The sequence below is a fragment of the Chanodichthys erythropterus genome, chromosome 1 (assembly GCF_024489055.1).
Source record: "Chanodichthys erythropterus isolate Z2021 chromosome 1, ASM2448905v1, whole genome shotgun sequence".
NCBI classification, from domain to species: Eukaryota; Metazoa; Chordata; class Actinopteri; order Cypriniformes; family Xenocyprididae; genus Chanodichthys; species Chanodichthys erythropterus.
The window spans coordinates 37,048,261-37,120,349 of NC_090221.1; the positions used below are offsets into that span (position 1 = coordinate 37,048,261).

The 72,089-nt window shown below is 37.9% G+C and overlaps 1 protein-coding gene and 1 long non-coding RNA gene across 5 annotated transcripts; both read right to left on the minus strand.

Annotated features, from left to right (window-relative positions):
* Positions 1-744: 744 nt before the first annotated feature.
* On the minus strand, positions 745-26,619 carry ankrd50 (ankyrin repeat domain 50). Of its 4 annotated transcripts, none has more exons than XM_067394322.1 (5): positions 26,483-26,619; positions 23,382-24,092; positions 17,321-17,538; positions 2,461-6,002; positions 745-2,337 (listed from the first exon to the last, which is right to left on the minus strand). In XM_067394322.1, the coding sequence occupies exons 2-4, from the start codon at positions 23,840-23,842 to the stop codon at positions 2,464-2,466; spliced, it is 4,218 nt and encodes a 1,405-aa protein (XP_067250423.1). In that variant the 5' UTR covers positions 23,843-24,092; positions 26,483-26,619; the 3' UTR covers positions 745-2,337; positions 2,461-2,463. The 4 variants fall into 4 exon arrangements, with proteins under 4 accessions (XP_067250423.1, XP_067250503.1, XP_067250594.1 ...); XM_067394402.1 differs by having other exon boundaries at positions 745-2,354; XM_067394493.1 differs by lacking the exons at positions 17,321-17,538; positions 23,382-24,092; positions 26,483-26,619 and adding exons at positions 6,870-6,958; positions 14,175-14,442.
* Positions 26,620-62,636: 36,017 nt separating this feature from the next.
* On the minus strand, positions 62,637-68,494 carry LOC137018954 (uncharacterized). Its single transcript, XR_010894953.1, has 3 exons — positions 68,411-68,494; positions 66,905-67,042; positions 62,637-66,332 (listed from the first exon to the last, which is right to left on the minus strand). It is a non-coding gene; the product is annotated as an uncharacterized lncRNA (long non-coding RNA).
* Between the last annotated feature and the right edge of the window lie 3,595 nt (positions 68,495-72,089).

The following is a 72,089-nucleotide window of genomic DNA, read 5'->3' on the forward strand; positions in this document are numbered from 1 at the left end:
TACTGTTTTGAATGGGACAAAGTGCAACACGCAATATGGCAGAATAAGTCCCGCCTTCTAAATAAGAGCCAATGGCCGACTGGCAAAGTCATCACGTCACTGCAACGGCCATTAGAAGCTCCGGTTCCAATAGAAACAGTCAGACGCGCCTCTGAAAGATATCAAATATGAATTTTAATCGACAGCTTGGCGAACAGCTTTGGAGAATTTGATGTTTCCTCATTCAAAGAGATAGGAGCTGCACTTGAATGCCCGAGAGGCTTTCAAAGATGGCCGCAGAGTGAAATGACACTGTCTTAAAGGGACTATGACTATACCTGTTACCTATAATTCATGCAGCATATATTCTCTGGCTCTGTCGGCATTTTACAACATGAGTGATTTATAGATTATCATGACAGAATATGCTAATCAATGACTTAGAGATAGTTAACTCCACATCAGCTACATAATTTCATCAACTAACCATTCAGAAACATCCTGTTGCATTCTACATGCTGTAACTTCTTCTTGAGTCTCTCCATCACTGACCCCTTAAAGTTGTGGTAACAGGTCCACTGAATTACTTTTTAGAGTGGTGCTCACCCTTCTCTGTCGCGGTGTCGGCAGGGCGTATCTATGGTGCTTGAGTCCCTCCTGCAATGCAAGTCTGTGGGATTTTTTCTCAAATCAGCATAAGTAACAGTGACAGTCATGATCGATTTAAAAAAAAACACACCACAAATTAAGAATGAATTGCTTTGGCAGAAAAGCAGATATGTTTATTAAGCACTTTAATATGTCAGAAAATTTAGCTCAATATAATACAGGAAATTAAATTTCAAAATGTGAACATTTTCGATGTACACAGTCAGCTATTTACAATCAAACTTCTCTTTAAACAAACTCCAGGCTCAGAACCAAAACAGCTGAACAAAGGAGGAAAAAAACATCAGTAACACAGATGGCTTGAGATTTCTGAATACTGTCCAGGGTTCATCTTCATCTTAAAAGTGTCCTTGTCCCAGGCTTAGTAAAGTGCCTTTCTGTAATTCTTCAGAGGACAAGCTTTCTGATGCAGTTACACCCAATATGGCCTTACCGAGCGTCTCCTCTCATAGCAAACAGATGTCTGAAATCCAGTCCACACCCACCCGATTCACCCTCCCCCACAGAGACCCACGGCTCGGAGACATGAGATCCGGCTTCAGAAGACCGTGGGCTTTTTTGTATCCTCACTGTGTTTTAACTTTGGCTTGAGGAGTATACATTTCAAAAACCCTATCCTGAAATCCAAATATTACTGCGGTTTGCTGCTTGGCATGAGTAAAAAGCACAATGACCTTTCACTGACCTTATAATCAGAAGTCCCTGACATCGCCTGCCGCTTTCTCACCGCGACACAAGCTACCCTTGTTGCATTTTCTTCAGTCGCTGAGAACTCTGCATTTAGCACCAAACTCTGTAGTTAACGATACACCGTCAGTTGTTTAAATATGCAATTATGTAAATAGAGGAAAACACAAACAAACAAATAAACAAAGACAGGTCCCACAGGGACTAAATAATGAAGCATGGTAAAGCCAGAGTTACTCTTCTTTAAGGGCATCAATAATGCTACAAATATAATATAGTGTTAAAATGACGGAATAAGACATTTGTGGTTCAGGCCTGTGAAAAAAATAATACAAAAAATTATAGCAGACGACGCCAAAACATAGCACCATGATAATAGCAATACAGCACACACGGAAGCGGCTTTTTCTCCAAAATAAATATGTGCGAAGAGTAAACTAAGACTGGTTTCATGATTTTATGAGTGCACCGAAGGACTAATGGAGATTTTAAGAGACTCAGACGTGAATATGACAGAAAGTTTGTGATATTTGTCAGAGGAAACAACGTACTCCAGCGGCACATTGCTGTCAGTTGCACTTATACAGGTCAAGACAAAACAATCAAACAAAAATTACATTTCTTTTTTTTAAAGTAAACTCTTTTAAAAACAAACAAAGCATTAAAAGGCAAAAAAAAAAAAAAAAAAACTAAATACAATTTAGATTTTTTCAAAAAAGAAAACAAAGGAAGAAAGTGCATCCACTGCCTATTAAATATTAATGCATTAAATTAAAAGCGTCTGTGTGCATCATGGTCACCACTAGAAGGTTGGAGCATTGACAGGCACAAGTATTAATTTGCATCACCGTTGGGCGACAATCCCCCATTCAGTTCTTTCATCTTCCTTTCTTCTTGAGATGTTCCACAGAGAAATGTGAGAAATGGTTTCAGATCTTTTGCGGATGAAAGCGTTCACTTTGGCACAGTCTCTTTCTGAATGACCAATAAAGATTAAGACATCTGAAACGGCATCAAAACTACACGGGTCAGAATTTGAGAAGTTATTGGCATTCTTATAATACATATATGAGTGGTTCTCAAACTTTTCAACATCTTATTAATCTTTAAATGTTATGTACTCACCAGTTATAATGGTGTCTCTTTTTTGCAGTTTAAGCCAGGGTCTGATCCTTCAATCTGGAGCTGTAGGGCTTGTTTCAGGCTTAATTCCGTCTCCCCAATTGGGTAATTGTCCAGTAGGTCCTGGTGGCCCCTGCTGGGAACAGTTCTGGGGACTGAAACTCTCCCAAGAAAAACCTGGTTTCCCTGTAGGTGGTATTTGGGGTTGGTCATAATGCCGTTCCTCTTCTTCTCGGCACAGCTCTGGGGCTGAATGTAAAACTGCTCTTGCGATTGGACAGAATCTACGGTGTTGGATCTGCCCACTATAATCTTACACTGAGGATCTTTAACTGCAATGCTGGACACTGGCTTATTGAGCACAAGCCTTTTATCAAACTGAGTCAGCTCATACTCAAGAACCTGGCCCTGTGAATAAGAACTATTCTTGCTTTTCTTCTTCTCACCAGATGTTCCCTTGTTCGAGCAGTTTTGGCCATTCTTGGATGCTTTGGTGGACTTGAGGCCTGGCTTCACCTGGCTCCAGTCAAACTCACTGGTTGGAGAGCCAGGCTGAGTGCCGACGGACCTGGTGGTGGAGGAGGGAGAAACGATGGATTGTCGACTGCGACTGCGAGGCAACGAATGTTGCTGGATCTGCTCAATGAAAGAGAGGGCATGTACGCTGTCGATGGGGACAGTTTGGGCTGTCGCAGTGGACGAGGTGGTCCTCAGTGAAGAGTTCTTTGAACTTTTAAGTGAGTTATTGGAGAGGGAGGACTTCTGCCGGTCCACTGTTGAGTCTGGAGACTCTGACGGTGAGCTGAAAGCATGAACAGGTCCGTTGGATTGTCCTCGTCCTGCAGAATGCACATCACCAGCTCCTGTGCTTCCAGAGCTGCTAGATTTTATAGTGAGTGACTGCACTTTCCCTGCAACTGAAACTGGCATTTGTTGCTCCATGGTGTGAACGGGAGATGGGTTACAGCCATTGAGACTTGTGGCACCATATTTCTCCAAGAGTTTGATTATGGAGCTGTGACCACCTTTGGCTGCCACTCTCATGGCTGTGCGTCCAAATTGATCAGCATGATTAGGATCCGCACCATGTTCTAGAAGAATCTGAACCACATCAATATGCCCCTCCTGAGCAGCGATGCCCAGAGCTGTAGCACCCTGGTTGCATGTGTGGTCTACAACAGTGCCATTATCGATTAAGATCTGAACAATCTTTATATGACCCTGCCAAGCTGCAGACTGGAGAGCAGATCGTTTCTCATTATCACATGAGTTCACATCCGCATGGTAGTTGATTAGCAACCTGACCATCTCTACGTGGCCTTGCCAACACGACACATGCAAGGCTGTTCTCCCTTCCATATCGCTGGCCTCAACATTGGCTCCATTTTCGAGGAAGTACTCTGCCATTGCCAGGTGATTCTCAAGTGCCAGGATGTAAAGTGTTGGCCGACCGTCTGCATCTTTGAAGTCAATATCTGCCCCGTGGCTCAGCAACAACTCCACAATGTCTCTGTGTCCCTCTAGTGCCGCAACTCGAAGAGCATTTCTCCCATCATACCCTCTCTGGTCAATACAAGACTTGTTCTCCACCAAGATGTGCACACAATCATAATGACCCTCTTGAGCAGCCAGGATCAAAGGGATACGTCCATCATTGTCAACTTCAATGCAGCGGGCACCTTGTTCAATGAGAGCATCACAGACTTGTCTGTGTCCCTCAAAAGAGGACATGTGCAAAGGCGTCCAGCCTGCATCGTCTCTGTGGTTTTCGTCGAGTCCTCTGTCCAGCAGAGTTCTAACAACCTCTACGTTTCCCTGTGCAGATGCAATGCTCAGCACAGTCCTGCCTTCACTGTCGATACTGTCCACTGCTGCACCCCAGAAAAGCAGAGTGTTGACAACAGAAGCGTGTCCCATAGACGCTGCAGCAAGCAGAGGTGTTCTCCCATTGTTATCCGTATGATCAACATCCGCTCCACCTTCTAGAAGCAGATCGACCACATCCACATGGCCCTCGTAGGCAGCCACCAGAAGCGGAGTCATGCAGTCTTTGTCGCAGTGGTCCACCTCCGCTCCACGGTCGATCAGTAGGCTCACGACTGCGCCGTGGCCCTTGCTTGCTGGCACACAAAGAGCAGCGACAGAGAGTGCCGTCCTGCCATCCACATCCTCGTGGTTGACCTCAGCCCCATGATCCAACAGATGCTCCACAATTTCTCTGTGGCCCATGTATGCTGCAGCGATCAGCGCTGTTCGTCCTTCATTATCTGCCTTGTTCACTTCGGCTCCATGCTGAAGAAGGTTGAGGACAATATCTTCGTGACCTCCCCAAGCAGCAGCTCTCAGGGCAGTTCTACTGTCTGCGTCTGCGCAGTCCACCTTAGCACCTGCATACAGGAGTGCAGACACAACTTCCGAGTGGCCTCCCCAGGCTGCAGACCTAAGGGCGGTCCAGCCATCATGATCTGTGTGATTAATGTTAGCGTCACACCCGATGAGACAGTTGACCACCTTGGTGTGACCCTGTCTAGCGGCCAGAGTAAGTGCCGTCTGACCATGGTTGTCCTCCAACTCCATGTTGGCTCTTCTAGAGATAAGAAGGTTCACAACATCCAGATTTCCGCTGTACGCAGCATTGGCTAAAAGAGTTCTCCCGTTGGAGTCAGTTTGATTAACAGAAGCGCCATTATCTAGTAGAGTTCGAATGGAGTCCTCACGTTCCAAGGCCTGTTGCACAATGCATGAAGCATGGTCATCTTCATTGCTAACGTGAGCCCCAGCTTTGACAAGTAGTTGAAGCACCTCCTGTTCTTTTGGGATGGAAGTGGACAGGGAGTCTTTAGCAGGGGTGCCATTCCACACCATCCAAAGGGCAAGATTAAAGGGCTCGATCTGCAGGTTAGAGTTGATCAGATGATAGGCAAACTCTTGCACCTCAAGAGGTTTAAGCTGCTTCGCTCTGCATGTGTAACTCATGGCCATCATTCTGTGTCCTTCTGCTGCATTGCAAAGGTACTTTTGTGTGCAGTGTTTAACATCCAGGAGCCATTCAGCAAAGCTGTAGTGAAATAAGATCTTAGTGCTGCCGAGTCCATTAATAAGCAGCTTGGAGAGAATGTCCATCTTCTTCTGAAAGTCCTCCATTGTCAAAGTCATGTTTTTAGTCCAGACTGCATGATAGAGCTCCCTGACAGTCAGCGGCCTGCAGGCAGCCAGAATTACATTTAAGATAGGCTGGACTTTAGCAAACTGCTTTCTGACAAACAGTCTCTGGCAGAGCCAAAGGTAAAGTCCATTCAGTGTCCCCGGGATGTCTCGAATTTCCCGAAGCATGATGAAGTTCTCAACCACTCCGTCAAGAACACGCTCAAGGTACAAGAAGCAGCCACTGCTCTTTATGTGAAGCTGGTTCAGCATCTCTGCGGTCTCCTTGGTGAGGTGTTGCCGTAGGGCCTCCTCCTGGTCTAGCCGGTGGAGGATGTATTGCTGCACATCTTTTACAATGTAGGCCTTCCGTAGGTCATCTAGGCTGATCTTTCGGAATCCTACAAAGAGGACAGAGACAAAAGGTGATTAGTTTGGCCTGAGATCTGTGAGGTTTACACATAACATTACTCTAAAATGAAAAAAAAACAAACAAACAAACAAACAAAAAAAACAGTAAGTTGATAGCTGTAGATTGCTATGAGTATCAGCCTGAGAATATGACACATAAATTGTGGATAAAGTCATAGCATTTACTGAATTTTAGAAAACTGGGACACAACTTTGAGCAGACAACACTGACTTTGCATATTTGATCTGGTGATGTCAGCTCCCAACTGACAAGCATCTTCAAAAATGAATAGGTTTTTGGCAAACAAATTAGGTTTGATGTGAAAAGATGTGTCTTCAAAAATACAAATTTACAAAGTTTGAATACCCCTTTTGTCTACCAAGTTGCAGAATTCATATAAGACATAAAAGACCTTCAGAAGCTATGTAAGACAAGTATATTTCCCACAAGACAATACAAATTTATATGATTCATCCTCTTTACAAAAGTTTCCAGCCCTTTGGTTCCTAGTGTGTCTTCTTGAGCATCAATGAATGTTTGCACCCATTGCTCAAAACTATAACAAAACATACAAACAGCCATTGACAATCACACAATCAGAAAAACCAAGATGATGATAACAGGATCATTTAAGTCAGTTCAGCTATTCTTTTGCCTTGTGGGATATATCTGTTATGTGAAATAGCTTCATCAGGCCAATGCTAAACATAAAACAAAATGCATTTTTTAAAATGGTAAACATCTTGCAGATACCAAAAGAAGAATGCAAACGTATGCACTCAACTATATCAGCAGCATTACAAACACAGAGAGAGAGAGAGAGAGAGAGACAGAGAGACAGAGAGACATTCATCACCTTGCAGAATATACAAAACTCAAGTCCAGAAGTCACCGATAAAGGCACTTTTCCTGCAGAAAAGATGAGTGGAATTTGCTTTGTTTTCTCTAGCAAATAAAACAAGACGTATAATGATTCCTGTGGCAGAACTAGGTCACATCTGCAACTTCACACAGTTTGAGGCATTCAAGAGTTTCAAGTAAACTGTAAAGAGACATTTGCAGAATAAAACAAGGCAGAACCAAGAGTTTTACAAACAAGCACTTATGCCAACAGATGTCAACAGCTTAGGCATTCTGCTTCAGATAAGTGCAAATTCCATAGTTTTATCTGGGTCGGCATGCATGTTTAACAAGGGCCCGAAGGGCAGATCAAGAATTTTATGCACAGATTTTATTTACAGTTCCCATGGACTCTAACTCAGAGGTCAAAGGAAAGGAAAAAACATGAACTTCTCTAAGGTCATTCACATATGTCTTAATCTTTATGTAGCCCCCATTGATGGGAGAGCAGCAAAGCATTTTTCCCCCCATGTAATTTAATTGGTCACTCACTTATACAGTCTATACAAGTCTATTTTCTATGGGAAAGAGGATAAAAATAGGACTTCTTCCTCCCTGAAAGGAGTATGTTTACAAAATCCCAAGTTAATACAATACACTTTTCAAGTCAAACCCCAGAAAAGTGTTTCAGCTCTTCAGAAAGACAAACCAGCAAAACAAAAACAGAATACAGATTACATCTTTCCTGGCCAGTCCCTTAGTGTTTGAAAAGTTCACAAAACCTCTTTTGAATGAGATTATATAACGTCCATCTTTCTGAAAGGGCTCAGGATTTATTTTCTTTGTCTTTGGTGCTTAAGGCCCGGGGCTGCCGTCAACAGCTGAGGTTTCCCAAATAAAACCTGTGTGAAATTTAAACCGGAGCATGAATGACAACAGAGGCACACCTGTGGAAAATCATCCCGCCTTCCTTGCTATCTTTTTTTCTTCTTCTCCTTCATACCATTGGTTTTCAATATCTAGTTATTGCATAACATTTAGATCCAGTTTACCTCTCACAATAACCGGATTAGACAAAAGCCCTATTTACACCTGGTATTAATATGCATTTTGGTGTAAAAGGGCTCTAAAATGTTTTGTGCTTGTCCACTTTCGACCACTTCCAGAGGCAGTCAAAAACGCATTAGACCGAATTGCTTTCATAGTGTAGACGCTCATGTGGTTGAATGTGTTCAAACCGACATAAAAGACCTCCTACTCTCCACTGACCTAATGCGTAAACATTATTAGAAGCGCCCTTTTAAACTTTAAACATTATTAGAAGCGCCTTTTTTAAACTTCGTCGGCTGAAGACCCAAGTTTAGTTTGAAGATGAAAAACGTACCAAGCACAATGTTCTCTCACCATTCCTTATTTCTAATACACACTCACAGTGTTCGGCCGATCTTTTGTGGTTTTATGAGCAGAAATGAAAGCTGTAAATTGTGTGAGCTTATTTCATTCATTTCATTCTACTTGTGATCCGATCTACCATAATGCATCTTAAAGGGTTACATCCTATGTGTTTATGTCTTTCTTTTGGGCTTCAAAATCTCAGCTACTATTCTTTCCCATTATAATACTCGGAACAGCCGGAATTTCTATTAATAACTCAGATTAAGTTTGACTGAAAGAAGAAAGTCATAGACACCTAGGATGGCTTGAGGGTGAGTAAAATATGGGATCAATTTCATTTTGGGTGAACAAACCCTTTAATATCAGGTGTAAACAGGGCCAAAAGCATATACCGCAGGTTACAACCCATGTTCCTGCTTTGAGCCCCGGCCCGGCTGAGGGTTGTTTTTGTCATTAGTGGACTAACTGACCCAGACCTTCACCCTGCCATTCAAAACACACAACAGTCTTCATGCCTTGAGCTTGTGCGACTCCAGATGAAGGAAATAGAAAGGCTGAAAGAGGAAGGGGCCTTGTAGGGGGACTAAAAGTGGGGCAGTGGAACAGATGACCCAAATATGTTATTTGGCCAGCGGGCCTGCATGTAACTAACTCATCTGTTTAAGTAGGTTGAAGGGATGTTGGGTTTGGAAAGCTGCCACCAGTTAAAGAGTTCACAGGGTTTAGAATACGGGTTACAAATTACTGTCTATCTAGTAAACACTGGAGTCATTTCAAGAGTTCAGAGCATATTCAAGATTTAGCATTGTTTTATCTTCAAAAAGAGTTTTTTTTCTAGCCAACTAAACCTCTTTCATTATGTTTTCAGCATCCTACCAAACAAATGTACTTTCAATCAGAGAGTCAGGAGGTCGAGGAAAGCCCTGTTCTAGCAACAGGATACCAGTGCTAAATCTGACCCTGTTCTCCAGGTTTCCACAGAAGAAAAGGTGGTTCTGTGCCAGATATTACTTCTTATTTATTATTAATACTTTATACAAATTAATACAATAATACTATACCGCATGTATGTAAGAAGTGATTGCTCTCAGTGTTACTTCGGGGAGGGATGGGAATCTTTAGACACCTTGCGATCCGATTCCATAAATCACAATCCGATTCTAAAATAAGTATTGATCTATATATATTTTTATTATTAAAACTTTAGTTTAGCGACTTTGGACATCAAATTTATTTGTTCATTTTTATTAAATTACTTATTTATAAATTAATTTAAGTACTTAGAAATAATTAGAAATTAATAATAAATCAAATTGTATGTTAAGTATTAGACACCAGAATAGAAATACTCATGATTCAGCTTAGCTAAAAATATAGAAATATGTTAGATACATATTTACACTCTCTGACAACAAACATTCAAAAAGGTTTTAAATACTGTATTTTATTAATTAAATAAGGTATTTTTCATTTTATTTTTTAATAATAATTAATAAACATAGGAGCTCAAATGTGTGACCTTCTGGGTTCATCATATTTGATGCTAAATTAATTCTGTCTAAACTTTAATTTTGGGTGAAGTATATACAACAAATATTGTCGCTGTCCACAATACATATTGTTGCATTTTTGTATTGCAATATATTATGACATGATACCTCTAATTAACTACTTGTAACTAAATATAGCTTCAAACCATACAAGCAAACATACGGTAATAAAATGCAACAAAGAAATGCATTACAAGCAATTAAAAAAAAGTGCTTTCAGTATCTGAAAGTTTTCCAGACAAGCACAGTGAGGGATCATTCTCTTTTTCTCAGTATTATTGCTGCGGCAAGTCTAATAGGCTGCAATCACAATAATGCACAGATCTATTTGAAAAAATCAGACATAATAAAAGCATTGATTGCATTTAGCCATTTACACGGAGTTCACCACGTTTTTCTCGTCTGAACGGCAGGTCAGAAACTCTACAGCACCTGCTGATAAAGCCGTCTGACAACAACAACGACAGAGAAAAGAGACGCTGCTGTTATATTCACAGGCAGGAGATGCTGCAGGCTGTTTGAGAGGAAACTGGATCTTCTGCCATAAATGAATTCATCAATCATATGACAGACAGGTGTGCTTACATAAGGAGTGGCCATTGTGAACTGCACTTGGGTGTGTGAACCTTCATATGCATGTAAAGAGACAGCATGAGTTCCCAGAGGAAAGAGATTTCGCAAATGAGATCAACGGTTTCACATTGTCTGCAATGAGTTTAAACCTTTTGCATAAGTCTCCTGCTTTCTCTGTAATCTCACACGAGCTTCAAAAATGTCTCAAATTGTGCTCTAAAGACACTGTTGATTCAGTTCAATTCAATGTTGATTAGACTGATTTCGCAAATTCAGAATCATTATTCAGATTATCAATTATTAAAACAATCATTAGTTAAGATGGCGTCTTTGAGATCATCTGGGGTCGATTTGGCCTTTCCAGTCTGTCTGAAATAGAGTCGTGACAGTCAAATGTTAAAGCCGCACAGAAACCCTAAACCCCACGCACATGTGTCTCCTGATTACGTCCTATTTTAACTCGCTCTCTGTACATGCGGTGAAGGTTCTGCATGAATGAAACATCGCTCGCCCTCGACCGCCCTACACATGCGAGCGTCTGCTGCTCCGCGTTTGTAATTATATGAGATGAGCTCTAACCAAAGAGAGCAAAGTTTCCTAAAAATACACTTGAATCAGCAAACTTCCCGAACACAAGCCATCCAATTCGAAGCTCAAGTGTGTGTGTGAGTTCTGATCCAAATGCAGTGCTTCAGCAGTGAGTTTGGTGTGTGTTGAGTCAGAGGACTCTACCGCTCTCACACAGAGAGAGAGAGAGAGCTAAAATCATTATATACAAACATAAAATCATGTACAGACATGTTCTCTGTTACAGACGGAGATGAAAGACTGTTGCTCTATTGTTGAACTAGATAGAAGAGTATGATATCATAGTATGTTATTTTACTTAAAAGTGCCCCTATTATGCTATTTTAGAAGCTCTTAATGTTGTTTTGAGTCTGTTACAACAGGTTTAAATGCATCCAAGGTCAAAAACACTAATTTTCCCGTAATATCCATTGCTCTTTTCTCACAGTGTCTGAAACGGTTAAATCAAGGAGTCGGTCTCTCTAAACCCCGCCTTTCTGAGAGCCTGCTCTGCTTGGATTGGTCAGATGGCCCAGTCCGTTATGATTCGTCAGAAATCATATGGCCATTAGCATATCTGAATTTCAGCACTTCATAAACATTGATACGAACAGTAACGATGGCGTTGGTTTTACTGCATCGATCTTCCTTTGCATCCATTTGATCAGTTCATGTATTCACTGGGAATCGAACACCTTGCCATTGGTTAGTTAGTGATTTAATCACACCATTTTCTCAATTCAGCATGCAATTTTTACAGCTTTTTGTGGCTATACTTTAGTATTATAATGTTTATCACTGTCCTACATGAATTATAAGTGCATTTTCTTGTAAACACATTTGCTGTTTGTTATTACAAAGTCAAAATGATTTGTCACATCTTAGGCTCCATACTATTTTAAAAACTAGTATAAGAACAAAAGAGAAACAAGTCAGCCAATCAGGAAGCAGGGGAATCATCTGTACGATGACAGCTCAAGGTACGGGATGTTTGCAGGAAAGACAGCAACACCAGGCACTTCCTGCTCTTTCAGTCTGCTTGAAGCATGAGCTCAAATGAGATACACATTTATATTTTCAGGGCCTGAATTTCGGTGCAAATACAAGACTTTTGACTTTTGTATCATCACAAAAGTTTATCATTTTCATCTCTTTCTATGTCTTGCCAATTTAAATATTCATGTGTTTGGCATGTAAAGCTGCCTCACAAACAGCTCACAAGTACCAAATTAAGTTCTTTTTAAGGGTTTATTGCTCTTAAACAGCCAAATACACACAAAAGAAATATGCCAAAATGCCCATCTTGGCGAGTATGCTCAAACACGGTCAGTTATGTCTTTATTGAATGTAAACAGTTGAGAAAGAAAACATGAGTATCAGTATATTGGATCTGTGCATCCGCTCTTAAAGTGACAGCAGCCTAATAAACCTGCTGCCGTCTGTGTCATTAATGTTAATCAAACAACAAAAGACAGAAAATCACTCACTGCTCTTGACTGAATAACTTTTTGTAACTTTAATTTCAAGGATTAATGTGTTTTTAATTTAAGTTGAAGACTATCCACTGTTATTTTACATTTGATTACTTTATTAAATTTTTGTAGTATTTCTGTACCTGAATACTACTGTTAGACCTAGCTGAAAAAACAGGTCAGCTGAGGTAATTGTAACTTTAAAAAACAAACAAATCAAAGCTCTTACATATGCTTCGCATGTGGACAAGGGCTCGCTCTCACTCTGGGTGTGTGTGTGTGTGTGTATGTTAGAGTTTTTCCTTCTGATCTGTGCAGATTCCAGGCACTGAAAGCGAAAACCAGAAGCATTCGTACACAAGTATTTCCCCCAAATATCAAATGTGTTATTGATTTTATACAAACAGTTCAATAAATAAGTTATTGTGACGAGATGCAATCTTGTCAATATTGTCTGTTTTGGCTCTATTTGCCACTGAAAAAGTTCAAAACAAAGCCATGACAGAACCGTTGTGTCTCTCTGAGCAAAACACAGCTGTGTTTCATTCCTGAATGAATCAGAATCATTTATGAACAAATCAATGAATCAATGTTCCATTCATAAAGACAGCTGTTTACTTTGTTCCTGAATGATGTTTGAATGAGTCTAAATGAATGACTCAATGTGACTTTTTTATTTAAAGTATTTAATTCTTTAAAAAAAATAATTAAATATTCAGAATATTATTTTTTAAACATTAATCTCAGCATTATTTATGCAGTTGTAATTGCAGTAAATGCTACTTAAGATGCAGCTTCTGTGTCACTTCTGCAGTGCAAAAAATGAATTACTGAATTCAAAATTATAATGATATATTTTACATGATAATGCATACACAAAATGAAGTTAGAAAAACTGCCCATATAAAGGTTAAAATGTCCATGGAAAATAATTTAAGATGGCAAATGTTGCACCTTAATGAAAAAAATGAATTTCCGTCACTGCTGTGAACTGATCAGCACACAGAATATGAAAGGCTTCAGGAGTCAGCTGTCAACAACCGGCCTAAACCAGCCAACGGACCAGCACAAAAACAAATGGAGACATTATTTTTTTGTCAATATCGCACAACCCTAAGCTGGTATTGTGACAACCCCACGACAAACTCTTTTAAACCAGCAGCAGTGCGACAGTATGAAGGTTCTGCACTATTTCCCACAGATTAACCTTTGACCCATGAGCCCCGTCACCATGGGAATGGCACAGAGGTCACAGAGATCTGCCCCTCTCACCCAAACACTGCTAACGGTCAAACGTGTTAATGAATAAGTGTACGCATGTCGTGTAGACGGGTGAATCTGACATCTGACTCGCGGAACAAAGCAGCTGTGTTGGTGCATCTCTAGTTCACCTGCTATGAGCGCCTCAATCACACTCTAATTATCATCCAGAAGTAGTTCTGATTGGATATGCAATGATGTTTCTAGCCAATATTAACATCCCCACCAACAGCCTTACATTAGCAGAAAACAGAATAATGTGCACAATAAGAGCATGAATGTGAACTCAGAAAGTGAATCGAGTGAATTTTGATCATGTGATGCTGGTGTTTATAATCTGTGGTTTAATGCATCTGATATTAATGCTACACACGAACCACTTTAGTCTTTCAGTTGATCTTCTGGTCTGAGGTCAGTGTTTACTGGTCACTGATGTTTACTGTGTGCCGCCACACACACACACACACACACGAACAGCGTGTATTTTTACTACCATAAACTGACCTGGATTCTGAAAGCCTGCCGCCTGTTTCTGTGCTGAGACAGACACACACACACACACACACACACACACACACACACACATACTAAATGCCAAAAAATCTCAAATAAAATCCTCTGAGTCCAGCTGGGATGTCACAGTATCTCAGCATCACAAACACAACACAAAGCAATGTGAGACGGCTGAATATCACAAGACTAATATGTGCTTGTGCAATATTACAGCTTGTGGTTTGCAAAAATTGTGAACGCGTGGCATATGACAGCGTGTTCTACAAAAACAGGCAACTTTCAAAACTCAAAACCACAGAACAAAAAAAAAAAAAAGAGCATTTACTGAAACAAAACTGCAAAAACATCTCCAGAAATCTGACATCATAACCTTGAGCACATCAACATATAATTAGCCACATTTATGCATCAAATGCCACATTCAAATGTCTAAACGTCCACACTGCAGATAAATTCAACTGTTAGTTCAACTTTTAGTGCTTAATCGTATTCTCTACACAGAGTCATACAAACGAATGAACTCATGAAAAACTCAGGTAGTGACAACCGCCTTTACAAAAATTTGTGGATGGTTTATTTTAATGCAGTCCCGAATCGCGTCAGAGGATTATATGTTTGTTCGGAGCATTTGACCACAGATTGTTTTGTAAACGAGGCACAGTGTAAAGGAGAGTTTGCAAAGAATCTTTTGTTGACAGATGAAGCAGAGACTGTGCTGGATCTACAGCAGCTGTATCACAAACCGTTGGTCAATTATTTCATAACACTTTGATGGTTTTATATAGATAATGTTTTCAAAACATGGATACTGTTTCCTATGCAATGACGGTAGCCAATCATAACAGCCGGGCACACATTTAATGACTAGTTAAAACATTCTAAGACTGTGCTCAACACACAGCAATTGTTTCCTGCGACTGAAGCAGATTTAAATACTTAGACACATGTCATTTGTAATCGCCGACTGAACGCAACTGACTGGAATCGTTTGAGCGCGATCAGTCATAAGTATCAATTTAAATTCATAATCAGCCTTACAATCGTTAAGTGTGTACCCGGCTTTACTGACAAGCTTTAATGGATACGCGCCTTAAAAACGGATCATTTCAGACAGAAGTTCAGAATGAGGGTTGAAAATAATTATTTTTCCGCATATATATTTATTTTTTCTATGCCAAACAAACTTTATTAACATTATAAATGAACCTCAAGGAACATATTAAAATATTTTTTCAAAAAATCCATGTCATCATGACCCCTTTAATAAAATTAGCATTTGGTCGCTGTAATATTACATCAGTTAAAAAAAATAGCGGATTGCCAGAGCGTTGCCATGGTTACCGCCGTGTCAATCATCGCAGTATCAGGAGCGAGTCATGTTCCGTACACACAACGATAATTTAGAGGATTCACTCCTGCATTTACACTCCTGAAACTTTACAGTCTGCATGTGGTCCGTGTGAATTAAATCAAGACTGTTTTGGTGCAAGAAATCTTTACTAATATTACAAGTGGCAACTGAGAAAGAATATATTTGCTTATGTAGTGCCGTGCCAGATTCTATAGCCTAATTATTATACTGACAAAATCAGTGTTAAAATATGAAAATATATTAAAAGCAAAAATGTATATCAAAAAAGAAAGAATAATATGCTACAAAAGTGTAAAAATGTAGAAAAAAATGAAGAAAACGTCAGAGTAAGAAAGACACAGGACAGATTTAACAAACTTTGTCAATGATGGTTTTTGTTTCAGACGGCTATGGAGACAGAATCCATACCGCCAAAGCAAACAGCAGCATTTATCTGTCCTCACATAACACATGCTCACTGTCTTTCTGCTCATTAGAAATATTCACACATCTGGTGCTGATTTCCTGCTGCAGGCGCTGAGAAACTCATCCAGTCTGATCTCGACCGAACACACAACAACTGCTTTCCTTTCTACTATTGGGGCATATTATTATTAAAATGAACACCTTACAATATTGTATTCGTCTGGAAAAACAAAGCAAGCGAAAGTACCACATACGGCTGGCTGGAAATCTAAATTTCGATGAATTTGGATGAACCGATATTTATTCGTAAATCCCAAGAATCAATCTTTTAGTTGATGCATGAACAAAACTTCACTAAACATTAATTATAGCTCCTGCCATCCAATAATCACAACAATCTTTGTGCTTTGATGCCAGTTTTATCACTAAATTCAGTCAATAAATGTGGTTTTGTGGCTCTTTCATGTGTGGTGACAGATCACTGAGTCGATCATCTCTTCCTCTTTACAACTAGTTACAGCACCAAATAAACATGAATGAACATCAGAAGGTGTTGAAAGATACAGAACTTGCTGAAATGAATCATGTCTCATGTAATCGATCAGTGTTTTATCCACGGAAAGACGTCAATAAAACAGCTTGAGTCATGTAATATCACATTTACCTCAGAAAAGCCATTCAATGACCATAAACTCAAAAGTTAGCTAGAAAAAAATAACTCTAGAAGAGCATTCTGATAAATATATGCACTATATTACATATTCACTATATTTTTACTTAACATGTTCTTCAATATTTAATGTATGTTTGAATAAACCTGCCTTGAAAACAAGTTTGTTTGTTACAAGGGTGTCTCTGCTTATAGTAAGATGAGAGACTACGCAAAAGAACACCCACAATTTTTGAGCACACATTTACAATACCTTGCAGACGATTTTTGTTCTTCATAGACAATGAGGAAAACCAGCATATGAAAGAGAAAGACAGAATACTTCAAACGAATGAATTATAAAAATGTTCATATTTCAGAAACTGGAGTTGAAACAATTATGCCATTAAAAGGTTATTATTATAAAAACTGCCGTATGTGGAATTTAAATGTTTGTATACAAATCAGCTTTAACCTTCAATATTAATGTTCCCAACTTAAGTCAAGATCAGAACTGAATCGAAATCGAATTGAATCGTGAAAGTTGTGTCCATGCCCAGCCCTAGAAACACACTATCAGCCTATCACTGTATAACACACAAAACTCACAATCTCAACGTCAGTACAGTTGCTGCTCTGATCTGATAAATGATAATCAGATTATGGTCCTCTATGATCACACAGACACACAGTGCAGGTAAAGAGCGTCACCTGTGAAGAGTTTGGTGATGTGTTTGTTCTGTCGGCGGGCGGAGCAGATGAGCAGGAGCCATGGCGGGAACAGCTCGTGATGGGCAGCCAGCAGCTCGGCTATGTTTCCAGACCTCTGGTCTCTGTCTCCGATCAAACAGCCCTCGTCCACCGAGTCCACCACCACAAACAGAGCCTGAGACGGAGCCTTGCAGCTCAACAACGGCAACAACACACACCTGAGAGACAAACACACACATGTATCTCAGGTTCTTACAGCATACTGTTAAAACAAAATTCGCTGTAACATTTAATGTTTTTTAAAGTACCATTTTTAAAAACAAAACACGCACATTCACAAAAGAGTTCAACTCTGTCAGATTCAGCAAGTAATTTGTCAAGAGTGATTCAAACAGATTAGTACAGGGCCCTATGAAATGCATTTAATTTTTAACCCAATTCTATGTTTTCAGTATTATTTAATATGGGTTCCATTTTAATGGTTTAATTAAATTTCAATAAACAAAAGGCACATCTAAATAATTTAATTCATAAAACATTATTAAACTTTATTACATTATTAAACCCTTCCCATTTCAATTTTGAAATGTGTTTTCATAATTCTGTTTTATGATTTAATACAAATTTATTATCAAAAACAGTGGTAATCAAATGAATGCACAATTTACATAATCTTCTAATACGCTGTCAAATTTAGCAATTCCTTTTTATTTTCTGTGCTGCACTACAAAGGTTTACGGTTTAAATTATTAACATGGATGAAAAAAAAAGTGTGATATTCTTTAAAAAATAAATGCTTTAAAAAAAAAAAGTAAGAAATACTTTCTGCTGTACAATAGTAATATACTTCTGGGATGTTGTGGTGAAGACCTGTGAGTTTGTGTGTGTTTCTGCCGATAGTTTTCTGAACTTTTATTTTGGTCGGTTGTCGTGAAGACCTGTACGTTTGTGTGCGTTTCTGCCGATAGTTTTCTGAACTTTTATTTTGGCGGGTTGTGGTGAAGACCTGTGAGTTTGTGTGTGTTTCTGCTGATAGTTTTCTGAACTTTTATTTTGGCGGGTTGTAGTGAAGAGCCGTGAGTTTGAGTGTGTTTCTGCTGATAATTTTCTGAACCTTTATTTTGGCGGGTTGTAGTGAAGACCTGTGAGTTTGAGTGTGTTTCTGCTGATAGTTTTCTGAACTTTTATTTTGGCGGGTTGTAGTGAAGAGCCGTGAGTTTGAGTGTGTTTCTGCTGATAGTTTTCTGAACTTTTATTTTGGCGGGTTGCAGTGAAGAGCCTTGAGTTTGAGTGTGTTTCTGCCGATAGTTTTCTGAACTTTTATTTTGGCGGGTTGCAGTGAAGAGCCTTGAGTTTGAGTGAGTTTCTTCTGATAATTTTCTGAACCTTTATTTTTGCGGGTTGTAGTGAAGAGCCTTGAGTTTGAGTGTGTTTCTGCCGATAGTTTTCTGAACTTTTATTTTGGCGGGTTGCGGTGAAGAGCCTTGAGTTTGAGTGTGTTTCTGCCGATAGTTTTCTGAACTTTTATTTTGGCGGGTTGCAGTGAAGAGCCTTGAGTTTGAGTGAGTTTCTTCTGATAATTTTCTGAACTTTTATTTTGGCGGGTTGTAGTGAAGAGCCGTGAGTTTGAGTGTGTTTCTGCTGATAGTTTTCTGAACTTTTATTTTGGCGGGTTGCAGTGAAGAGCCTTGAGTTTGAGTGAGTTTCTTCTGATAATTTTCTGAACCTTTATTTTGGCGGGTTGTAGTGAAGAGCCGTGAGTTTGAGTGTGTTTCTGCTGATAGTTTTCTGAACCTTTATTTTGGCGGGTTGCGGTGAAGAGCCTTGAGTTTGAGTGTGTTTCTGCCGATAGTTTTCTGAACTTTTATTTTGGCGGGTTGTGGTGAAGACCTGTGAGTTTGTGTGCGTTTCTGCCGATAGTTTTCTGAACTTTTATTTTGGTCGGTTGTCGTGAAGAGCCTTGAGTTTGAGTGCGTTTCTGCCGATAGTTTTCTGAACTTTTATTTTGGTGTGCTGTGAGTTCGTGAGTGCATAACATTGTTCTTTGAATAAACAGTTCGTCTGTCAAAGCAGGAATGATTACACAGCTTCTCATTATAAAAATCACACTCTGGCAGCTGTTTGTTGAAGGCACATGATAAGAATTTTAAATGGATTTTAATACATTGGATTTGATGGTACAAAAGATGACTTGTGCAGTTTCAAGGTTAAGAAAAACTGTTTCAATAGCATTTACTCTCTTACATCTGCAGTAAAATCAGTCACCATATCACAGCTTCATTATTCAAATACTGCATATCTGACCGAGACGACAGAGACGAGTCTGAATATGGCGGTTGATGGAGTCTCATTGTGAACCGGGCTCTCAGCCCACGTCACACACACTAACAGAGTGTGTTTGTGCATGAGTGTGGGCGCATGGCCTGAAATCTCCCAGCATGCACTACAGCAGTGAAACACAAGCAGATTGTCAGGTAGCAGTCATTGCATCATTTAACCGTGTCAGTGACACACATCATCACCGAATAGTAATTAGGCTTGTCAGTATACCAAATTGTTATAAACATAACCTCACAAGTTTCATAATCCTCAATATTAGTTAATAACTCCATCCTACAACTACTATTAGCATATCCAACTCCACAATATGCAAATGTGTGCAACGTGCATATACAAAACACAGAGAAAGGTGAACCATAAACCAATGTCGGCATGAAAAGACACTGATTAAATCAAATAAACTACATGATTGTTCACAGGGACATCTGCACCTGTTCAGAGGAAAAGAGTCGCACTCTTTAAATGTTGTCTGAACCATCGGCTACAAACTGCTGAGTCATCTCTCCGAGAGAACGAGAGAGACAGACAGAGATCCAGCACGTTCATCCTTCATTAGTTCTTAACCGCATGACCAACCCTCAATATACTGTGCTGGAATAAATGAACCGATTCTGATTTCAGATCAGCGTTCAGTCCAAACTGATTCAGAGCTGAGTGTGTGTGTGCATGCATCATGTGTGTTTGTATGTGTATGTGTGCATTTTTGTGATTTATGAGGACATGAATGTGTGAAATGACATGGGTATTACACTGATATTACGACGTAAACATGAAATATGAGGACATTTCACAGAATGTTTTCTGTGATGGGTAGGTTTAGTCCTGACTAATATAGCAAAACAAACCCATGTGTGTGTGTGTGCGTGAACAAACTCTTGCCTTTGGACATGTGTTTTGATATAACCTCAAGTGAAGGTCTCACCTGCAGCTCACACCTGAACTCTGTGAACTCTGCAGTTCTGCTGAATGTGAGCGAAGGTCTGTAGATGATTGTAAGAGCTCTGTGTTTGTGTTAAGAGCTCGAGATGAATATGATTTATGAGTCAGCATTTGGTGTATTCAGTATCAGTTCTGTCTTTGCAGAATTTACACTAGGTTACCGTTAAAACGTTAGGGGTGAGGGTGTTTGTGAAAGAGTCTCTTCTGCTCACCAAAGCTGTATTTATTTGATCAAAAATGCAGTAAAATTGTGAAATATTTTTAGAGTTTAAAAAAGCTGTTTTATATGTGAATTTATAGTAAAGTGTAATTTATATCCTGAATTTTCAGCATCATTACTCCAGTCTTCAGTGTCACATGATCCTTCAGAAATCATTCTGATATGCTGATTTTAGTTTGAGGTTGGGTTTGGGTTGTGTCAAGACAGCGTTTTGTTTATAGGCCAGAAGCTTTCAGACTCGATGAGGATCTGGTGCTGTTGTCAAAGGAAAGAAACATCCGCTACGGTGGTAAACTGAAGCTTATTGATCGGGTCACTGACATACTGTGTTTTTACCACGGTCAGCAGGCGGGTTAAGTGCCTTCACTGCTGATGAATCATTCCAGGATATCTTTAAAGATCTTCACGCTCAACGTGTCAACAACTGATTTCACATCAAAGTCAAAAGAAAAATAAATATGAATTTTTAATATATGATCATTTTGGCACTGTGGCGTTGTTTTCATGACTCTTACACACAAAGGTGTGTTAGAGTCAGACTTTGAGTTTCAAGCCATTTCATCCATTTTATTCTGGAGTACAAAGCATGTATGAAATGCTGCAACACACACACAGACACACACACACACAGACCAGATGTGTGTTTGAACTGAATCGTTGGATAACATTCAATAAGGCATGAATTCAACACAGCATTTATTACACAGGAGACAAAAAAGGCAACGGCTTTCTTGTATTGTTTATGCAGCCATAAGTGTTCAAATTAACGTTTTAAATAGTGTAACTGCCGCACATACAATACTAATGGTATTACCGTATTTTTACTACCGTAAAAAACAACAACAAAAAAAAAACAGGGGCATCGCCAGTATTTAAGCTTTAGTATTGTGATACTACCATAGTACCGATATACTGTGCAACCCTAATCAAAAAATAATAATATTTTTAATAATAATAATAATAATAAGTACTAATACTTCTAAATAAAAATAAGATACAAAAGAAAAAAGTATTTCAGAATAATATTAATAATAATATTAATAATTTTATTTTACGTTACAACTGTAAAATTACAACACAAATATTTGCCAAATATAATATTGTCTTCATTTCTTCATCAAATATCTTCATCATTAAACCATAAAACTTTTGTTTTGGCAGAAAACCACAGGGATTATTTTAAAAATTCTCTTTTGTTAATTAGAGCTTCTTATAACAAGTATGTGATTCTGAGACGGACCATGAGCTGCTCACATGTAAATGAACACAGTGCTGAGCTTCACTCTGAAACACAGCGCAGACATTTCATTAAATCGCAGCCTTTGTGATTTGTAACTGATTTCTAACCGTTGGTCGACTAGAAAAGGCTTAATTGACCAAAACTGGCATTAGTTAGTCACAGACCACTAACGACAGGAAATCCAAACAATCGCCTATCATTTATCGGCTTCAAATATGGCTTATTACTTGAAACGTGTAAGTAGTAGCAACTTTACAAGTCCGCTCGCTTTAATGTTAATGTGCGCTATTATTTGGTTCATATTCAAGTGTTTGTGTGGAGCGCGCACTTACTGCATGACATGAAGGCGCCGGTGCGATCACTTGCATTTAACTTAAAATACTCAATTTTTGGTCATACAGATAAGAATAATTCAACATTCGAAACTGCAAATGATTTGCTTTCATTTCTGTAAGCTCACAATAGCAACAAAACATTGTGCTTTTGTAAAATAAAGAAAAACTGGATGTGCTTTCTGCCGTCTCGGTCTCTGTGAGCTTGAGAAATATATCTACATAAAGCTTGAAATGTCTAATTTTGAATGAACCAATTCAAATCTAAAACAAGTATTCTCAGATTATGTAATCTGTATGAAACGTTCATATAAGTGCATCCTCTACTGCGGAGATGACGAGTCAGCAATGTAGTCGACATCGTCTCTGCTGCCAAAAACACATAAATGGTTTATCAATAAATTATTAAAATGTTCAGGCAGTCTCCTTCTGTTTTTTCACGACTGTTTTCCACTGTTTTTTTTACATTTGCCGATGTGCTGCTGCAAGCTTTATGCGTTTGTTTGAGCGCTGATTAGCCTTTGTTATTATATAACTACAGTATTGGCAATTAAAGGCTCATTATTATGATTGATATGGTTTATTAATATAAACACACGATTAGTTGACTAATCGCTTAAATTAACGACTATTATTGGACTAGAAAATCTTTAGTCGAGGGCAGCCCTAGTGATTTGATAAACGCATGTCATTTATTTAAATTAATCATGCAGCCCAACTTCATATATTCTAATAATAACAGATAGTTGCTTTATCTTAGGGTATTAACCGTTTCAGGCACTTTTCATGAATTAAGAGTTTTAAATCTACTCTTCTGAATGACAAATTTACATCAAATGAGAACTACTATTGACAATATCGACTGCTTTACAGCTAAAAAGTCAAAAGTTTAAGTCCTTTTTTTCTGTGTATTTATATTGTATAAAGCTCTATAGAAATAAATGTGATTTGACAAATAAATGTTTGCATGTGTTGACGCGTGTTCCTCACCTCTTGAACGTCTCCGCTGGGTTTCTCTCACACTCTCCCGGCTGCAGTGCGCTCTGCACCGCCGGCTCTCTCACTTTCTCCTCGTAATCCGGGACTAGTCCCGACCGGCATATCTGAGACACCAGGCCGCGAACGAACCCACTGACACACAGCGTGTCCGAGTCCTCCGGCCGGCAGAAGTGGAAGCCCAGACAGTGCTGGTGCAGCCCGCGGTGGGTGCCGTGAACGGAACCGGGCCACAGTAACTCCGTACACAGAGCCGTCTTCCCGCTGCCGGGACCGCCAACCAGCAGAACCCCCCACGACCCGCCCTTCCCCGGCCCGCCAACGGGGTGGAGCGATTCGGTGGTTCCCAGAGCGCTGAGGTTGTTGGTTTTCTCCTGAAGGCAGTGCTGGATCTTGTGGAAGACCCACTCGCGGCAGTAGAAGCGTTTGCCCTGCAGCAGGCTGGTCTGGGCCATGATCTGTGTCCTGCGGGTCAAGAGGGGCGTTCAGATTGTACTGGGCATGCTCAAATCCAGAGAGGGCGTCTGCGTAGACACTCGTTCATCATCATGACGATGAGTTTGAGTGACCGTTCCTCCCTTCGACGAATGCAGAGGACCAATGCAGAACTGGACCCTGAAGGCAATGGGTTTGAATGCTGGGGGTGTTTCAGACCCTACACAGTGAGGTCTCCATAATGCGACTCTAACGGGCTGATGAAACACCCTGAAATAAACACACACAGTCACCATTAAAGCAAACATGTAATCAAAATTCACCCTGTTTACTTTCTTAACACTTATTTTAGTGAACAATTAGCTCAAACATGGTGCTAGCAACAGGTCATGGTTTCATTCCCAAGAGTCATAGGTTCGATTCCCATTAGTCATGGGTACGATTCTCAAGAGTCATGGGTTCGATTCCCAAGAGTCATGGGTTCGATTCCCAAAAGTCATGGGCTCTATGGGTTTGATTCTCAAGAGTCATGGGTTCGATTCTCAAGAGCCATGGGTTAAATTACCATTAGTCATGGGTTCGATGACCAAGAGTCATGGGTTTGATTCTCAAGAGTCATGGGTTCTATGGGTTCGATTCCCAAGAGTCATGGGTTCGATTCTCAAGAGTCATGGGTTCTATGGGTTCGACTCCTATTAGTCATGGGTTCGATTCTCAAGAGTCATGGGTTCTATGGGTTCGACTCCTATTAGTCATGGGTTCGATTCCCAAGAGTCATGGGTTCGATTCTCAAAAGTAATGGGTTCTATGGGTTCGATTCCCAAGAGTCATGTGTTCGATTCTCAAGAGTCATTGGTTCAATTACCATTAGTCATGGGTTCGATTCCCAAGAGTCATGGGTTTTATGGGTTTGATTCCCAAGAGTCATGGGTTCGATTTCCAAGAGTCATGGGTTCGATTCTCAAGAGTCATGGGTTCTATGGGTTCAATTCCCAAGAGTCATGGGTTCGATTCTCAAGAGTCATTTGTTCGATTCTCAAGAGTCATTTGTTCGATTCTCAAGAGTCATTGGTTCTATGGGTTTGACTCTTATTAGTCATGGGTTCGATTCCCAAGAGTCATGGGTTTGATTCTCAAGAGTCATGGGTTCTATTCCTATTAGTCATGGGTTCGATGCTCAAGAGTCAATGGGTTCGATTCCAAATAGTCATTTGTTCGATGCCCAAGAGTCATTTGTTCGATGCCCAAGAGTCATTTGTTTGATGCCTAAGAGTCATGGGTTCGATCCCCAAAAGTCATGATTTTGTTAAGGGAATGCATGAACTGATAACATGTATACATTGAATGCTATGAAAGCCGCTTTGGATAAAGCATCAGCCAAATGTATTAATGTATAGATAATGAATAAAATTCATCAAAATATAATAACTTTATCAGTCCTCCATCACACTTCACTTTTCATCAACCAATAAATCAATGAATAAAATCAATGCAAATTCAGTCTGAAAAACCACTGAGCCATGCTGACTTAATATCTACATTTATGGAGTTAGCTAAATGTAGACACTTCCAAATCAACATGATATACAGGTTTATTTTTCAACTAGATTAGGAAGCAAGCTATTTCGCAAAAATACCTATGCAAATACCTCAGATGAGCATCACTGGTTCTTTCCAAGTGCACCTCGTATGTGCTGCCTAACTAGACAGCATCACTGGCATCACATACACATGCTGCAAGCATTTTGGCCAACATTCAAAAGAGCAACGAACCACTGAAACATATGCAAATACTGAGCCAACTGTGAGGAGGAACATCTCGTGAATCAGCAGCATTTTTAGGACTATCAGGGATGACTCGGAACATAACATAACATAATATGATGCCCAAAAATGTTGTTGATTCACAACGACACTATGATGACCCAAAAATGCTGACTAGGTTTGACACACAGCCAGTGTCTCCTAATAGAAAACAAATCAAGACTGTGTCGCCAAATAATAAAACCCTCGGTTACTTCTGTAAAATCACGCTAAAATAATAAGGGATCTCTCTAAAACAGTAAGTTGATTTGTCAAATTTCTTCATTTTGAAGACAGTAACGTTAGCTGATAATAATTAAGAGTTAGTAGGGTTTTACTGTGGTAAGAATAACTATACTGAAGTCGCTATTGTTTTTAATGGAAACTTTGGTCACCATAGCAAATGTCTGCAAGAGCCAAAGCGAATCTGAGCGCTGCGATTCTTCAAGCGGCTCATCAAAACAAACGCGTTCAGAACCCGACAGAAACAGTAACGGGTCACATAAACCAACCCGAGCTCCGCCCGTCCCGGGTGACAAAGACTCTGAACACCCACACACGCGTTACAGGGGTCCGAGTTTCCCAGCATTAGACATTCATTATTCTTATATAAAAACATTTATTTGAATCGTGTCGATTATTTTAACGGCTAAAACTGCCCGTTTGCTCAGAGCGCGAGCGACGCGACGCATCAACAACAGAATGCTCCTGTTACATTCAACGCAACTGTCGGTACGGCAAGCGCTGCGTTGATCATAATGGGAGCGTTCTAGTTTGTCGCGTCGCGTCACTCGCGTTCAGGCTAGACGCGGTGACTCTGAGTGGAACTTCAGCTAAAAATCTAATAAATATCTCACCTTCAGCGCTTCTGTCCTCTCAGATATCATGTCTCATCCACATAAGAACACTCTTATGCCGGTTTTCTGTCGTTATTTCCAATCCCGATTCTTCCTTTCACATTTTCCACTCGGGTTGTGTGTCGGTTTGTTCTGTGGAGCTCCTCCCGCAGACCGACACTCGCTGGACCAGAGACTCCGCCCATTGGTTGTGACGCATGCGTAGAGGATGATGGGAGATGTAGTTCTGTTAAACATTCGCCAGCAGACGTTAGGATTAGTCCACTTTCAAATAAAAGTTTCATGATAATTTACTCACCCCCATGTCATCCAAGATGTTCATGTCTTTCTTTCTTCAGTCGAAAAGGTTTTTGAGGAAATCACTCCTAAGATTTTTCTCCTTATAGTGGACTTCAATGGACTTCAAATGGTTGAAGGTCAAAATTAGTTTCAGTGCAGCTTCAAAGAGCTTTAAACGATACCAGACGAGGAATAAGAGTCTTATCTAGAGAAACCATCGGTCATTTTCGAAAAAAATACAACTGCATATGCTTTACAAACACAAATTTATTCCTTGTCTGGGATCATGTAGAGCTCTTTGAAGCTGCACTGAAACTGACATTTGGACCTTCAACCGTTTGGAGGCCATTGACGTCCACTATAAGGAGAAAAATCCTGGAATGTTTTCATCAAAAACTTTAATTTAATCAGGAAATTTTTATTTGAAAGTGAACTAATCCTTTAACCATAACCAATGTAAACATAAATAATTTTGCATATAAAAAAGGAAATAAGAAAGAAAATTTGGAATAAATATAAAATAAAGTGCAAAGATAAAACATTTGCATACAAATTTGTTATTTATATCATTATTCGCTTTGCAAAAGAGGAAAAAACAACTTAATTAGGCAATTAATAATACAAAAAACTTAATTTGTTCCCACTATGTGTTTCTTGTCTTACCTTTATCATCCTGTCTTTTATCTGTTATAATTATCATTCTTGATGTGAACTGTAACGCATATTAACTTTCTGTTTATTCTTGCGAGCGCCACAGTTTTGTCATCTGCTGCTCTAAAGAGGTCATGAATTGAGAAATCAACTTTTCCTTGAGCGTTTGATATATAAGAGGTCATCGTGCTCTAAGAATATCCTGTAAGTTTCAGAACTGAAAACGTCCTTGTTAGTCCAATAAAAGCTTTTATTGAAACCAGATCCAGCGAACGACTGATCCTGGAATGTGTTAATCTATGACATGAAACTCCGCCTCTGAAGAAGAAATCAACGCCTACTTCATCACTGCAATGTTAGCCCCGCCCACTGGTGTGTTAGTGAGAGAAGAGCGATACAGGACTAAAATAACATGACCTTTCAAAGGATCCTCATGCGAGGAATAAGGCTATTTATTTTCAACAATGTGAATGTCTCAGTTGAGCTTTATTTATTTGCATTCACGATTTCACTGTGGATTCCTGGTAAATCAATCGCATTTTGGTGCAGGCTTTGTAAATGTCAATCAAACAGCACAAGTCTATCAGTGACTGAGTTCTGGACTCGCGATTCAACGAATCTCCTTTTTACATCGCGTTTGCACTGTTAGTTATGATGAAAGCATTTGTTAGTGTGCAGAAATTGAGTTTCAATGACGAGATCACTGCTTTCATGATCTCTACAACATGTCTGTTCATCACTGCAACCTTAATGCCACGATCTAAATATAATGCCATAGATCTAAATGTAATGCAGCACTTTTCACAATTAGTTAACCTTGAGAACTGTAATAGTAAAAACATGCTAAAAGTTTTTGAGAGAGTAATACTTAGCTATTTCAAATTCAAATATGTCAGCCAATCACAGCAGTGGGCGTTTACACTGAAGTCTCACAGCAGACACGCCCCTTAAAACAGAGTTCAAATCAGAAAGATAAAATCAGGATTGGAAAAATGCCTTTTATTTCTAAATTTTAAAAAATGTTGGATGTAAAAAGCATGAGTGCACCCCAGGGAACATTATAAAACAATAAAACAACGCAGTTCATGACCCCTGAGTGCTTGTTGGATTCTGTTTGGCTGTCAATGTTTTTATCGTTCATCAGCTTATAAAATAATTCCAACGATATTGTTCATCTGTGTCCTTATTGTCATAGTTGTGTGAACTTCTCAATCAGAATGATTATTAAAACTTTATAGTCAACGGTATAATCAAACATTTTTCATATAGCACTTTAGATTATTTCAAAGCAGCTTCACAGTAATAAACAAGAAAATAGCTGTATTAATGTTGCAAAGTCAAATTATATTTCCATTTTGACATCAAACATATAACTGCTGTCACTGGTGATGTTTTTGCATTATGTTAAACCTTTCTGGTTAACTACTCGACTGAAACCCAGCCAAACCAATCAAGAGAACTGAGATAATTACTGCAATTTTCTCTCATTGTGTTGGTCGGAGAAAAACTGCCAAATCTGAGGCCAAGAAAAGGCCTTTGGGGGTCCGAATGGCCCCAGCACTCAGGGCTTTGTGAATATGTAAAGTGCTCTTGACCAATCTGTCTCCTACAGGCTGTCCTTCACACATCTGTCAGGTTTTTTCTGTGTTATTATCATAAAATGCAGTCATTATTAGTTGACACTTTACATGTGTGAAATAATTTGTTCATGGCGGCTATGTAGAGCAGTTTTCTGTTTGATTGGATGCATATAGATCCAGTTATCTGCAGGGTCCTGGAAGTGGCTTTTTTATTGCCTTTTTCCCAATCACATATTTAGTAATCATAAAAAAATTTGGTATCATTCAGAAGCTTAATCACTTAAAATTCATCCAGTGAAAACTGCTTTGAAATTGCAAAACAGTACTTTAAATCCTTTTAGTGGCTCAATTTTTGTGATATGAACTTCAAATTTCAAACACGACATACGGCTTTGACTTGCAAATTATTTTGTAAAATATATATATATATATATATATATATATATATATATATATATATTGTTTAAGATAAAAAATGTTTGTTTCAGTACATTTGCTTTACAGTAAACTTAAACTTATAACTTTTATACACCCAGCAAAATCACCAGAGTTATATAAACTCTGCTCAGAGTACATATGGTCCCTTTCTAAATAGTGTTAAAGTAACACTGAAGCAGAGTTAAAGTTAATGAGATAATTAAGCGATTAATTAAGTGATGAATGAGCATTAGTGATGAACACCTGCTGTTAACAAGCAGAATCACTGAAGAAAAGATAATCCTCCTCTGCTGAAATCTTGAGAGATATTATGTCTTTTGACTTCAGTTGATTTCATCTAAGGGTACATTTACATGACAACGTTATGCTTAAAACTGAGAAGTTTTTTTTCTTTAACTATTCATACGAATCTGTGAAAATGACTAAAATGCTGTATTCTGCTGGCAGGCCATTAGATGGTGATGAAACACTATTGACTAAACATGCAATACACATGTGCATGACGTAATCGTTTTCACAGAGTCGTGTTTTTGTTGTTTACATGGAGACCGTTTTCGAAAACTTGCACTTTGAAACTTGTTTTCAAAAGTTTGCATTTTCAGGCCACCAAAACGCCATTGTCATGTAAATGAACGGCCAAAATGCATAAAAAGTTTTGGTGTTTGATGTTGTGTAAACAGCCCTTAAGACTGTGGCTGAAGTCAGTTGTAGTTCTTGTGATTATCTTCTCTTCAGTGATTCTGCTTGTTAACAGCAGGTGTTCATCACTACTGCTTAATCATCACTTAATGAATCGCTTGATTATCTCATTAACGTTAACTTTAATAGTGTTAGTTTAACACTATTTAGAGAGGGATCATATGTACTGAAGTGTATTGAAGTGGTTTCACCAATTTTAGGTCTGTAGTCAAAGTATTCATGAATTACAAGCATTTAAATTCAGATTCACTTACTTATACTATGCTACTGTTTTTGTGAACATATATGAGTGTGTATCAGAAGTGTAGGCAAGCTTTGAGACATACTACTTTATCATAATTTAGTCTTTAACGGTCGCTCTGTTGCTTAATTATGTGTATCCTGTCATTGTTTAAACTGCTCTGTCAATCTTCTTCACAGTTGAATTTAATTTCATTTCCTACTGTATCAGAGAGAAATGCAGCAGCATGTTGAGCTGCCAGTTCTGGCTCTTTCATGTATTTGCATAATGATGCATTTAAAAGTTAATGACCAAACATATCTTTGTTAAAGTTCACAATGCTGTTGCAGATGAAATCTAATGTGGATAACATTGAATAAATATATTTTTATCAGGTTAGATACTGATTATTTATCACTCAAACCCCTTTATCTAAACGGCTCTGCTTAACCATCGGTCGCACACATCCGCCATGTTTGTAGTTTTTAACACTTTTTACTCATGTTCGTAGTTCTAATCTAATCGAATCCAATGTGAAATGTATTATTGCCAATTTTAGCTGTTAGAGTGTGCACAGATCTACACTTCGGATATTAACTAGAAAGAGTAGACCATCCGGGTATCTTTTGAAAACTAATTTCAACATAGTAATAGTAATAGGGACACACTAATAATAATTCCCATTAGTAACAATGTGTTCTTGTTAAAACAGGAGTAAAAAGATTAGATGTGCGTCTCTCATGAATGTTTGACAGGGTTTGTGTCGTCACTCTGACCTCTGAAGTGTTAGGTTCAAAGGTTAACAGTGTTCTGACCTCTCATCTCTGTCCTGTCAGCAGCTACAGAGATAATGAAAACTTCAATGTTTTGTGAATCTCTGTGTGTGACACTGACCTGTTTCAGAAGAAACCTCAACAACCATTCAAACTGTATTTATTATTATTTTTTAGCAAACACTTTTATCCAAAGCGACTTACAGATGAAGAGCTCCACAAGTAAGCTGCATAAAGAACCATAATATTCAGAGCGGAGGATGAATACAGAAAAGGATAAAGAGACTGTTTTATGCAGTAAAAGTCTCAAAGCTCGAGCTTCTCGTGTCTTTCTGCTGTCAAATCTGCGCTGATTTTTATCAAGTTAATTTAAGAATAACTTTGATATTGTTGGTAATATTTCAACTGCACTGAAGCAGCTTTACTTGATTATCCAGATGTCATTTATTATAAAAATCATGATCATCAGGTTTATTTCTTCATCTCTCAATCATTGAATTGCATTGCATTAAATGTTTTAAAACTACAGAGCTCTGATCATAAAAATAAGCATTTAAATATCATCTTACTAAGACATTATTGGCAGATATTGAGATTTATATGAGTTTTATGCTGTTATAAAGATCTCATTGATTTGATTTGTGAGTGTGTGTGTGTGTGTGTGTGTGTGTGTGTGTGTGTGTGTGTGTGTGTGTGTGTGTGTGTGTGTGTGTGTGTGTGTGTGTGTGTGTGTGTGTGTGTGTGTGTGTGTGATGTCTTGTGTTCCAGCGTAAGTGTGTGTGAGTGTTATCTCTTTCACCCTGAACTCAGTGTGTGTTGTGTCTGCAGCGGTTCAGATTATATCACGGTGGAGACGGAGCGCTTGAGTTCCTGTAACAGCAGTGAACAGTGTTTCTCACCCGCCGCATCCACACACAGCCACAGGTCCGTCTGTAACACCTGTTACTGTTATCATCACATTTAACGGGTCGGGTCGCCTCTCACACTGATCTTCTTACATAGTTCTTTTGTCTTGTTTCCCAGCACAAATATCAAGAAGGAAAATGATTGAAGATATGAAGTCTTTTTTTCCTGAACAATTCCAATATAAAGACCTTTCGCAGGTGGAAAGGTTCCATGGATGTTAAAGGTTCTTCATGGAACAATATCACAGACTTATGGGACTGTCACACACATCTGAACTCTCCCAGTGAAGCGCCTGTGACGACTATTTATAATACATCAGTACCTTTTAAAAGGCTGCAGAGGAAACGCATCAAATCACTGTTGAGTTGCTCTTCCATTAACCTGCAGGATAACACAATCACAGCGGCTGTAATGGACACCAGCGTCTCTCTGTCTGTCTGGAGTTCAGACACAATCACATCTGTCTGTCTCAACATTCATGTCTTTAAAGTTTCATATATTCTTTGCATTAAGTTGAACTGATAGTGTTTGTTTTAATGTACAGCAACGGCTCGACTTTTCTGCTTATGCACTATGCCATTTTGTAGTGCAAATTATGTGAATTTAAATAAATCTTAAAATTCCAAAAAGAAGAAAGGCACAAATACCGGGATGACACAATTCTTGTTTTTAATGGAATATTGCAGTGATGATTGATTAATGCATTATTGTTTTAAATTCATGTTCTGGTAAACTTGAATCAGAATAACTTCTCTTCTATGATGATGAGGGCGGGGCAACCTGTCACTCACATGAGATCCACCAATAGCAAACCACAACCATCCAATCAATTCCCCACAGACAGAATCAAGCCCCGCCCTACATTTGATTTTGTTCCAGAAGTGTTTCAATCGGATATACAGCACAATAGGAGAGAAAAGATGAGCGCAACTTCCGGTTTAATGGACAAGACCCAAAAAAACAGCTTTACAGCAGCAGAGACAATCACAACATGAGCTGCTTAAACCTCTTAAAGTGAGAAAACACGGTGAAAAAACACAAAATATATTTACAATCTGACCGTGAACACAATTTTAAAGCCTCATTCCTGTTTGGAGTGACGTGAGGATGAGTGGATTTTCTCCTTTAACTTATAAACGTAAGAAAACAATCAATTCTCTGTCTCTTTCAGCACTTATTTCTCTCTCTTTCATCTCTTTTTTATCTCCAGGTGTTTCGGGTGTGAAAGCTATGAAAGGGACGCTTTTACAGTAAAATAATGAGACACAAATATAGAGGCTCTCACCTGCTTAACCAGGTGACCATTACACACTCTGACTCACAGAAAACACACACTCACTCACTCACACAACTTATTTTTTTATAGTGTACAAAAAAGCAGTCACGAAACATTTTTTTGGACATTATCTAATGTTTTTTTTTAAATGTTTCAGAATGTTCATATAACATTCCAAAAATGCTAAAATGGAATGTTCCCTTGACTTTTACAACCAAAAACATTTAAAAAACAATGGAACGCTTTGAACAATCAGAGATAGTGTTTTCATATCTTGATGGGAACGTTACAAGCGAAACGTTCTATGAGCATATATCTGTTAGCCGTGTTAAAGCACAGAGAGAGAGAGAGAGAGTTGTGCTCATACAGAGCGAGTTTATGCCACATCACCGTCCAGAAATCAGCACAGCGTGTGTTTGTGCTCGACTGAATCACTGAGAGGATGGAGGCCTTCAGCAGCCGCAGATCTGCTGCGTCACTCTTTAATGCTGGAGTATTGAGTTCCTCTAATAGCAGCATTAAACACAGTCAGCACAAAAACTCACACACACTCCAGACATGAAGAGTTCGCGGCACGTACTGTAACACCGTCCTGTACATTCCTGTGGTTTGATGTGCAAAATCTCTGTATCTCGTGTGTCATGTACTGACAGCACTCACCTTCACCAGCATGCACATAAAAATACTTCTGTTTATTTACTGTAGGCTCCGGTACAGTGGAAAACAGCAGCTGTGGATGTCAGATATTCACTGTAGAATAAGGAGATAAATGGTGTAGGATTTACTTTGAAACAATTTTCACTCAGAAATTGTTAAATTTCACTAATAATTACAAAAGAACAATATGGAGCTTGATTCCGCCACAGAATAAAAAATAAAAATGTAGCCTAATTGCAACTTTTTATCTTACGTTTCAGACTTTATAACTCGCAATTCCAAGTTTTTATCTTACAATTCATAAGTGTGAGTTGTAAACTTGCATTTGTGAGAATAAAGTCAGAAATGCAAGATAAAAAGTCAGAGTTACCCTTTTTTAAATTTTTATTTTATTAGATATATATATACAGTACAGTCCAAAAGTTTGGAACCACTAAGATTTTTAATGTTTGTAAAAGAAGTTTCGTCTGCTCACCAAGGCTACATTTATTTAATTAAAAATACAGTAAAAAACAGTAATATTGTGAAATATTATTACAATTTAAAATAACTGTGTACTATTTAAATATATTTGACAAAGTAATTTATTCCTGTGATCAAAGCTGAATTTTCAGCATCATTACTCCAGTCTTCAGTGTCACATGATCCTTCAGAAATCATTCTAATATGCTGATCTGCTGCTCAAGAAACATTTATTATTATTATCAATGTTGAAAACAGTTGTGTCCTTTTTTTTCAGGATTCCTTGATGAATAGAAAGTTCAAACGAACAGCATTTATCTGAAATACAAAGCTTCTGTAGCATTATACACTACCGTTCACAAGTTTGGGGTCAGTAAGAACTTTTATTTTTATTTTTTTGAAAAGAAATTAAAGAAATGAATACTTTTATTCAGCAAGGATGCATTAAATCAATCAAAAGTGGCAGTAAAGACATTTATAATGTTACAAAAGATTACAAATATACATATAAATATACATAACAAATATAACATATAAAAAATATAACAAAACAAAAGCAAGAAGCAACATTTTCTAATAATAACATGTAATCAATTGTGATGCAGCATGTTAATTTTTATGTGCAAAATACCTAAAATACATATTTTACTGTTACACATTAAACTAAATGGCAATTCATACTTTTTGCTTTTAAATAAACATTTGTACAGTATTTTACAGTAAATGTACATCTATAGGCCTAATATAAATGATTTATTTAAAGGGCACCTATAATGCCCCTTTCACAAGATGTAATATCAGTCTCTGGTGTCTCCAGAATGGGTCTGTGAAGTTTCAGCTCAAAATCCCCCACAGATCATTTATTATAGCTTGTCAAATTTGCCCCTATTTGGGTGTGAGCAAAAACACACCGTTTTTGTGTGTGTCCCTTTAAATGCAAATGAGCTGCTGCTCCAGAAGAGGGCGGAGCTTTAACAGCTCAACAACAACAAAGCTGGAGAATCTCACGCAGCCAAAATGAGGAAAGTGTTCAGCCTTACATTGTCCAAACCGGAGTCGACACTGATGGAGAGACTCAGGAAGAAGTTACAACTTTTAGACGTTTCTGAATGGTTAGTGGATAAATTGATGTAGTTGCTGTGGAGTTGATTCAACTCATCCACTAGCATGTGCCGTCATGTTCATCTTTTGTGCAAAACCCGTATGGACGCCCACTATACATAGTGTACCTGTTTGCCAAACAGAGTCATTCACACCAGGCTAATGTTTTTGATAGCTATCAAATGCTGGACCCGATTATAACACTTAAACACAGAAAAAGTCATATTTTCATGATATGTCCCCTTTAAGAACATATGCTGACGTAGCATTTCTAAAATGACCAACAGTGTGAACATTTGATTCTAACAGGACTGTGGATTTGATGAATTACATTACATTTTTACATTACATTTTCTTTTCAGAAGGTGAAAGAAGAAGATAATTAACCATCTGAGACATGACCACTGCTTTCGACGTCGTCTGTGGAAGAACGGCTGCAGATTTCATCAGGTGATCATCTGATACTACAGCAGTGTTAAAGTGTCGTACAGCGCCTCAGGCTCGTTCATGGACACATTCACACTCATGATAGTTATCAGAGTATAGGGATATAAATCAAAGAAAAATCCCCTTTCTTTATCGTTACCCTCTCCTCAACAACACATTCCTCGCAGATCATTTTCAGTCACATCTCAGATTAGCCGAGCCACAGGAATCCAGCGATGACGGACAGCAGATAAAGACGCTTGTGTTGTGAAATGATTTCCTCTGGCAGATTCTTATTCATGACATCATTCATTGAAGTGTTTAATGTCAATGATAAAAAAATGATGTGTTGGATTTATTTAATATATACATGCACCATTTTTGCAAGACCAAGACCATTCTTGGAGTTATTAGGCTTGTTCGAGATGCATCGGCACTGCACAGACCGATCAGCGTTTGACATCAAAGTACCGCGAGAGCGATTCAAAAGCATAAGGAGTCGCATGCTCTCCAAACGCTCTCAAACAAGCCTATTGATATAATTAAGAGATTAATGATGATTGAGCATTAGTGATGAACACCTGCTGTTAACAAGCAGAATGAGTGAAGGAAAGAGGAACAACAAAAACAGAGAAAAGAGAAACACAGCCTTTTAGATGAAATCAATTGAAGATGAAAGACATTAAATCTCTCAAGATCTGATTAAACAACTCCGCAAACATAATTACCAGCTACGCTTATTACTAGGATTAACAGATGTTGATGATTAAAATGAAATAATTCAGTCTAAATATATATCCAAATGCAAAACCTAATACAAAAAAGTAATTATGTCAGCGAACAATGTTCCCAGCACACAGCCATATTTATATATAGGGCTATACAGCCATCTAGTGGTTACACCATGGTATTACAGACGTTAAATGGTGCATAATTTAGTGTTAATTGTGACCCGATCTGGCGAAATGAGTCGGAAGTCGCAACGTATGGGCCGATACTTTCAAAAACAATCTCCCAAAGTTTCGTAGTCCAGATAATTGAGTAAATGTATTTAAATGGCTATTAAATTTGACATGGTTTTACTAAATTCGTTGGAAATGAACTTCTCAACTCCTCTCATCGGCGCTCCCATTTGCGTGTCTCTCTTTAAAAGCCAATAAAAATTGAATCCATATAGGTAGCACACAAATTCTTTTTGCATACAAAACCAGAGACTTTAAACTTTCATATCAAGCCTCCAACATGCTTCTGTTGCGTTTTTTTCACCCTCTAAATGAGTCTGAGTAATATGCGTTTACAACAAATATAGCACAGCCGCTAACACAAGTAGGCCTATGTATATTTCACGTGCTCATAACTTCATGAAAAATGCACAGATCATAAAAAATATCATTTGAAAGCTTAGAATCTCATCTTTTTAATGCATCTAACCATTTTCAAAAACTCCTAACGAGTGCTGAGAAGCGCCTGTAAACCGGAGTTTACCCGCCGTTGGCGCCACCTGGCTGCGGAAAAAATGAACAACAATTTTTCAAACTCTTCTTTATGCTATCACCACGAAATTTAAAATAGATGCAGCTTACATATAGTATCATCATTTTAGCGATCTTATTGTGTTCCTGAGTTATTCCATGTCAAAAAAAAAAAAAAATATTAAAAAAAAAAATATATATATATTTGTATTTATCAGCTGTTTCTCAGCAAGAAAATGTCCAAATGTAATGTAATTTATATTTTCTTTATAAAATTTAAAATGTTTTCTATCAAATGATACCTACCTTTTGACTCTCCTTGCAACAGTTTTGGAGTTATGAGTCTTTACTTTTGTGTGTCGCTCAGAAAAAAAAAAAGAAAAAAAAAAAAAACTCTAAAAAAGCCTTCAGGTCTTAAAAGGTTAATTCAAATAAATACTTTCAAATAATTTGAGCTTCAGCCTGGTTTAATAGCATTTATATATAAAAAATGTCTTTGGTTCAAATTAAGCTGTAAAATAAATATTTTATCCCTTGAAATGCAATGGATTTTGAAAGATATCAACAAAAAACGGGCAAAAAACTTTAAAAGCGATTTTCTCAGGTTTTCAATTGTAAAAAAAAAAAAAAAAAAAAAAAGGCAGACGACCATAATTCAAATGGGTATATCTTTAAAACCATTCAGGGTATGACTTTGACTATAGGATATCATTTTAAAGCTTATTGTCTCATCTTTCCATTGATACCAAAATCTCAATTTTGAAATTTGGGTCACTGTGACTCATTTTGCTCGATCAGGTCACAAATATTTAATAATGTATAATCTCCTTAAAATATAAGACATTAAAGAACACACCAACATCAGAGTGAGTGTCTTAAATTATTGAATATAGATATCAACAGAAGATCTTAACAGAGGTTTAGATGTTGATGATTAAAATTAAATAAATAAACAAATAAATAATAGAATTTAACAGTAGCCTAAAGGACTAAAAAAATATCTGAAAATCATTTTCATTTTTCATTTGGGTGTTTATAAAAGATAGATGCCATAATTGACAGCCTATAAGAGTCACGAGTAAAGAATATTTCCATGTGTTGGTCAACAGCGCCTTCTAGTGCATCACTAATTAAGTACACGATGTTGGGAAGAAAAAGAAGCATATAAATAAATATAAAAAGGACATAAAACACCAAAACTGTTCACACACAATAGGCAATATTACATGTTTTCTATCGTTGGACATCATACAATCATCTTCTCTAAACAAACAGGAAGTGTTTACGTTCAGACATTATGGGCTTTAAAATCAGAAACGTGAAGAATCATCAGAAGATAAACCTTTTTTGTCAGTGCAGGATTAACAATAATTAAATTGCAATTCACTTTAAGGAAAACAATGATTACATCTCAAAAATGTGCACAGTTTAGTTAAAGTATGTATTATATTCAATATTTTAACACACTCTGATGTCAGTTAATGGTCACATATGCAGGTAAACAAATAAAATATTTAATCTTTTTTAGTAAGTGCTTTATGTGAATAATATAATCAAATCGATGTTGGATTATTTTAATTACTGGTGTATGAGCTGAAAAACTTTTTATGATCAATTGTTTTTTATAATGTAATTGTAAAAACGTGTGATATTCTGATCTGACTTGTTTTCAGTGAATGTGTTTTTAACATGATCATGCTTTGTCAGATTTTTCCAACTATTAATAAAGTTATAAACTATAGTGAAAAATTGCATACAAAACACACTTGCATTAGAGAAGACATATTCTGAATATCCTGATGATCTTAATATCTCATGCAGTGTTACTTATATACAATATACATTAATATACAATACTAATTGCTTTTGTATTGTAGTTTGCTTTGGAATAAATCATCTGCTAAATGCATACATGCAATTGTATGTAAATGTAAATTTGGTTGGTTGTAAAATATTTTCTTGTCACAATATTCTGACAGTATCTGAAATATTGCTAATGGTAAATTATGTTTTTGAGGCACAAAAATCATAATTGACCATAATAATAATAATAATACAGTGCAGCTCCACTGTAAGCCATGAGATGGCAGTAAAGCACCAGGTGTGTGTGTGTGTGTGTGTGTGTGTGTGTGTGTGTGTGTGTGTGTGTGTGTGTGTGTGTGTGTGTGTGTGTGTGTGTGTGTGTGTGTGTGTGTGTGTGTGTGTGTGTGTGTGTGTGTGTGTGTGTGTGTGATGCCTGAAAGACTTCTGAGTGATGTGAAATATGTGCTGCATATGTTTGTGTTTAATAATCATAAAGACGGGATGGATGAATGATTGTTCTTTGAAGCGAGACATGAAAGAAACTGAAGCTAAAGGTGGACAGACCCTGATCTGAGACAGACCTTTCATTTTTAACCTACAGATGAATGAGAGTGAATGCAAGGTGTTGATGTGAGTTCATGACTGTTGTTTGTGAGTCTGTGTTCAGTCTGATTGTGTTCAGTTGTAATCGGCGCCATCTAGAGGCTCGTCATCATAATCAGAGGAATACAGATATATTTGTCAGAAGCTCCAGGAACATTTGTGGGCAGACGGGAGCAGATCCTCCCAACATCTGCTGATCAACACAAGCAGAATCTACTCAAATATTTGCCTTTCTGTTCCTTTATATCCCACAATCCTCTCCAACATGATTATGATGAAGAACAGAAGCGCAAGAGAGAGAGAGAGAGAGAGAGAGAGAGAGAGAGAGAGAGAGAGAGAGAGAGAGAGATGAACCTGCACAGAGGAACTTTTGAAATTCATCTGGACAGCAGCTGCAGAAAGCACAGACACACACACACACACACACACACACACACACACACACACACACACACACACACACACACACACACACACACACACACACACATTATATTTCCTCTGAAAATAGATTCTTGAGCTCATGACTCTCTGATCTGTAGATGATGGGATTGTAGATCTGTTTTAGAAAGACTCTTAAAGACACAGAAGAGACTCAGAGGTCTTGGAAATATAAATATAAACATTATTTTTCCTCTTTCCTCAGTTTTGTGTCAGAAACTAAATGCTAGTAAAAACGATGATAACTTAATTCAAGATATGTAGCAAAATTAGATATGAAGTCTTGTTGTCTAAAAATATCAAAATGAAGAGAGTTTGTGCTTAAAACAAGAACAAATATTTGCCAATGGGGTCATAAAATAAACTTACTTCACATGGAAAACAAGATTATTTTTCAGACCTCATTGGCAGATATTTAAGCAGCATAAAATGGACTATTTTGTACTGCTAAAATAACAGCGAATGACACCGGAAGTCTCGCACATGCAAAATGGCAGTGCCACTAATGTGTTAAAAAAGAAGGTGGATAAAAACAATTCAATCAAATTCTAATGGACTGATTCCTGCACAATTTATTTGTGAGTTAAATTAAAATTCATATTAGAGCACTGCAGCATTATGAAAATTAACCATGGTTTTGTCATATCCTGGGCCACCCTGCAGGAAACACACACACACACACACACCTGTCTGTCATGTGGGTGTCTCTCTGATGGGGGTGGAAGTTCTGCTTCAGTGGGCATAAATGCTTTACCGATAACTGATGAACGTCACGCACACACATTCTCCGTCTTTTCATTCTCATCCTGCTCCTCAATGTGTCTCCGTATCTCTCCTCCATCAGTTCTCCCCATATTTAACCGTTATAAAAAGGGTCTGAGTCACAACCACCGGTCGCAGCGTGATGTTTAACGCGCTCATGCTGGCGTATTGTGTGTTTTCAGATGAGTCTCGTCGATAGTGCGCACTCTCGCAGGTGTTTCTGTCTGTGTGTCTGTTGATGATGCCCTCATTACTTGTGTGCTGGAGAATCCAAACAGACCAGCGGCACAAAACCCGCCGGCATGAACATCACGACACACACAATCCCGCTGCAAAGCTTTAATCACGTTTAGAAAGACTCAAAAGATCATTCGCACCGACTCACAGCATACTATGTTAGCTTGTTTCCGCCATGAAATTAAAAAAAGGTAATTGCGACTTTTTATCTCACAATTCTGACTTTTTTCCTCAGAATTCTTAAATATAAACTTACAATTGCGAGTTATAAAGTCAGAATTACATGATATAAAGTCAGAATTGCGAGATATAAAGTCAGAATTGCATGATATAAAGCCAGAATTGCGAGTTATAAAGTCAGAATTGCGAGATATAAAGTCAGAATTGCGAGATATAAAGTCAGAATTGCGAGTTATAAAGTCAGAATTATGAGATATAAAGTCAGAATTGCGAGATATAAAGTCAGAATTGCATGATATAAAGCCAGAATTGCGAGTTATAAAGTCAGAATTGCGAGATATAAAGTCAGAATTGCATGATATAAAGCCAGAATTGCGAGTTATAAAGTCAGAATTGCGAGATATAAAGTCAGAATTGCGAGATATAAAGCCAGAATTGCGAGTTATAAAGTCAGAATTGCGAGATATAAAGTCAGAATTGCGAGATATAAAGTCAGAATTGCGAGTTATAAAGTCAGAATTGCGAGATATAAAGTCAGAATTGCGAGATATAAAGTCAGAATTGCGAGTTATAAAGTCAGAATTATGAGATATAAAGTCAGAATAGGGAGATACAAAGTCAGCATTACATGATATAAAGTCAGAATAGGGAGATATAAAGTCAGAATTGCGAGTTATAAAGTCAGAATTATGAGATATAAAGTCAGAATTACATGATATAAAGTCAGAATAGGGAGATATAAAGTCAGAATTACATGATATAAAGTCAGAATAGGGAGATACAAAGTCAGAATTACATGATATAAAGTCAGAATAGGGAGATATAAAGTCAGAATTACATGATATAAAGTCAGAATAGGGAGATATGAAGTCAGAATTACATGATATAAAGTCAGAATAGGGAGATATAAAGTCAGAATTACATGATATAAAGTCAGAATAGGGAGATATAAAGTCAAAATTACATGATATAAAGTCAGAATAGGGAGATATAAAGTCAGAATTATGAGATATAAAGTCAGAATAGGGAGATACAAAGTCAGAATTACATGATATAAAGTCAGAATAGGGAGATATAAAGTCAGAATTACATGATATAAAGTCAGAAATAGGGAGATATAAAGTCAGAATTACATGATATAAAGTCAGAATAGGGAGATATAAAGTCAGAATTACATGATATAAAGTCAGAATAGGGAGATATAAAGTCAGAATTACATGATATAAAGCCAGAATAGGGAGTTATAAAGTCAGAATTATGAGATATAAAGTCAGAATAGGGAGATATAAAGTCAGAATTACATGATATAAAGTCAGAATAGGGAGATATAAAGTCAGAATTACATGATATAAAGTCAGAATAGGGAGATACAAAGTCAGAATTACATGACATAAAGTCAGAATAGGGAGATACAAAGTCAGAATTACATGATATAAAGTCAGAATAGGGAGATATAAAGTCAGAATTACATGATATAAAGTCAGAATAGGGAGATATAAAGTCAGAATTACATGATATAAAGTCAGAATTACATGATATAAAGTCAGAATAGGGAGATACAAAGTCAGAATTACATGATATAAAGTCAGAATAGGGAGATATAAAGTCAAAATTACATGATATAAAGTCAGAATAGGGAGATATAAAGTCAGAATTACATGATTTAAAGTCAGAATAGGGAGATATAAAGTCAGAATTACATGATATAAAGTCAGAATAGGGAGATATAAAGTCAGAATTACATGATATAAAGCCAGAATTGCGAGTTATAAAGTCGGAATTGCGAGATATAAAGTCAGAATTACATGATATAAAGTCAGAATAGGGAGATATAAAGTCAGAATTACATGATATAAAGCCAGAATAGGGAGATATAAAGTCAGAATTACATGATATAAAGTCAGAATAGGGAGATATAAAGTCAGAATTACATGATATAAAGTCAGAATAGGGAGATATAAAGTCAGAATTGCGAGATATAAAGTCAGATTTGCGAGTTATAAAGTCAGAATTGCGAGATATAAAGTCAGAATTACATGATATAAAGTCAGAATTACATGATATAAAGTCAGAATTGCGAGATATAAAGTCAGAATTGTGAGATATAAAGTCAGAATTGTGAGATATAAAGTCAGATTTGCGAGTTATAAAGTCAGAATTGCGAGTCATAAAGTCAGAATTACATGATATAAAGTCAGAATTGCGAGTTATAAAGTCAGAATTACATGATATAAAGTCAGAATTGCGAGATATAAAGTCAGAATTGTGAGATATAAAGTCAGAATTACATGATATAAAGTCAGAATTGTGAGATATAAAGTCAGAATTACATGATATAAAGCCAGAATAGGGAGTTATAAAGTCAGAATTATGAGATATAAAGTCAGAATAGGGAGATACAAAGTCAGAATTACATGATATAAAGTCAGAATAGGGAGATACAAAGTCAGAATTACATGATATAAAGTCAGAATAGGGAGATATAAAGTCAGAATTACATGATATAAAGTCAGAATAGGGAGATATAAAGTCAGAATTACATGATATAAAGTCAGAATAGGGAGATATAAAGTCAGAATTACATGATATAAAGCCAGAATAGGGAGATATAAAGTCAGAATTACATGATATAAAGTCAGAATAGGGAGATATAAAGTCAGAATTACATGATATAAAGTCAGAATAGGGAGATATAAAGTCAGAATTACATGATATAAAGTCAGAATAGGGAGATATAAAGTCAGAATTACATGATATAAAGCCAGAATTGCGAGTTATAAAGTCAGAATTACATGATATAAAGCATGAATAGGGAGATATAAAGTCAGAATTACATGATATAAAGTCAGAATAGGGAGATATAAAGTCAGAATTACATGATATAAAGTCAGAATAGGGAGATATAAAGTCAGAATTACATGATATAAAGTCAGAATAGGGAGATATAAAGTCAGAATTACATGATATAAAGCCAGAATTGCGAGTTATAAAGTCGGGATTGCGAGATATAAAGTCAGAATTACATGATATAAAGCCAGAATAGGGAGATATAAAGTCAGAATTACATGATATTAAGTCAGAATAGGGAGATATAAAGTCAGAATTACATGCTATAAAGTCAGAATAGGGAGATATAAAGTCAGAATTACATGATATAAAGTCAGAATAGGGAGATATAAAGTCAGAATTACATGATATAAAGTCAGAATAGGGAGATATAAAGTCAGAATTACATGATATAAAGTCAGAATAGGGAGATATAAAGTCAGAATTACATGATATAAAGCCAGAATTGCGAGTTATAAAGTCGGAATTGCGAGATATAAAGTCAGAATTACATGATATAAAGTCAGAATAGGGAGATATAAAGTCAGAATTACATGATATAAAGTCAGAATAGGGAGATATAAAGTCAGAATTACATGATATAAAGCCAGAATTGCGAGTTATAAAGTCGGAATTGCGAGATATAAAGTCAGAATTGCGAGATATAAAGTCAGAATTACATTATATAAAGTCAGAATTGCGAGATATAAAGTCAGATTTGCGAGTTATAAAGTCAGAATTACATGATATAAAGTCAGAATTGTGAGATATAAAGTCAGAATTGCGAGATGTAAAGTCAGAATTACATTATATAAAGTCGGAATTGCGAGATATAAAGTCAGAATTGCGAGATATAAAGTCAGAATTGCGAGTTATAAAGTCAGAATTGCGAGATATAAAGTCAGAATTACATGATATAAAGTCAGAATTGTGAGATATAAAGTCAGAATTGCGAGATATAAAGTCAGAATTACATTATATAAAGTCAGAATTGCGAGATATAAAGTCAGATTTGCGAGTTATAAAGTCAGAATTACATGATATAAAGTCAGAATTGTGAGATATAAAGTCACAATTGCGAGTTATAAAGTCAGAATTGCGAGATATAAAGTCAGAATTGCGAGATATAAAGTCAGAATTGCGAGATATAAAGTCAGATTTGCGAGTTATAAAGTCAGAATTGCGAGATATAAAGTCAGATTTGCGAGTTATAAAGTCAGAATTGCGAGATATAAAGTCAGAATTACATGATATAAAGTCAGAATTGCGAGATATAAAGTCAGAATTGCGAGATATAAAGTCAGATTTGCGAGTTATAAAGTCAGAATTGCGAGATATAAAGTCAGATTTGCGAGTTATAAAGTCAGAATTGCGAGATATAAAGTCAGAATTACATTATATAAAGTCGGAATTGCGAGATATAAAGTCAGATTTGCGAGTTATAAAGTCAGAATTGCGAGATATAAAGTCAGAATTACATGATATAAAGTCAGAATTGCGAGATATAAAGTCAGATTTGCGAGTTATAAAGTCAGAATTGCGAGATATAAAGTCAGAATTACATGATATAAAGTCAGAATTGCGAGATATAAAGTCAGAATTGCGAGATATAAAGTCAGATTTGCGAGTTATAAAGTCAGAATTGCGAGATATAAAGTCAGATTTGCGAGTTATAAAGTCAGAATTGCGAGATATAAAGTCAGAATTACATTATATAAAGTCGGAATTGCGAGATATAAAGTCAGAATTGCGAGATATAAAGTCAGAATTACATGATATAAAGTCAGAATTGCGAGATATAAAGTCAGATTTGCGAGTTATAAAGTCAGAATTGCGAGATATAAAGTCAGAATTACATGATATAAAGTCAGAATTGCGAGATATAAAGTCAGAATTGTGAGATATAAAGTCAGAATTGTGAGATATAAAGTCAGATTTGCGAGTTATAAAGTCAGAATTGCGAGTTATAAAGTCAGAATTACATGATATAAAGTCAGAATTGCGAGATATAAAGTCAGAATTGTGAGATATAAAGTCAGAATTACATGATATAAAGTCAGAATTGTGAGATATAAAGTCAGAATTACATGATATAAAGTCAGAATTGCGAGATATAAAGTCAGAATTGCGAGATATAAAGTCAGAATTATGAGATATAAAGTCAGAATTGCGAGTTGTACAAAAATCTGTGCCATTTACAGTAAAAAGCTGGGAGATGTGATTGCCCAAACATTATCAAACATTAACATTATGCTACTGTAGCAGAATTAACTGATTAGAAATAAACAATGAAAACTGTAATTTCAATGAAAAAAACATAAAATGTGAGCCGTCACAGAGAATCTGGGAATGTCAATTTATGGTTTTTTACTGTAATTTATAAGATGACTTGTTTTGCACTTCCAAAAACCACATTTCACAGTTTGTTTTTTTTTACTGTAAAAATTACATGAAATGTCCTATCTTATCTGGGTGTTTCTGGTGGTGTGTGTGTGTGTGTGTGTGTGTGTGTGTGTGTGTGTGTGTGTGTGTGTGTGTGTGTGTGTGTGTGTGTGTGTGTGTGTGTGTGTGTGTGTGTGTGTGTGTGTGTGTGTGTGTGTGTGTGAGAGTGATGCCATCTGCGGCTGGGAAACGCTGCTCTGGCATGTGTGACTAAAGAAAGCTGCATATTTCTGCCAGCTGTGCCGTTCTCCCAGAATCCTCTGCTGGATCAAATCCATCCGGAGAAACAGCCAGAGAGTCGTAACTGAGATTCAGACGAGGAGAACAGATAGTCAGAGGTTTCAGTGAGACAAGGTTTGGCCCTTTATAATCACATTCACAGAGTCACTTTACTCTTAGTTTATGTTGAACATGCTGAAAACTCCAGCGACCGGTGATCTTATTATATCGAATGTTTAGTCTTTTATTTTTTCTACTTCTTCACAGTATCGTGCATAAATCACTTATGTTTTTCATTTAAATCACTTTTGGTAAAAGCATCTGCTGAAAATATCAGTGTAAATGTAAAACTTCTGTGTATTTGAAAGAGCTTGTGTGTGTGTGTGTGTGTGTGTGTGTGTGTGTGTGTGTGTGTGTGTGTGTGTGTGTGTGTGTGTGTGTGTGTGTGTGTGTGTGTGTGTGTATAACTCTGACTTTAGCACTGATAATAGGAAAGAAGAAAGAAGGGGTGTAATCCTATAAAATAGGTGACCACACACTCATTGTGTGTGTGTGTGTGTGTGTGTGTGTGTGTGTGTGTGTGTGTGTGTGTGTGTGTGTGTGTGTGTGTGTGTGTGTGTGTGTGTGTGTGTGTGTGTGTGTGTGTGTGTGTGTGTGTGTGTGTGTATAACTCTGACTTTAGCACTGATAATAGGAAAGAAGAAAGAAGGGGTGTAATCCTATAAAATAGGTGACCACACACTCATTGTGTGTGTGTGTGTGTGTGTGTGTGTGTGTGTGTGTGTGTGTGTGTGTGTGTGTGTGTGTGTGTGTGTGTGTGTGTGTGTGTGTGTGTGTGTGTGTGTGTGTGTGTGTGTGTGTGTGTGTGTGTGTGTCAGTGAGCGAGAGCCACAGCTGTGGGCCATGCTGCTATTAACACATACACACACACTCACACAGAGGGAGAGAGGAAAGCCCCTGGTCGTGTGTGTTTCTCTCTGTTCTCTCACCTGAGAGTCGTTCTACTTCCTGTTATAATTACAGGCTCTTCTCTTGAGCTCCTGTCGGAACAGGGCGAGTTAAACCGTAACTAGCAGCTAGTGCTGAATCACTGCTGGAGATTCCCTACACTGCAAAAAATCATGTTCTTCCTCAGTATTTCTGTCTTGTTTTCCAGAACAAACATCTAAACATTCTTAAATCAAGATACATTTACTGGAGAAGAGAAACGACTGAAGATATTATTGAAAAATGTATCAAAATGAAGTGAGTTTGAGCTGAAATATCTGCTAATGGAGTCAGAAAAATCAACCAAATCCTCACAAAAATGGCAGTGTTGAAATCCTTGTCCTTGTGGGGACAGTTTTTGGTCTCTTCTGAGCTTTCTGTGATGGGTAGGTTTAGTGTAAGTGAGATGTAAAGTCAGAATTGTCAGAATAAGTGGAGAGAATAAACAGTTTGTACAGTATAAAACCATTACGTCTACAGAAAGTCATTCTGATTCTATGGGGAACTTTGCATTTTGTAATAATTGGATTTTGTTTCGTTTTTTGTTGCATTGTAGTACTAAGAAAATTCCCCCCTAACAGGATTCCCTTGGATTGTTTCACACTTTACGACAGACGGCCTCAAGATGACTTATAAAGTGGACCAATAATGCCCCTTTCACAAGATGTAATATCAGTCTCTGGTGTCTCCAGAATGTGTGTGTGTGAAGTTTCAGCTCAAAATCCCCCACAGATCATTTATTATAGCTTGTCAAATTTGCCCCTATTTGGGTGTGAGCAAAAACACGCCGTTTTTGTGTGTGTCCCTTTAAATGCAAATGAGCTGCTGCTCCAGAAGAGGGCGGAGCTTTAACAGCTCAACAACAACAAAACAGGAGAATCTCACGCATAACGGTGTTCAGCCTTACATTGTTCAAACCGGAGTCGACACTGATGGAGAGACTCAGGAAGAAGTTACAACTTTTAGTCAAGGTCAAGGTCAAGTAGTGACGCCACCAGCATGTGTCGTCATGTTCATCTTTTGTGTTGAATTGATCCTCGTTTTGAAGCAGTCCGGTGTAAAATGACGGCATGACAACAACACTCGACTACAACAACTCTTCCTCTTCTCTAAAGCAGCCCAACATGGCCTCACCCCCTTTGTTGTGTGTTCTCGGGGGCGGGGTTTATGTAAATTTGGGGGTTTGTGATGTCACTAACTCAGGAAGAAGCTCGTTATAGTCCCTACCAGCCATTATTGTAGTAATTTCTGTAAAAGAAAATATCTCTCTTTGCATTGAACTTTGAGCGTCGTAACTTTACAGATGTCGTTTATTCTCAAACAGCAACATCACACACTAACTAAACTTAAAAAACTGAAATCATAATCAACCACCACTTTAAAATAAGATATAAAAATTAAGATATTTTTTAATTTGATTCAACCTCAAACTTCCAGAATTCTACATTTTAATTATTTTAGTTATTTATTTAATTTACAGACATTTTTAATCTCTGTAAATGATAAAAGCAGGTATATTTTTGTGGACAGTGAGGGGCTTTGGAGTAAAAAAGATGAGAAGCGCTGCTTTAAGAGCCTCAAACATTGATGAAACATTTACGGGTCATTTGAATGTTAATCACTGAATACAAATGCAGTTTGTGTTCAGATGGTGTCGCTATGATTAACCAGAACAGGGACTGACTGGACCATACTGACCAGCTAAACCTGGATCTGAAGCGCCTGCAGCTGCACAGCAGGTTATTTCAGCTGCTTTTCTAGAATGTTCCTTCATTTCCAGCTCACTGCCGCTCATTAGACCCAAACTAAACTGTGAACGCTTACGGGATCAGGCTGTGCGAGAGCTTTCTGTCCTGATGTTTCCACTGCACTGCAGAAAACTGATGTTCTTCCTCAGTGTTTCTGTCTTGTTTTCCAGTAAAAATAAACACTCTTGAATTAAGATACATTTTTGGAGAAGTTTATGCTTAAAACAAGAAAAATAAACAATTCAAAGGGAAAGATTATATATATATATACACATTTGGAGTCAGTAAGGCTGCATTTATTTAATCAAAAATACAGTAAAAATTGTTGAATATTTTTACGATTTAAATCAGCTGTTTTCTATGTTAATATATAGTAAAGTGTAATTTATTCCTGTGAATTTTCAGCATCATTACTCCAGTCTTCAGTGTCACATGATCCTTCAGAAATCATTCTGATATGATGATTTAATGTCAAGAAACAATTATAATTATTATTGACGTTGAAAACAGTTCATTTTGAGCAAGCAATCTCATTGGCTGCAGGATCAACAGTGGCCACTCAGCTTGTGTCTGTGCCATCTAGAGTTTCATAATACACACTTTCATTTCAGATGCATATGTAGATGACAGAATCCTGTTACCATGACAACAGACTGCCACTGGGGCCATGCATGAGGTCATTTCCTTCTCGGTGACCTCTGACCCCTGCAGATTATCAACACCACTGTCGGCAGCGTCAGTCGTCCTGACACACCTGTCGAGATCTCCGGCTGTTTGTTAAACACGTCTGTCAGCGCAAACTTATTACTAGTGTGTGTTTGTGTGTTTACTCACAAACAACTGAAACACGTGAGGCACGGCTGTGTGTGTGTTTATGATGAAACATCTGAGGACGTCGCAATAGGAAAAAATGAGTCATGCATGAAGTAAATTGTTTTTTAAGTTATATGTTAGGGGTTATAGAGTTAATCTGTAGTTATTAGTGATAGTGCCAGAGAAACTGAGCTGAGGTTAACATGAGTTCATCTCAATACATGACAAACGAGACTATAGAAATGTGTAATCAAGGGCTGGAAACTCGCCTCCCTTCATTTATGCCTTTATTTTTCTTTCTCTTTCTTTCTTTTAGCTGCTAAACATTCTTGCCATCATCATATGTCACATTCTGACTACAATAGACACACGCACACACACACACACACACACACACACACACACACACACACACACACATAATCATTATTATGTGCAACACTTTTAGATCATTTAGATTTAGTTGAAGAACTAAAAATATCTAAAACTCAAACTAAAACATAATAAAAATTATAAACATTTCAAATAATAATAAAAATGACAAAAACAACAAAATTAATAAAATTGAACTAGTTTATTTTCATTTAGTTTAAGTTGAAGTACTAAAATAACTAAAACTATTGACTAAAACCTAATAAATCTATATAGATATGTTTAAAATAATAATATTAACTATTATTACAAAACAACCAAATTATTAAAAGTTACTAAACCTTTAATTAAATCTCATTTTCATTTAAAATAAATAAAATAACTAAAACTAAATGAAGTAAAACTCAAAACTACAATTTAATAAAAACTATAGACACATTAAAAATTATATTAATAATAAAAATTACAAAAAAAAATCTTATTTTCATTTATATTAAGTTGAATAAAATAACTAAATGAACTAAAACTAAATATATATATATATATATATATATATATATATATATATATATAGAGAGAGAGAGAGAGAGAGAGAGAGAGAGAGAGACGTTTAAAATTATAATACTAAAAATTACAAAAACAACAAAATTACTAAAACTTTAACTACTAAAATTGGAACTAAATCTTATTTTTATTTAGTTTAAGTAATAAAATTACTAAAACTAAATAAACTAAAACTCAAAACTAAACATTTAAAATGATAATAAAAATTACAAAAAAAACAAAATTACAAAAAAAAAAAACAAAATTACTAAACTTTTAAAAATCTAATTCTCCTTTATTTTAAGTTGAATAAAATAACTCAAACTAAATGAACTAAAAAAGACTAAAAAAGACTTAAAAATATATAGACATTTAAAATACTAATACATTAACTACTAAAATTGGAACTAAATCTCATTTTCATTTAGTTACTAAAACTAAATAAACTAAAAGTCAATACTACAACTTAATAAAAACTATAGACACATTAAAAATGATTAATAATAAAAAAAATCTTATTTTCATTTATTTTCAAATAACTTAAACTAAATGAACTAAAACAAAAAAAAATTAAAAATATTCTAAAATTGTAACAATCTCATTTTCATTTAGTTTAAGTAATAAAATAACTAAAACTAAATAAACTAAAACTCAAAACTACAACTTAATAAAACTATAGACACATTTAAAATGATAATAACAAAAATTACACAAAAAATTACTAAAACTAACAAATTTACTAAACTTTTAACAATCTAATTCTCATTTAAAGTTGAATAAAATAACTCAAACTAAATTAACTAAAACTAAAAATAATATAGACATTTAAAATAATAATACTAAAACTTTAACTACTAAAATTGTAACTAAATCTCATTTTCGTTTAAGTTGAAGTAATAAAATAAACTCAAAACTAAACAAAGCAAAAAAAAGAGACAAAAATAGCAGTAATAATATCTGAGTGACAGTAAATTAACACTGCAGTGCTGAGCTCTAGAGGAGACACACGTGGAGTCAGATTCGTGTTTCTCACAGGTTCCTCACACTGACGTGTCTCCTGAGAGCTCCAGCGTGTTCAGTCCTGCTCAGACTCGAGGTCGAGCGCAGTTCAAACCCTCACGAACCAGCTGCAGTGAATCAGTCAATCAGTCACACCATCAGCTGCATCCACCGTCAGAAAACCTCCTCTGCTGCAGATTCAGTGTGGAGTTTAACAGGTAAATATCAGTAAATATGAGCAAATGTGATGCTCTGCAGCTGCCAGGACATATGGAGCTTCCTCAGTGTTTCTGTCTTGTTTTCCAGCACAAATATCTAAACATTCTTAAATCAAGATACATTTACTGGAGAAGCGGACAGTCTTGTTTTGTGAAAAAATGAAGTGAGTTTGTGCTCAAGAACAAATATCTGCCAATGGAGTCAGGAAAATAATCTTGTTTTTCCTTTGAATGAAGTTTGGCAGGTATTTGTTCTTGTTTTAAGCTCAGACTCCGATCGAATGTGTTTTCTCAGCACTAGATATGGTGTGTGTAGATGAATGTGGAATATTTCCAGCATGAAATCCTCTCTGCTGACGTCAGGCTCCGTTCTCGTCTGTCTGATCCGTCACTCTGATGATGATTTGGCTCTCGTTTAGACCCGGTGTCAAAGAGTTTGCCAAAAAATATAATTGCTTGTCTTTTTTAATCTTGACAGAGTTTTAAGGACGTAGAGTTTTGTGTTTTTTAGCTCGTGTCTGTAAACCTTTAGCACATTTACAGTTTTTTACAGACGCTAGGACACATTTCTCAATACTTAGGTCACTTTTGCAAAACTCTTCACACAGTGAGCACAACAGAAGTCTATGTGTGCTAAACTGAGGATCAATTATCATTGCTTTGGCACAAAATGCATTCAGTGACTACATCTCTCAAATTTCATCAATTCTTTTCTCACTCAGACACAACAACTGCCAAAACTCTTTGTACGTACAGGCCAATTTGCGCATGCTTACATACTGTTTTCAAAACTGTTAAACTTATGTTCAAATCAATAACATCATACAAAACTGAGTAAGACAGAAATATGCTGCATTTCTATAGTAATATTGTAATGAAATATATTCTAAATATAAAAATTCAAATACTATCAGAGGAATTAGATGAAACTGAACACCTACACAAGCATTGGTTTTTTAGTTTCATTACCATCCATTCAAAAGGGGAAACTTAGGAATAATTTTGTTCTGTAATGTAAACATCGACCATGTAACATGTACTGCGGTGAATTATAAGCAGTAGAGAGTGTCATTCTTGTTTTATAAAGAAATTTTAAAAAAGAAAACAGTGTATAATGCTAACTGATGTTAGTGTTTTTAAGGTCGATGTTTTATGACTGACAAAGTGTGTTTGTCAGCTGTCAACCTTTGCTAGTGTTCTGGAAGAATGAGTTGATTTGAGACATGAATGAAGTGTTTTGGTAGATTTAGTGCATTTTGAATGTGAAATGAACTGCTGTGCCAAGATGAAAGTTGGTTATGAGAACTGTGTGAAGAGTTTTGAAAAAGTGACCTAAGTATTGAGAAATGTGTCCTAGCGATTGTAAAAAACTGTAATACAGTCGGTCTCTTTCAGGAAAAACAAGCAAAAATATGAACGACGTCGATCAGAAAGATTTTTCGTTAGATTAACATCACTGATGAATCCTTCACAGCAACATCAAACTGGAACAAAATGATTTTCTACCTTAGCATTTTTCTTGTTTTCCAGAACATTCTTAAATCAAGATGCATTTACTGGAGAAGCAACATTTTAATTTTTAGAATATATAATATGCATTTTTTATATTTTTTATTTATAATTTATTTTATTTAAAGTCATTTTTTAAGGTTTTGGGTTTTATTACCTATAATAACCCTGGTGTGTGTGTGTGTGTGTGTGTGTGTGTGTGTGTGTGTGTGTGTGTGTGTGTGTGTGTGTGTGTGTGTGTGTGTGTGTGTGTGTGTGTGTGTGTGTGTGTGTGTGTGTGTGTGTGTGTGTGTGTGTGTAAAGCACAGCTGTGTGTGTTTTGTTTCCTCTCTGCAGGATGTTTTAGTAAACGTGTTACCTTGCTTCAGGTAAAAGCTGTCATCACACTGGGTGGGACTGACGTACTTTCAGCATGTGTGTGTGTTTAAACTCTTGATCGCACACACACACACACACACATGTTTGTTTTTGTGAATTGTGGGGACTTTCCATAGACTTCAATGCATTTTACACTGAACAAACTGTACATTCTATCCCCCTACCCTGCCCCTACCCCTAAACCTAACCCTCACAGGAAACTGTGCAAACTTTTACTTTTTCACAAAAACTCATTCTATATGATTTATAAACCCATTTACATTGTGGGGACCGCTGGCTGGTCCCCACGATGTAGGTGAACTCAGGTTTATATTACATCATGGGGACATTTGGTCCCCACAATGTAATATAAACAAAAGCACACACACACACACACACACACACACACACACACACACACACACACACACACACACACACAGAGTGGCAGCTGGCACGTTGGTGAGTGTGTTGTTTGCTGTATTGTGTTGTCAGTGTGGCGTGTTCGGCCTTGCAGTGCGACTCACAGAACCGCTGATGGCCAAACGCTGCCGACCGCGTGCCAATCGAACGCCCCGCCGCGGCCTCTCCGCATGGGAATGACGGGAGGGCGGGACTGAGGACTGGAGCTGTCAGAGTGAATTACAGCACAGGAACTTTTATCAGCTGTCATGTTCGTGATATATTATACGAGCAGAGTTGCACAACATCCACATTCAACTTTTAAACTCTCAGGCCGGAGCAGAAGAATCATTCAGAGTCATTCAGAGGTGAATCCTGCTGCGTTTACCACGTTTGAGGCCAGATTCATTTGTTCTTGTGTTTATGTAGTCACAGAGATTGGATCAGAACACCCTAGCAACACCCTGGCAACCACCCACAACACACTAGAGCATGTTTTGCTCCTGCAAAAACCTTTCATACTGAAACTCATATTCGTTGATGATGAAAACAAGCTTTGCATAATTATTGAAGTTTGTCAGCTTATTTAAATATCAAATACATTATTTAGCTGTCTAAATTGTGGTGGTATTTTTAATATCCTTTAATGGTGCCTTAATCATGTTTTTATGCTTCTCTTTAGACACAGTCATTGTATGAAAACTGTGGACATGCAGAGCAAGTAAAAATCAGCACTACTGACGCCAGAGAAAACAGTTCTTTAAACTTTATGAGAGAAAGAGACGAAGAGCAAGAGAGATTCGAGTCCTTGATCTGACCCTTGATAACAGCATAATGGGTTTGTAGAGTCATGTGGGGTCTGTGTTAATCAGGAGAGACTCATTAAACGCTCAGAAACGAACACTGCGGGGGTCTTGTTCATACTTGGCACGTTCAGCTTTTGTCTTGCGAGTTGATTTGTGTGTCCCGATGATCACAAATCACATCAAAATGAGCGCCGACGTGTCCTCCGAAGCCTCCACACTCAATTGTAATGCGTGTGGATGCTTTAGTCATTAATGCATTTGATTATGTGAACTTCACACATTATCGCTTCCTCTGAGGACACACGTCAGATTAACGAATAAGCACGCATTCCTCATTATTACACAAACTAAGGTAGGTTTAGGGGTAGGGTTAGTGTAAGGGGAGAGAATATACAGTTTGTACAGTATATGAACCATTATGTATATGGAGAGTCCTCATTAAGATAGTAAACCAGACGTGTGTGTGTGTGTGTGTGCACCAAGAGCACAATGTTGGTTTCAGGAATCCGCGTGTGGCCTCCAAACGTGCTTTGAAACAGATTTCCTGCAGTCTCAGTGCCAGGAACAGCATTAATGACCATGTACTCACAAAATGAGTCCTGAGAGCTCCAGTCAGACCCGGAGAATGTGAAACATTCAAACATCTCACATGAAATGATGAAGGCACATCTGGAGTCAAAGCCTGAGGGCGACACATCGACAACAGATCAAACACTCATCAGTGTGTGTGTGTGTGTGTGTGTGGCTCAGGGAAACCCTATGTTATGAGGACACAATGTGCCAAAAAAGGAAAAAGGAAAAAAAGCATATAAATCAAACTGAGTGATGTTTTTTGAAAATGTAAAAATGCATCTGTGATGGGTAGGTTTAGTGTAAGTGGAGAGAATATACAGTTTGCATAATATAAAAATCATTATTTCTATGGAAAGTCCCCATAAAACATGGAAATCCAATGTGTGTGTGTGTGTGTGTGTCAGGAGTTCCCCGTCTGTAGAAGTGTGGAGTGATGTATGTCTGTGTGTTTGTGCCCTGTAATGAACAGTCCTGTGAAGTTCACAGACTTCCCATGAATCCCCGAAGGAGAGACTCATGATTCCTTCAAGTTCTGCTGGAAAGTTCCTACTTGCATCCTAATTATGTTGTGATGTGTGTCCAAATCATTTTGTTGGAAATAAAATGGACATGTTTTGTGTTTCTTTTTTACTTCCTGACAAACACAAGAAGCTTATGTGCAGTGTAAACGATGCACCTGTGATTCATCTGTGATTTTATCATTCTTGTGCTGCTCCAGTGAATGACTGGAAATGTAGTTTTGTCACACACCTACTTCAGATGAAAACATAAATGCCACCCATTACTTTTGAGCAACATTTAGGCCACCCACAACACTCCAGCAACAGCATAGTAATGCCTTGGCAACCGCCTAGAACATCCTAGCAACAGCATAGTAACACCCTAGCAACTACTCAGAACACTCTAGCAAACAGCATAGTAATGCCACCCACAACACTTTAGAAACACCATAGTAACTCCCTGGCAACCACCCAGAATGCCCCAGCATCAGTACTGTAATTCCCTTGAAACAACCCACAACATCCTAGCAATAGTATAGTTATGTCATAGCAACCACCCACAACAACCTAGCAACAGAATAGTAACATCCTAGTAACAACCCAGAATGCTCTAGCAACAGCACAGTAAAGTAATGCCCTAGCAACCTCCTACAACACCCTAGAAACAGCATAGTAACCACCCAGAATGCCTTAACAACAGCATAGTAATGCATACAGCAACCACCCACAGCACTTTATCAATAGCATAGTAGCTCTGTGGCAACCATCAAGCACACTCTAGCAAAAGCATAGTAACACCCTAGCAACCACCCACAACACTCTAGCAACAGCATAGTAGCTCTGTGGCAACCATTAAGCACACTCTAGCAAAAGCATAGTAACACCCTAGCAACCACCCCCAACACTCTAGCAACAGTATAGTAACACCTTAGCAACAACCCACAACACTCTAGCAACAGCATAGTAACTCTGTGGCAACCACCCAGCACACTATAGCTAAAGCATAGTAACACCCTAGCAACCACCCACAATACCCTACAACAGTGTTTCTCAACTCCAGTCCTCGGGACCCACTGCTCTGCACATTTTGTATGTATCCCTTATTTAACACACCTGATTTAGATCATCAGCTCATTAGGAGAGTCTGCATGAACTGAATTGAGTGTGTCAGATAAGAGAGACATACAAAATGTGCAGAGCAGTGGGTCCCGAGGACTGGAGTTGAGAACCACTGCCCTACAACAGCATAGTGACACCCTAGCAACCACTCAGAACACTCTAGCAAACAGCATAGTAATGCCACCCACAACACTTTAGAAACACCATAGTAACTCCCTGGCAACCACCCAGAATGCCCCAGCATCAGTACTGTAATTCCCTTGAAACAACCCACAACATCCTAGCAATAGTATAGTTATGTCATAGCAACCACCCACAACAACCTAGCAACAGAATAGTAACATCCTAGTAACAACCCAGAATGCTCTAGCAACAGCACAGTAAAGTAATGCCCTAGCAACCTCCTACAACACCCTAGAAACAGCATAGTAACCACCCAGAATGCCTTAACAACAGCATAGTAATGCATACAGCAACCACCCACAGCACTTTATCAATAGCATAGTAGCTCTGTGGCAACCATCAAGCACACTCTAGCAAAAGCATAGTAACACCCTAGCAACCACCCACAACACTCTAGCAACAGCATAGTAGCTCTGTGGCAACCATTAAGCACACTCTAGCAAAAGCATAGTAACACCCTAGCAACCACCCACAACACTCTAGCAACAGCATAGTAACACCCTAGCAACAACCCCCAACACTCTAGCAACAGTATAGTAACACCTTAGCAACAACACTCTAGCAACAGCATAGTAACTCTGTGGCAACCACCCAGCACACTATAACTAAAGCATAGTAACACCCTAGCAACCACCCACAATACCCTACAACAGTGTTTCTCAACTCCAGTCCTCGGGACCCACTGCTCTGCACATTTTGTATGTATCCCTTATTTAACACACCTGATTTAGATCATCAGCTCATTAGGAGAGTCTGCATGAACTGAATTGAGTGTGTCAGATAAGAGAGACATACAAAATGTGCAGAGCAGTGGGTCCCGAGGACTGGAGTTGAGAACCACTGCCCTACAACAGCATAGTGACACCCTAGCAACCACTCAGAACACTCTAGCAAACAGCATAGTAATGCCACCCACAACACTTTAGAAACACCATAGTAACTCCCTGGCAACCACCCAGAATGCCCCAGCATCAGTACTGTAATTCCCTTGAAACAACCCACAACATCCTAGCAATAGTATAGTTATGTCATAGCAACCACCCACAACAACCTAGCAACAGAATAGTAACATCCTAGTAACAACCCAGAATGCTCTAGCAACAGCACAGTAAAGTAATGCCCTAGCAACCTCCTACAACACCCTAGAAACAGCATAGTAACCACCCAGAATGCCTTAACAACAGCATAGTAATGCATACAGCAACCACCCACAGCACTTTATCAATAGCATAGTAGCTCTGTGGCAACCATCAAGCACACTCTAGCAAAAGCATAGTAACACCCTAGCAACCACCCACAACACTCTAGCAACAGCATAGTAGCTCTGTGGCAACCATTAAGCACACTCTAGCAAAAGCATAGTAACACCCTAGCAACCACCCACAACACTCTAGCAACAGCATAGTAACACCCTAGCAACAACCCCCAACACTCTAGCAACAGTATAGTAACACCTTAGCAACAACCCACAACACTCTAGCAACAGCATAGTAACTCTGTGGCAACCACCCAGCACACTATAGCTAAAGCATAGTAACACCCTAGCAACCACCCACAATACCCTACAACAGTGTTTCTCAACTCCAGTCCTCGGGACCCACTGCTCTGCACATTTTGTATGTATCCCTTATTTAACACACCTGATTTAGATCATCAGCTCATTAGGAGAGTCTGCATGAACTGAATTGAGTGTGTCAGATAAGAGAGACATACAAAATGTGCAGAGCAGTGGGTCCCGAGGACTGGAGTTGAGAACCACTGCCCTACAACAGCATAGTGACACCCTAGCAACCACCCACAACACTCTAGCAACATTATAGTAACACCCTAGCAACAACCCACAACACTCTTGCAACAGCATAGTAGCTCTGTTGCAATCCCCCAGCACACTCTAGCAAAAGCATAGTAACACCCTAGCAACAACCCACAACACCCTACAACAGCATAGTAACACCCTAGCAACCACTCACAACACCCTACAACAGCATAGTAACACTCTAGCAACAAACCACAACACTCTAGCAACAGCATAGCAGCTCTGTGGCAAACACCCAGCACACACTAGCAAAAGCATAGTTACACCCTATCAACCACCCTCAACACCCTACAACAGCATAATGACAGCCTAGCAACAACCCACGACACTCTAGCAACAGTATAGTAACTCTGTGGCAACCACCCAGCAAACTCTAGCAAAAGCATAGTAACACCCTAGCAACAACCCACAACACCCTGCAACAGCATAGTAACACATAGTAACACATAGTAACACCCTACAACAGCATAGTAACACATAGTAACACATAGTAACACCCTACAACAGCATAGTAACACATAGTAACACATAGTAACACATAGTAACACCCTACAACAGCATAGTAACAGCCTAGCAACAAACCAAAACACTCTAGCAACAGCATAGCAGCTCTGTGGCAAACACCCAGCACACACTAGCAAAAGCATAGAAACACCCCAGCAACCACCCACAACACCCTACAACAGCATAATGACACCCTAGCAACCATCCACAACAGCATAGTTACACCCTAGCAACAACCCAGCACACTCTACAACACCAATTTGGATCCCGGCTGTTTGTCTGTGTCATGTGTGACTTCGGCTCCAGACTGACCCCCTTCATGACAGCCGAGCCCTTCAGCAGTCCAAGCACTTCCTGCTCTGATAAGTGAAGGTCGCTGTGTGACGCCCATGTTGTGTCTTTTCAACAGAGCTCAAACAGACAAGTGTGTGTGTGTGTGTGTGTGTGTGTGTGTGTGTGTGTGTGTGTGTGTGTGTGTGTGTGTGTGTGTGTGTGTGTTCACTGTGACCTCAACCTTTATTTAACTCGGTGCTTTTTGATAAAAATTACTTTGTGAAATTAAAAATAGAGGTTTTCATTACCCAGCATTTTTGTGTGTGTGTGTATATTTGAGTGTAATGTTGTTATCCTAGCAACATGTTGCAAGGCCAGTAAGTGATATTTATGACTGGTGTGTGGGTGTTAATAGGGTGTTCTCCTTCAGGTCCTGTACCACTGTAACATCACAGTCACATTTGTATCTCTAAACTTACATCATGAGGTGAGTAATTAGACTGATATTAGATGTGATAAAAGGATTAATTACCATGATCCAGTTGTTAATCTGCTGGATGTCAGCAGCCCTGTGGAGTCTCTCTCTCTCTCTCTCTCTCTCTCTATCACACACACACACACACACACACACACACACACACACACACCTCTAACAGGTCAGACAGGTTTACGACGGATCATATTTTAGGAGTCTCAATAACAGCTTTTGTATATGGAAAGGTGGTTGTTGGACTAAATATTTTAGGAAGCTTGAGTGAAATTTATATTTTTAAATGGGAGGAGCGACAACCTGCATGTGTGTGTGTGTGTGTGTGTGTGTGTGTGTGTGTGTGTGTGTGTGTGCTTTTGTTTATATTACATTGTGGGGACCAAATGTCCCCATGATGTAATATAAACCTGAGTTCACCTACATCGTGGGGACCAGCCAGCGGTCCCCACAATGTAAATGGGTTTATAAATCATATAGAATGAGTTTTTGTGAAAAAGTAAAAGTTTGCACAGTTTCCTGTGAGGGTTAGGTTTAGGGGTAGGGGCAGGGTAGGGGGATAGAATGTACAGTTTGTTCAGTGTAAAATGCATTGAAGTCTATGGAAAGTCCCCACAATTCACAAAAACAAACATGTGTGTGTGTGTGTGTGTGTGTGTGTGTGTGTGTGTGTTGTAGAAAGACTTTTACTTGTAAAATTAGTCCATTTGATATTTCTTTTGTCAATTACACTGTTTTTGTTCTTGCTTTATGTTGTTTCTTCTATAACAACTACATTTACAATAAATTAAGACTATGCAAGAACATCATTCACATACAGTATGTGAAATATTCTTTGTTAAACCACCAAAAGCAAGAAATTATGAGGGACAAAATCACAATGCATGTTCAGTTTGTGTCTTTCTCACAGGGACTGTGTTCAGTCTGCCAGCAGCTGCATGTGAATTCATGGTGTCACCGTCAGGATGTTTCTCAGTCATTCTGTAAATCAGTAACACCCTAGCAACCTCCTATAATACCCTAGCAACAGCAAAGTACTGCCCTAGCAACCACTCTCAACCCCCTACAACATAGTAAGGCATCCAGCAACCACCCATAAGTCTCTAGCAACAGCATAGTAATGCCCTAAAAAAAACATAATATTCTAGCAACCACCCACAACACCATAGCAAAATCATAGTAATGTACGGTGGCCGAGAGAGCTCAACGCGTTGCAAATAAAGAAAACGTGGAGTTTGCAGCGCGTGTGTTGTCAAACTGATGAAGATGTTTTCTTCATTTGCAGCGCGTTGAGCTCTCTCGGCCACCGTAGTAATGCCCTAGCAGCCACTCACAACCTCTAGCAACAGCAGGGTAATGCCCTAGCAACCACTCTCAACCCCCTAGCAACAGCATAGTAACACATTCAATTCAATTCAATTCAAATTTATTTGTATAGCGCTTTTCACGATACATATCATTTCAAAGCAGCTTTACAGAAAATGGATGTCAACATTACAATTTAAAGAATGTAGTTAGCAAATAATATACTTTAGGTAATATTACAATCACTGTAAGCAGTTTAACTGAAGGTAGAAGTAATGAGCTCCTGGAAAATGAATTACATTAACAATAAATAAGGATATAGAGATTGTGCAATGTGAATGTTGATCTAGATGATTGCGTCTCCTGAAGTCCTTGCAGGAGCTGGCGCCGTCTCTTCACAGGTGATGGTCATCTGAGGTCTTCTTAAGAGGCTGGATCCAAACTGAAGCTGATGTACTCTCTAGTCACCTCAGGGCGGGTGTCCCGAGGCAAAACAGAAAAGCAAAAGGAGAATAATTAGCGTAGCTGCTGTTCATAACTTTAAGCAGAGATAGTGATGTGCAGTTGATCTGGTATGAGATGCGTTATGTGAACGCTTGGCTAAAGAGATGCGTCTTTAATCTAGATTTGAACTGGGTGAGCGAGTCTGAGCCCCGAACATTATCAGGAAGGCTATTCCAGAGTTCCGGAGCCAAATGTGCAAACGCTCTCCCTCCTTTAGTGGACTTAGATATCCTAGGTACAACCAGAAGTCCAGAGTTTTGTGATCTTAAGGAGCATGAAGGATTGTAGGGTGATAGAAGATCGGTTAAGTACACAGGAGCTAAACCATTTAGAGCCTTATAGGTCATTAGCAATACTTTATAATCGATACGGAACTTAATGGGTAACCAGTGTAGAGATGATAAGATTGGTGTTATGTGATCATATTTCCTTTACCTGGTAAGAACTCTAGCAGCTGCATTTTGTACTAATTGTAGCTTGTTTATTGAGGAAGCAGGACAACCAGCTAATAATGCATTACAGTAATCTAGTCGAGACGTCATGAAAGCATGAACTAACTTTTCTGCATCAGAAAGAGATAACATATTCCATATTTTAGCAATGTTTCTGAGGTGAAAGAAGGCTGTTTTTGTAACATATGAAATATGATTTTCAAAGGACAAGTTGCTGTCTAATATAACACCCAGGTCTTTAACTGTCGAGGATGGAGTAACAGTACATCCTTCTAAATGCAGATTGTAGTCTGAGAGATTCTGTGTACAGGTTTTTGGCCCAATAATTAATACTTCAGTCTTATCTGAATTTAATAGAAGAAAATTACTAGTCATCCAATGTTTTACTTCTTTAACACACTCTGTCAGTTTGGATAATTTAGAGATTTCATCTGGTCGTGATGAAATATATAACTGAGTATCATCAGCATAGCAGTGGAAACTAATTCCATGTTTTCTTATAATATTGCCGAGTGGCAGCATGTAGATTGAAAATAGCAGAGGGCCTAACACCGATCCTTGCGGCACTCCATAGTTTACTATCGTGATCTTAGATTTTTCCCCGTTTATATAAACAAAATTGTGACGGTCTGATAGGTATGACTTAAACCATGCACCGTAATGCCTGTCCCTGAATACCAGTGTAATTTTGTAGTCGATCTAGGAGTATTTTATGATCTATAGTGTCGAACGCAGCACTGAGATCAAGTAACACTAGTATTGAGACACAGCCTTGGTCAGAAGCTAGAAGCAAGTCGTTTGTAATTTTAACGCGCGCAGTTTCTGTGCTATGATGAGACCTGAATCCTGACTGAAATTTTTCATAGATAGAGTTTTTTTGCAAGAAGGAGCACAATTGGACCGACACCACTTTTTCTAGTATTTTAGACATAAATGGAAGATTTGAAATGGGTCTGTAATTTGCTAATACGTTTGGATCTAATTGTGGTTTCTTAATGAGAGGCTTAATAACTGCTAGCTTGAACGCAGTTCAACACATCCATAACTCTCCAGCAACAGCATAGTAAAGCCCTAGCAACCACTCTCAACCCCCTAGCAACAGCATAGTAATGCATCCAGCAACCACTCATAAGTCTCCAGCAACAGCATAGTAATGCCCTGGCAACCACTCTCAACCCCCTAGCAACAGCATAGTAATACCCTAGCAACCACTCTCAACCCCCTAGCAACAGCATAGCAACGCATCCAGCAACCACTCATAAGTCTCCAGCAACAGCATAGTAAAGCCCTAGCAACCACTCTCAAACCCCTAGCAACAGCATAGTAACACATCCATAACTCTCCAGCAACAGCATAGTAAGGCCCTAGCAACCCCTCTCAACCCCCTAGCAACAGCATAGTAACACATCCATAACTCTCCAGCAACAGCATAGTAAAGCCCTAGCAACCACTCTCAACCCCCTAGCAACAGCATAGTAATGCATCCAGCAACCACTCATAAATCTCTAGCAACAGCATAGCAATGCCCTAGCAACCACTCTCAACCCCCTAGCAACAGCATAGTAATGCCCTAGCAACCACTCTCAACCCCCTAGCAACAGCATAGCAATGCATCCAGCAACCATTCATAAATCTCTAGCAACAGCATAGCAATGCCCTAGCAACCACTCTCAACCCCCTAGCAACAGCATAGTAATGCCCTAGCAACCACTCTCAACCCCCTAGCAACAGCATAGTAATGCATCCAGCAACCACTCATAAATCTCTAGCAACAGCATAGTAATACTCTAACAACTTCCTAAAACACCCTAGAAACAACATAACATCCTAGCAACCACCCAGATCACCCTAGAAACAGCATAGTAATGCCCTAGCAACCAATCTCAACCCCCAGCAACAATATAGTAACGCATCCAGCAACCATTCTCAACCCCGTAGCAACAGCATAGTAACACATCCATAACTCTCTAGCAACAGCATAGTAATGCCTTAACAACCTCCTAAAACACCCTAGCAACAGCATAACATCCTAGCAACCACCCAGAATGCTGATGCAGCAGAAGCAATATTAAAGGTGCAGTGTTTTCTGAGAAACGCTTTTGAAAATTGAACACCCAAACAAACAATTTTGTGTCTACTAGTCCTGGCTGTGTGAATATGAGAAAAAACAAAGTTGATCAGAATGAAAACCAAAACACTCCTGTAGCCAATCAGCAGAAGGGGGCGTGTCCGCTCATGTTGTGGGAGGAGGGAGAGAGAGCAAGAGGGAGATATGTAGAAAGAGAGATGGCTGAGATATTACCAAAGAGAAAAAGATCAGAGTCAGAGGAATATAACTGGAAGAAGAAGCGTTACAGTCAGACAAGAGCTAGGATCTGCATTAATATTGGAAATGCTTCATTTCTGCTCGAGTAACATTGCTGTTTCACAGATCCAAGATATGCTGTTGTAGTTGTTGAATCACAGCTGATTCACTCGTACTCGTGAGCTGTCTGAAGCACCAGCTGTGGGGTTGCCTGTGTTTCATTGTGTGTTCACTATTTTGGGGGCGGAGCAATGAAGGGATGGGTGTTTGTTTCAGTGTCGATTTTCTCCGAAATTGCTTACTGCACCTTTAAATAATGTTTTTTGATCAAAAAAACTGTATTTTGCATTATTTTTGTAAAAAAAAAAAAAAAAAAAAAAATCCACGTTTACCTTAGAGCATCTCTTTTATTTTCCTGTCGATTTCCCCTTGTTCTTGACATCATGCGGCTCAATGGAGAATGTGACTGCATCTCCACGTCTCAGTAGATCTCTTCTGACTCACAGACGTCTCACTCATTTCCCTGTGAAGTCACAGCTGTGTGGGAAAATGTCCAGTCATCACTTCAGCACCTCACGGAAACATGGAGCTCAGCGTGAGACTGGAAGATCTTCATCTGATGCTGCAGGAGATGTGAAGTGAAGATACACACATCAACAACACAACCACATATTAGGAGTTTCAACAACATCAACTAAATCATCTCCACACACCGAACATGCCTCACACACACTCCTGATCTCCAGTTGTTGCTGATGGATGGATAGATAGATAGATGGATAGATGGATAGATGGATGGATGGATGGATGGATAGATAGATAGATAGATAGATAGATAGATAGATAGATAGATAGATAGATAGATAGATAGATAGATAGATAGATAGATAGATAGATAGATAGATAGATAGATAGATAGATAGATAGATAGATAGATAGATAGATAGATAGATGTGTTGTTATATATCCGTTTCAGAGAAACATTCACATGCACAAAGTGTTTCTCTGTCTTTAATGATGTTATGTTCTGTGCAGCTGGGCCAGGTGTGTGTATCTCTCTCTGTATGTATGTGTCTGTGTGTGTGTGTGTGTGTGTGTGTGTGTGTGTGTGTGTGTGTGTGTGTGTGTGTGTGTGTGTGTGTGTGTGTGTGTGTGTGTGTGTGTGTGTGTGTGTGTGTGTGTGTCTGTGTTTACACTTCTCGTAACTCTGGGATGGTTGCTATGGGAGCAGCTTATCTCTAAACCAGATCCATTTCCTTGTCCTTCCCTCCCTCCGGTCTGCTTCCTTTCCTCTCTGTTTTCAGAATTCCTTCTTTCCCTGCCAGCCCAGTCCTGAAAACACACACACACACACACACACACACACACACACACACACACACACACACACACACACACACACACACACACACACACACACACACACACACACACACACACACACACACACACACACACACACACACATGTTTGTTTTTGTGAATTGTGGGGACTTTCCATAGACTTCAATGCATTTTACACTGAACAAACTGTACATTCTATCCCCCTACCCTGCCCCTACCCCTAAACCTAACCCTCACAGGAAACTGTGCAAACTTTTACTTTTTCACAAAAACTCATTCTATATGATTTATAAACCCATTTACATTGTGGGGACCGCTGGCTGGTCCCCACGATGTAGGTGAACTCAGGTTTATATTACATCATGGGGACATTTGGTCCCCACAATGTAATATAAACAAAAGCACACACACACACACACACACACACACACACACACACACACACAATAAGCTGTCTATTGTTGTTGATTATTGTTATGAATTAATAATTTAAGAGATTAAAATTTGATTTATTAATGACTTAATTTATAAAGTTATAATAGATATAACAAATATAAAGCTTATTATTTAAATAAAGTTACAAATTGTTAAGAGTTCATAAGGTTGCGGTTAGTCATGAATTCAGACGCCGTTTCACAGAAGGTTTCAGACTGTCACCAGGAATTAATTCACATGCGACAAAAGAGTATTTTACACTGCCAAAAAAAAAAGAAAAAAAAAAGCCATAAGTGTAATGATGAGGAATATTAATCAGTCAGTCATAAGAGCTCGTTAATGACATCAAAAGACACACGTGCAGAAGAACCTTTGTGCTGCTTTAATGTTTCATTCTTTGATGCAACTTTAACACACAATAGCAATTAAAGTCGACGGCTCAGTATGTTGAACATCTGGCAGCAAGAACACACACACACACACACACACACACACACACACACACACACACACACACACACACACACACACACACACACACACACACATTCTGATACTTGTAATGTAAATTAATTAGATCTTTATAGCAGATACACAAAACTCATATAAATATCAATATCTTACAATAATATGACTCATTTAAATGCTTAGTTTTATGATCAGAGCTCTGTAGTTTTAAAACATTTAATGCAATGCAATACAATGATGATTGAGAGATGAAGAAATAACCCTGATGATCATGATTTTTATAATAAATGACATCTGGATAATCAAGTAAAGCTGCTTCAGTCCAGTTGAAATATTACCAACAATATCAAAGTTATTCTTACGTTTACTTGATAAAAATCAGCGCAGATTTGACAGCAGAAAGACACGAGAAGCTCGAGCTGAAGGACAGTTACACTAAAAGACTTTTACTTACAAACTACTGGATGATCAGACTAGTTCTTATTGCGTCTCTTCCACTAGTTATTCATAGGAGTTAAAGATCCTAGTTTCCTTATCCTGTAAAATCAATAAAGTGATCATAGCAACCGATACTTGTTTCACATAAACAGTTTTTTATTTCGATTCCCGTCACTAAGTTACCCAGAATTCCATCTGCTCTCAGAGCTCTTGATTGTTCAGCGTCAGAAATATGCAAACACTCTGAGGGAGTTTATGTGTAAACGGGACCGTGTGTGTTTGTGTGCACATGCTTGTGTTTTGGACTCAACAGGAACAGGAAAGAGATTATAAACATCCATTACTGCTCTGAGATGCCCTGAAACACACAATCGCTCTGAGAATAATTACACCTGAACGAGAGACACAGAGAGGAACATTTGTAAACCATTACCAGGCCATTTCCTCTGGTAATACAGGATGTGGCTGCAACAAATGTCCCATGATGCATTTGTAACATTAAACTTTGGTGTGTGTGAGTGAGTGAGAGGGCGGATAGAGCGTATAAACTAAATCAGAAACTCGTTTGCGTTTCCTCGGCTGGATTTTGGGAGCGTGTCAGCTGTGATGACTTTGGAAAGTTTCCTCAGAAAAGTTCAGGACCTGGAAGAGCGAGCGAGTCGAACGGACCTCTGCGGATCCTTTATACGAGCGATTGGGAACTGAAGTGTGTGTGTGAGAGCGAACAGGAAGTGAGCGTTTGACTCACACTCACACACTGTTTTATGGTTCAGAGGTGGTTACTGTTTGCCAAGAGTGGGAAAGCTGTAATTGCACATTTCCTCTGAAGAGAGAGCGAAAGATCTTTATATTTAAACATGTTCCATTTATATCTCCTGTTTGTTTTGTTAATATCTTGTTTTTTGAGTTCTGTTTATATTTAAAGACATGTATGCTGTGAACAGAAACGGTAGCTATATTTCCATCCACATATTTTGTAATATTGCATTCAAAATGCTGGATGGATCTGCAAAAAAATCGTATAAAAAAACGTATGCGCTCAATTTGGATATAATTTTGGTAACGTTTTTGGTAATGTTTTCAATTTTTTTTATTTTTTCAAAACTTGCCTTTGCTTGCAAAACTTTTGCATTCCCCCCCAAAAAATTTGAGTTTGCTCGCAAAACTTTTGAATACTTACACCCCCCAAAAAAATTAGTTTGCTCACAAAACTTTTGCATTCCCCCCCAAAAAATTTGAGTTTGCTCGCAAAACTTTTGAATACTTACACCCCCCAAAAAAATTAGTTTGCTCGCAAAACTTTAGCGTTCCTTTGAGAAACTTTGAGTTCACTCACAAAAATTTTGTGTTCATCCGAGAAACTTTGTTCGCTTGCAAAACTTTTGCGTTCCCCCCAAAAAATTTAGTCAGCTCGCAAAACTTTTGCATTCCCCCCAAAAAATTTGAGTTTGCTCGCAAAACTTTTGCGACAGCAAATTTTGATTTAGTTTTAGTCATAGTCTTTTGACTAAAATGCCATTTTGTTTTAGTCATTTTTTAGTCAACGGAAATTGTTTTAGTTTTAGTCGACTAAATATAAGATTTCTACAGTAGATTTAGTCAGCTAAAATCTAATTTAGTTAAATTGTAATGCATTAAGTAAGCATTTCTCTAACAATACACAGATCCAATTCACTGATCTGATATTCTCCAAACTGTTTATGTTCACTTAAGACAACCACCTGTACTTCACTTGCCAAAACGAATGTTTTTTGACCGTTCAAGTGCAAATAGACACGAAAGAGAGCTCAATTCAGTACTTGTCAGGGATTGACACACTTATCATTGAGGTACAATTATAGTTTTTGTTTGAAATTTTGATAATATTAATTTTTCTGCTTTCAATGTAATTTTAGTTAAAAGTTTTAGTATTTTTGTGTGTGTGTGTGTGTGTTTATGTCTTTTAGTTTTTGCTTTTAAATGTCTATATAGTTTTTTTTATTTCTGTTTTAGCTATTCTAGTACATCAGGTTAAGCTAAAGCTTGGAAACTAGATGAAATAAAATAAGTTTATTATTTTTTTATTTTTTTATTTCAGTTAACGTTTATTTCAAGTAATGAAGTTTTTAAAATATATTGAATAATGTGTCAAATAATGTTCTTAGTCTTTCCTTCCTGTGACAGAACATAAAGTAGTTTACTATGAATTAAATAGAAATTAAATTAAATACAGTTTACTGTGTAAACAAAATAACAATAATGACCAGGAAAAAATAATAATTATAAACCATCCTGAAATACAAAGTGACTCTTATTCTGAAATTTCTGCGATCTGCTCATTTAAGTTCAGACGAGGGAGATAAAATATGCATTCTTACAACCGTCTAAAACATACTACCATATAAACATCATGTAGTAAACATTGTCATAATTCATAAACATTAGCTTATAAGCAATCGCTTGGCATAAATGTGCGCAATTCATTGATTGCGAAGCAGTCTGAACAAGTGCTGCTGGTGAGCCAGTAGAGGGCGCAACAGCGCCTCGTTTCCCATGGTTAGATCAGCACGTTACACTTCAAATGTGCGCATCTTCCACACAGAACAGCAGACCTGACTGGATATCTTCCTTGACGAAAATTAGAGTAGATTTCAGTCATAGTTTTAGTCATTCAAAACACATTTTTATTTAGTCATCGTCTCTGTCGTTGATGAAAATTCTGATGAAAATGATTCATCAACGAAATTAACACTGCCTCCGAGAAATTTTGATTTTGTTAGCAAAACTTTTGCATTCCTCCAAGAAACTTTGCGTTCGCTCACAAAAAAAAAAAAAAAATTAGTTTACTCGCAAAATTTTTGCGTTCCTCTGAGAAACTTTGTTGACTCCCAATCGTTATGAGTTCCTCAGAGAAACTTTGCGCTCACTCGCAAAACTTTTGCGATCCTCAAACTTCACGTTCGCTCACAGATCTTTTGTGTTAAATAATGGTAACAAATGAAACCTTACACTCTTAGAAGAAAAGGTTCTACACAGAACCATAAACGGGTTCCGTCAGGCACTTCATATATACAACCTTTTAGGGGTTTATTTTAATTAAATTTCATGAATTAAGCAACAAAAATAATTTATCACTAGAAAACTTTGAAATAACCTGTTAAACATGAAAGTAATATGCAGTAATTTAAGACATTTCTCCTTCTATAGAACCTTTTTGTCATAAAGTGTTCTTTACAGCTGACTGTAGAGTTCTATATAGAACCTGATAGTATGAATCACTAACCTTTTTTCATTTAAACATTGTCTCTTTCACACTGTTTTCTGCAGAATAAAATCAACCCTTTAAGCCTGAACGTTTGAATTCAGGTGGTTCGTGTTCTGAATGTATTGTGTGAATCCACATATGACACCTGCACACTGACAATGTGTGTGTGTGTGTGTGTGTGTGTGTGTGTGTGTGTGTGTGTGTGTGTGTGTGTGTGTGTGTGTGTGTGTGTGTGTGGTTCAGTGGAGGAGAACGTCTCTCAGTGAAACGCTCATTTAGCAGCTGAAGTCACGTCAGCCAGACAATAAGAGCCGCTGCTTCCTTCCTGCCTGCTGTTCCAGTCCACTTCACAAACTCAATGTGAATTACACTGACTCTCTCTCTCTCTCTCTCTCTGAACGTGAGTTAACTTGATCAGAAAACAGAGAGACTTCAGGACAGAGTGGAAAGT

Excerpts from the sequence above, each read along its gene's own strand:
- ankrd50 (XM_067394322.1), bottom strand. The coding sequence starts at position 23,842 with ATGGCCCAGACCAGCCTGCTGCAGGGCAAACGCTTCTACTGCCGCGAG. Across the intron at positions 17,539-23,381 it reads CCAGCGGAGACGTTCAAGAG|GTGTGTGTTGTTGCCGTTGT; the intron begins GTGAGGAACACG and ends TTTGTCTCTCAG. Across the intron at positions 6,003-17,320 it reads CATCACCAAACTCTTCACAG|GATTCCGAAAGATCAGCCTA; the intron begins GTGACGCTCTTT and ends TCCTCTTTGTAG.